Source organism: Capsicum annuum, chromosome 6 (assembly GCF_002878395.1).
Source record: "Capsicum annuum cultivar UCD-10X-F1 chromosome 6, UCD10Xv1.1, whole genome shotgun sequence".
Taxonomy (NCBI): domain Eukaryota; kingdom Viridiplantae; phylum Streptophyta; class Magnoliopsida; order Solanales; family Solanaceae; genus Capsicum; species Capsicum annuum.
In genome coordinates this window covers 145255294-145327382 of record NC_061116.1, presented here as the reverse complement: position 1 = coordinate 145327382, position 72089 = coordinate 145255294, and positions in this window count along the sequence as shown.

Genomic DNA, 72089 nt, shown 5'->3' with positions numbered 1-72089 from the left:
GATCCCCTACTTATGATATTATGAATTGTGGACTCCAATCTTGTGATCAAGTCATGTCATGTGTGTCAGTTTCCTTCTATTGAGTCTTGGGGGTATTCATACCCAAAAAATATAGCTGTGTGCCTAAAGACATGTTATGTTGTCACGATAATCTCAGTCAAGCTATAATATATAGAACTCAGTCAGTCATGTGACTCAGGAAACCTCAGAAATCTCATGATCTCAGTTAACTCTCAGATAGTAGTACTATTCCGTCAGTCAACGGAAGTCAGTTAATCAGTCCATGTACAGTCAGTTAAATCATGTTCATTTTCTTCATATGGGAGTAGAAGTTAGCACCGAGTGAACCAAAGGATGGGAACTCACCTACCAGTTTAGGGTGTGATTCTTAGTAGTCATTCTTGCGTTCCAGAACTATGTAGCCAACATAGGTTGAGACATCTTAACCTGTCAGATTAGGGTTGATGAGGTGGATTAACCTTTCAGTTCAGGGTTCCCACCACTCTAGTTTCGTGTACCTGCCAGCTAAGGGTCACTCACAACTGTCCTTACCAATGGCACGGTATTGATACCCCTTCAGTTAGGGCAGAGATTGGACCCCAGCTTAGCCATAATGGCATAAATGGGGCATGTTGGTTAAACAACTACCTCCCACAGTTTCAGACTCAGTCTCAGTAAAAGAACTTAGGCAGTTCTTCAGATATCAGTACACCAGGACTGTTAGATACAGTCAAATTCAGTTATAGCATGGGACTCAAAAAGTTCCATCAGATTCAAGACTGTCAGACCCAGTCGCCCATGTTATTAGAAATACAGTTTCAACTATGTCAGTTATTAGTAAACCATGTATTAACATACAGATTTAGTTATCATGTACTCACGATCTCAGTTACTATGTATGTATGTTTGTACTCTTACATTCATATTAGTCAGTCAGTTAGAATTATTCATGTATGTAAACCCTTTGCATTAGCCTACCTCACTCTTATACTCAGTACTCCAGTTGTACTGACACATTTGCGCTATGGTGCTTTCATTTCATGTTACACCATAGGTTCAGAGCACGAGTTCCAGACCAGCAGTAGAAGCTGCATTCCAGTATACAGAGTTGTAGTGAGTCCTCTTTATTTAAGGATGATACGATATTATTTTATTTCATTTATTATTTCAGCTTAGTTTTGCTAGACGGAGTTAGTTGGAGACATGTTCCTTCAACTTCTTATTCAGACAGTATTTAGAGGCTTTCATATTTAGTTTAGATTTGATTCAGTTTTCAGTTGTTTTGGGTATCTTTCACCCACACGGATGTTACTATTTTTCAGATTCTTTATTCAATTGAACCTTATGGCCTCCATGTTCATGTTTTCCTTATTATTACATTATATCTTACAGTGCATAGGTATAGATATCAGTCATAGGTTAGCTTGTAGTATTTCGAGGTCATAAGCACCGTGTAGCATTCCGGTTCAGAAAATTGGGGTGTTACAAACTTGGTATCAGAGCCTAAGGTTCAATAGAGTCCTAGAAAGTCTGAAAGCCATATCTAGTAGAGTCTTGTGCATGGGTGTGTTGCGCACCACATTTATGTACAGAAGGCTATGAGATATTTTAGGAATAGTTTCCCTTCTTTCAGTAATCATGTCATGCTAGTGAGCATAATCTCAAGTTAAACTCTCAGTCTAATCCGTTCTTCTCCTATTTTAGAATATGGACCTAAATAGAAGAAACCAGCCAGCTCCTCAGCCCGAAGATCCTTTGGGAGAACATGTCTCTCATGCGGAGTTTAGAGCCGCATTCACCATACTTGCTCAGTCTGTGGCTACCAAAATAAATGGTTACTAGTTATTCTGATCAATCCAGTGGCTAATTCTACATCATCTAAGATTCGGGACTTCACCCGAATGAACCCTTTATCTTTCTTTGGGTCTAAGTCTAATGAAGACCCTCAGGAATTCATTGACCAAGTCCAGAAGGTCATTGATATCCTGGGAGTTACTTCTGTTCAGAGTGCTGAGTTATCTGCATACCAATTATAGGATTTCTCTCATACTTGGTACAAACAGTGAAAGTCCGAGTGGGTAGACGATGCAGGTCTTATTGAGTGGGAGGAATTTGTCACAGTTAGATAGATTCTTTCCCCAAGAGCTGAGAGAGGCCAAAGTTCTTGAGTTCATCAACCTCAGGCAAGGAAATATAACGGTTAGAGAGTATTCTCTTAGATTTACTCAGCTAGCCAGATATACCCCTCATGTGGTTGTAGAAACAGGGCTAAGATAAGCAAGTTCATGTCAAGGGTAAATGATAGCATGGTAAATGAGTGTAGATCTGCAATGCTGAACAGTGATATGACTTTAGCCAGACTCATGACCCATGCTCAGCAAATAAAGGAGTAGAAGGTTAGGATTAAGGAGAGACATAACAAGAGAGCAAGGTCAGGCAGTTTTAGTTTTGCTCAACCCAAATCAGAAGGAGGAAACCGTTCACAGTTTCATCCCAATTCATCAGCTCCAGCTCATTCTTCTGCTAGTGTTCCAGCTTCTTCCTCCGCCAGTACCCCAATACTAAAATTCAGAGACGACAATAGAGATAGATCACCAGGCTCTAAATCTCAGAGAATTATTAGCAGTGCCCGAATAAATCCCCTATGTCAGACTTGTGGTAAGAACCATAAGGGGTTTTGCAGAGCCGATAGTGATGTCTATTTTGGTTGTGGCAAGCCAGGATACAAGATTAGAGAGTGTCCTCAGTCAGGTCCTCAGGGTCAGCAGAACCGTTTCACAGCTCAGTTCGGTCGTCTGAACTAGCAGGGTGCCACTTCCAGTGCTACTAGTGGGCAACAACCAAATAGACTCTATGCTCTTCAGACCTGAAAGGATCAGGAAAATTCTCCTGATGTCGTTACTGGTACATTACAGATTTTCCATGTTCATGTTTATGCTTTGCTAGACCCAGGTGCATCCTTATCTTTTGTCACTCCATACATAGCAGGATATTTCGAATTCAATCCTGAAATTTTAGCAGAGCCCTTTTCAGTCTCTAGCCCAGTGGGTAAAACTATCATAGATCGACGGGTATACAGGAACTGCCCGATTATGACATTTCAGAAATTTATATCAGCAGATTTAGTTGAGTTAGAGATGACTGACTTTGATGTCATTCTCGGCATGGATTGGCTTCATTCCTGTTATGCCACAGTCTACTACAGAAATAGGATAGTTCAGTTTTAGTTCCCAAATGAGCCTGTCCTAGAGTGGAAGGGTAGTACTTCAATGTTCAGGGGTCAGCTTGTTTCCTACCTTCGGGCAAGAAAAATAATTTCTAAGGGGTGTGTGTATCATCTTGTGTATGTTAAGGATTCCAGTTCCAAATATCCCAATCTCAAATTAGTCCTAGTGGTTAATGAATATTTAGATGTCTGTCTCGAAGATCTTCCAGTCATTTCTCCTGAAAAAGAAATAGACTTTGACATAGACCTTCTCCTAAATACTCAGCCTATTTCTATTCCATCGTACAGAATAGCACCAGAAGAACTCAAGGAACTAAAAGATCAGTTGAAGGATCTCTTAGATAAGGGATTCATTAGGCCCAGTGTATCCCCATGGGGTGCACCAGTCTTATCCGTGCGCAAGAAAAAAGGTTATTTCAAGATGTGTATCGATTACCGTCAGCTCAATAAAGTTACAGTCACGAACAGTTATCCACTTCCTAGAATAGATGACTTTTTTGACCAACTTCAGGGTGCTAGTTACTTCTCTAAGATAGACCTCTGATCAGGCTTTCATCAACTCAGAGTTGGAGAATGTGACATCCCGAAGATAGCTTTCCATACGCGATATGGTCACTTTGAATTTCTTGTCATGTCCTTTGGTATTACCAATGCCCCTACAACTTTCATGGACTTGATGAATCGGGTGTTCAAGCAGTACTTGGACATGTTCATCATAGTCTTCATAGATGATATTCTGGTCTATTCTCGCACTGAGCGTGATTATTCAGACCATCTCAGAATTGTTCTTCAGACTCTTAGGGATCATCAGTTATTCGCCAAGTTCAGTAAGTGCAAATTTTGGCTAAGATCAGTAGAATTCCTCAGCCATATTATTTATGGTGATGACATTAGAGTAGATCCTCAGAAGATCAAAGCGATAAGAAACTGGCCTCGCCCCATATCTCCATCAGATATCAGGAGTTTCTTAGATCTGGCCAGCTATTATAGATGGTTTGTTAAGGGATTTTTTCTATTGCATATCCTATGTACAGATTAACTCAAAAGAGTCTCCAGTATGTATTTTCTCAAAAAGATCTCAATCTTCGTTAGAGAAGGTGGTTAGAGCTTTTGAAAGATTATGACATGAGTGTTCTTTATCATCTAGGCAAGGCCAATATTATGGCTGATGCTCTCAGTAGACTCTCCATGGGTAGTGTTTCTCACATTGAGGATCGCAAGAAAAAAATAGCTCAAGAAATCCATCAGCTGGACAGACTAGGCATTTGCTTAGTCGACTATTTCGAGGGTGGTGTATATGTTCAGAGTAGTTCAGAGTCATCTCTAGTGTCCGAGGTGAAAGAAAAGCAAGACAGGGGTCCTAGCCTTGTCAAACTGAAAGAGTTAGTTTAGAATCAGAAAGTTGAGGTTTTCACCCATGGGGAAGATGGTGTTTTTCTTTGTTAGGGTCATTTATGAGTTCCACGTGTAGATGGCTTGAGGTAGTGAATTCTTGAAGAAGCACATGGTGCGCGATACTCTATTCATCCAGGGGCAACTAAGATTACCACAACTTGTGGGAGATCTACTGGTGGAGTGAGATGAAGAGAGATGTTGCAGAGTTTGTGTCTAAGTTCTCTACATGTCAGCAAGTTAAGATAGAGCATAAAAAACCTAGTGGTCCCATGCAGGAGTTCACCATTCCTACTTGAAAGTGGGAAGAAGTGAACATGGACTTCGTGATGGGTTTTCCTAGAACTCGTCATCAACATGATTCAGTTTGGGTCATTGTAGAAAGAATGACCAAGTCAACTTATTTTCTTCCTGTTCGTACTTCTTATTCAGTTGGGGATTATGCCAAACTCTATATCAGGGAGTTGGTCAGATTACATGGTATTTCACTATCTATTATTTCAGACAGAGGTATCCAGTTCACTTCTTACTTCTGGAAAGCATTCCAAAAAGGTCTTGGTATCCAAGTTCATCTCAGTACAATATTTCATCCTCAGACAGATGGTCAAGCAGAAAGGACCATTTAGACTCTCGAAGATATGCTAAGGGCGTGTGTAATTGATTTCAAGGAAAGTTGGGATGACCAGTTGCCTTTGAATGAGTTTGCATACAATAATAGATATCATTCCAGTATTCAGCTGGCTCCATTCAAAGCTCTCAATGGTAGGAGATGTAGATCTCCAATCGGTTGGTTCAAAGTTTGTGAGGCCTCAGTTATAGGTCCTGACTTCATATTCAATGCCTTAGAGAAAGTTCAGTTAATCCGAGAGAGACTCCGGGCTGCTCAGAGCCGACAAAAGTCTTATGCAGATGTTCATAGAAAGGATCTCGAGTTCGAGGTCAATGACTATGTCTACCTCAATATCTCTCCCATGAAGGGAGTGAAGAGGTTCGGCAAGAAAGGGAAACTCAGTACCTGATATGTCAGTTCCTTCAGGATTCTCAGTTATTTCGGCAAGGTAGCTTATGAGCTTGAATTGCCTTAAGATCTAGCCTCAGTTCATCCAGTCTTCCAGGTCTCTTTGCTCAAGAAATGCATAAGTGACCCAGTAGTTGTAGTCCCTATTCAATGCATTGACGTTCAAAATAATCTCTCTTATGAAGAGATGCCAGTCAAAATCTTAGACTATCACACTCGTAGATTGAGGAACAAAGAATTCTCTCTAGTCAAGGTTCTTTGGCGAAATCAGTCTCATGAGGGAGATACTTGGGAAGCAGAAGCAGATATGCATACCAAGTATCCTCACCTCTTCTCCTCTAATTTAGATCAAGCTCAAGGTAACAGTTCTCCTTAAGCGTACTCAGTTTCATGTTCATATTCCTATCATAAACTTGGTATCTATTACCGTTGCATATTCAGTCATGCATTCATGTATCAGTCCAGTGTGTAGTTATGCATCAAATATGAATTCTCGTTGGGAGAACTCAGTTATCAGAAGTCTCAGTTATGCATTCATGAATCAGTTACTTATCCATCAGATATGCATATCCAGCATGATGTGTTTGGCTTATCAGTTATGCCCGTCATGAGATCATGTTCCAGTATTGTATGTCTTGTACGTACTCCAGTTTATCATCTCTCCTCATTTCAGTCAGTCTCAGTCGAGGACGAATGTTTTCCTAGGGGGAGATATTGTAATACCCCATATATTTCTAAGCTAGAAAATGAACTGTTGTTCCTACATATAAAACCTCCTATCCTATGAGTCATATTTGAGTACATGAATTAGGATGAGTATCCTAGTGATAATGGAGCTTATAATGTGTTAATCATGTTTATAAGAGTCACTTAGAGTAAGCCAAGCTAAGAACTTTTGAATCCACCAAGTTTTCGTGAGTGATTTCACATAACTCATCTTTGAATGAGCATAAATTGATTTATAGGTAGTATTTTGGCAGATTTATACCCTCCAAATTTTAGATAATTGAATAATCTTTCCGTCAATACCAAATTTGCCTAAAATGGACACCCAGTGAAGAAGTTATGGCGATTTAAAGTTTCAGCAGCATCATTTCAGTCAGTGGCACATTGCGCCGTAAGCCAAATTGACGTTCGTCAATTTCTAGTGTCTCTCCGCGATTCCAGCATGCTGCGGTGAGTTTCTAGGTCACAAACATATGGAAATGCGATGTCTCTGCATCGCGCTGGGGGCCTAAATCGGGTAATTTTCATAGAAATTAAATGACGCATCTAGAGGGGTATTTGGGTCATCTTTCCACCCCTATATAAGTCCCAAACATGGGATTGAGGCCCCAAATCAGCTCTTTACATTACTTTTTATCAAAATTCACTCAAGAACAACCAAGAACAAGTGTAGGGTTCAATTGGGGGTTTCAAATTCCAAGCTTATTTCATCACTATCTTCACGGATCATTAATCTAAGGTATGTGTAGTGTTCATCTATGGATCCAATCCGTTCATAGAGCTTAAGAACCATGTTTTAAATACTATTTTGTGAAATTTTTGTGGTTATATGAGCATTTACATGTTGATGATTGTTGTTTAAGTTTTAAGATGATATCTAAAGGTGTTTTCATGGAATATATATGGTTGTTAGTTGAAACCTATGAACTTTAGGTGGTCTAATATGGTGCAAGTTATGAAACACACCTATGCCTTAAAGAATGCATACTAGGTGTTTGATAAAATGCTTGGGATGTTAGGAATTTATGTTTACATGGTTCCATGATATCTAAATGACAAGTCTGTGTTAGCTATATACTTAAATATGAATTCCATGCTATTGATGTGTTGCTACTGTTGTGGTATGAAGCATGTATGATAATGGATATGTATAATATGTACATGAAATTTACCCATGCAATCCTTACAATGTTTAAGATGTTGAATAACTACATGAAGTATAAGATCCCCTACTCATGATATTATGAATTGTGGACTCCAATCTTGTGATCAAGTCATGTCGTGTGTGCCAGTTTCCTTCTATTGAGTCCTGGGGGTATTTGTACCCAAAAAATATAGCTGTGTGCCTAGAGCTATGTCATGTTGTCACGATAATATCAGTCAAGCTATAGTCTATAGAACTCAGTCAGTCATGTGACTCAGGAAACCTCAGAAATCTCATGATCTCAATTAACTCTCAGATAGTAGTACTATTCCATCAGTCAACGAAAGTCAGTTAATCAGTCCATGTACAGTTAGTTGAATCATGTTTAGTCTCTTCAGATAGGAGTAGAAGTTAGCACCGAGTGAACCCAAGGATGGAAACTCACCTACCAGTTTAGGGTGTGATTTTTAGTAGTTATCCTTGCATTCCAGAACTATATAGACAACATAGGTTGAGACATCTTAACCTTTCAGATTAGGGTTGATGAAGTGTCTTAACCTGTTAGTTCAGGGTTCCCACTGCTCTCGTTTTGAGTACCTGCCAGCTAAGGGTCACTCACAACTGTCCTTACCAGTAGCACGGTATTGATACCCCTCCAGTCGGGGCAGAGATTGGACCCAAGCTTAGCCATAATGGCATCATGGGGCATGTCGGTTAAACAACTACCTCCCATAGTTTCAGACTTAGTCTCAGTAAAAGAACTCAAACAGTTCTTCAGATATCAGTAAACCAGGACTGTTAGATACAGTCAAATTCAGTTATAGCACAGGACTCAAAAAGTTCCATCAGATTTAAGACTGTTAGACCCAGTCGCCCATGTTTTTAGAAATACAGTTTCAACCATGTCAGTTATCAGTAAACCATGTATTAGCATACATATTTATCTATCACTTACTCACAATCTCAGTTACTATGTATGTATGTATGTTTGTACTCTACGTTCATATCAGTCAGTCAGTTAGTTTTATTCGTATATGTAAACCCTTTGCATTAGCCTACCTCACTCATATACTCAGTACTCCAGTTGTACTGATGCATTTGTGCTATGGTGCTTTCTTTTCATGTTACACCATAGGTTCAGAGACACGAGTTCCAGACCAGCAGTAGCAGCTGCATTCCAGTATACAGAGTTTCAGTGAGTCTTCTTCATTTGAGGATGATACGATATTATTTTATTTTATTTATTATTTCAACTCAATTTTGCTAGACGGAGTTAGTTAGAGACATGTTCCTTCAACTCCTTATTCAGACAGTATTTAGAGGCTTTCAGATTTAGTTTAGATTTGATTCAATTTTTAGTTATTTTGGGTATTTTTCACCCACACGGATGTTACTATTTTATAGATTCTTTATTCAGTTGAACCTTATGGCCTACATGTTTATGTTTTCTGCATTATTACATTATATATTGTAGTGCATAGGTACAGATATCAGTCATGGGTTAGCTTATGGTCTTTCGGGTTCATAAGCACCATGTAGCATTCCGGTTCAGAAAATTCGGGTATTACACATACTTTTCATGAAAGAAAATCAACTAATAGAAAGTGCCTGAGCCTTGAGAAAAATTTGCCTGCTTGTGAAGCTTGTCGGTATGGGAAGCAAACAAAGCTTCCTTTTCAGAATTCCTGATGGAGGGCAACTTATTCACACGGTTGTAGGAGGACCTCAGAAAACACCATCCTTAAAGGGTAGTAAGTACTATATTGCCTTTATTGATGATTGTTCCAGATATTGTTGGATTTATTTTTTGAATTTTAAATTTGAGGTCGCTGATGTATTCTAAAAATTTAAGGCTTTTGTGAAAAATCAGAATGGTTGTAGAATTCAGGTGATAAGAACAGATAGTGGAATCAAGTATACTTTAGAAAATTTCAATAACTTTTGTAATGAAGTAGGAATCGAGCATCAGATAACGGCACCCTATATTCTTAAAAAATGGAGTAGTGAAAAGGAAAAATAGGATGCTAATGGATATGAAAAGGTGTTTGCTCCAGGAAAAAGGGCTGCTAAAGAAATTTTGGGATGAATTTCCAATACCGTAGTAATTCTGCTAAACAGATTGCCTACTAAGACTCTGCCAAAGAAGATGCCGTTTGAGGCTTGGTTTGGTTACAAACCTTTGCTAACAAATCTGAAAATCATTGGTTGTCTTTGTTTTTCTTATGCACCTCAGGTTACTATTTTAGTTTTGGTTCTAGAATATTCTCTTGGTGTTCAAAAAAAGCAAGATGTTGTGGTTCAATCTACAGCTGACGCAGTTTACATTGCAACTACTTTACCTATGAATCAAGCCCTTTGGATTCAGAAGTTGCTAGCAGATTTGTACATGGAACAAAAGACGAGTATTGAAATCCTTGTGGATAATGAAGCTACAATTGCAATTGCAAATAATCTCTCTCATGGAAATATAAAACATTTCACGATCAAGCTTTATTTCTTAAGGGTGGTGCAAAAGAATGGAGGCATAAACATGGTGCACTGCAGAGCTGAGTTCCGAAATACCGATATTTTAACTAAGTCCCTACATAGAGCAAGATTCAAGTTTCTCAGAGAAAGACTTGGTGTTGCTGCTCTTAAGTCAAGGAGGAGTGTTAGGACTAGTGCCTCAAAATCTGAAATTTAGCTGTATTTACTGCTATAATTCAAAATATAGCTTTTAAGTAGGATTTAAATTTAGCTAAATAAGGCTGCAATTTTGCAGAATCGGATTTATTACATTTGCTGATCTTTAGGCCATAATTTTTAGAGATAATGATAGCTTATTTTACTCCTTTTATTGAACTTTTTCAGTTACAATTTTATGTATAAATGTGGCAGTTATCAATGAAACTTTAGAATGCTTTCTGCTCTTTTTTTTCTTTGTTAAAGACCTATTTTTCCTTCCAACAGATAAACTTATGAGTATGGTAGGGGAGGGGAGGAGAGGGGAGAGCAGGGGGTAGGAGAGCCAAGGATAGAGGGTGGGGTGGGGAGAAGACAACACAACTTTTTTCCCTTTAAAAACTAGTCTTCTTTTATCAAAAAATCCGCTATAGTTAACCATGTATGTGGCAATTTCGTTCGAAAGGATAGGCAATTCCCTTATTCTAGGATAAAAATCCTAAATAAGAAAGTAGCCTCCTTTCTTGCACCTAGTCAATCTTACTCGATCATCATAGGAGTTTTTATTCCTAAAAAAGCTTCATTTCTCCATTTATTAAGGTAATGTCAAATAGAAACATGGATTTTCATTTTCTTTTTCCAGCTCTTATGAGTATTCTTTCCATGGAAGTTAAGCAAAGTGCAAGTCATTTTAAAGCATATGATGTTGGTGATTTTGCAAGGGCTTAGGAGGAGTAATTGCTGCTCTTGTTGGAAGGTCAAACACAACTCTATTATTCTGTCGAAATGGGTGAACCTTCTCTTTTGGGAGTTTGCCAAGGTCAGAGTGCTTTAGCTAGTATCTATGGAAGGAGATATATCTTTATATCATTTAGGGATTTCACTAAAGCTTGGGTACAAATGGGATTTTGTTTCAAGGACAAGATAAATAATCTATTTATTCATGCAAATATACTTACAAAAGCATGTTGGAGGGAAGAAACAAATAATATGATAACAAACATTGGAGATCCGGAAGGGCTAGAAGAGGCGAGACCATAATCAAACATTCAAAAATCTATCTCAGTCTACAATAAGTTTTTCAACTGAGAGAGTACGAGTTTGGATCTTGCAATTGTAATTAAATGCATCACTTAGTTCACTTTTTGTCAGGACCATGGTTAAAATTTCACGGTATGCATCTATAGTGTTATTACGGGTTAAAAAATGGGAAAAGTGCTTGCATGCTCCGTATGGCCAAACTATTTATGAGATTATGGGTTAAAAATGGGAAAAGTGCTTGTACGCTCTATATGACCAAACAATTTATAACTAAATGTCCTCTTACAAAAAATACTGCGTAGCTAATCTACATCTACATCTATATCTACAATCTACATCTACATCTACAATCTATAATATTAAAAGTGTGAAGATATGAAGGGTTGGGGTGGGTTATGTCTGGACTCAGGGAACTATTCCCAGAATCACACACAAAACAAGAACTAGGAGATAAATAAAGTAAGAAGTACAGAAGTACCGAAAAATAAAGACACAAGATTTTTTTATGTAGAAACTCCTTTCTCAAGGGAGAAAAATCAGGACCTGCCTCTAGGATTTCGAAGCTCCACTATACTCAAACAACCTCTTGAATACAGACTCCAAGGATTAGCCTCCTAATCCTTTGTTTTCTAGTAATAACTCTATTACAAGGAAACCAAGCATTAACTCTACTGCTTCCACTACTAGCTAACTTTAACTGGACTCCTTAAGCTAACTCTAGCTTGGACAATCACATAACTCTAGATAATTATAACAAGATAGTCATACCACAATACCTACTAAAATTATAAGCAAGAGTAGGCAAACATTTAAGTATAAAATACAAAGACTCAACTATAACAAGGAAAGAAAGATACAACTCGATGAATAATAGATTCCCTATTACAGTTCCAACCTTTGATTGCAACACTGCAACACTTCGGAAAGATGTTTACTTGTGAGTATATAAAAGTGGTTGTTTTCTTATTGAGGAAGATGAGCATTACATATTATGACACAGAAAAACTAAGAGCAATCTCATTGGTTGAGGCAAAAAGGTGGCAACAAATTTTCACTAACTTTGTACTATGTGTCAGCTGGATTGTTGACTGTAATAGTGATAAGTGACCCCAACCTATTCCCTAATACATAGAGGCTTCTGTCATCACAACAACAGCTTTAGGGAATAGGTCCCAAGCTATGAAGTTGTCAATTATCAAAATTGAGGACTTAATCATTCCCTCGTTTTGATGATGACAAACCCATACAAATAGATCAACATACTCAGCATCTTCAATCAACTTCTACATAGCACAGCCTAAACCTCAACAACACAAATTGAGCCATAAACCACATGCCAGACCAGTTTTCCCAACTAATTCTCCCTATCACTGATGCTAAGCATCCTCTACCTTATTCCCCTATTAATAAGCATTCAAGTTCTCCCTAAATGAGAGAACTCATGTCTTTATCATCACAATATCATAGCTAACAGACTACATACCTATATATATACATATTTACCAAATACAGACTACACATCAAGTTTTCCTCCTTTTGACATCATCAAAAAGGTTAGGCAGTAAACCAGACATAGATAAGTCATACATGTTAATTCATGGCCATTGAGGAAACACTTACACGAGAAAGGGAGAATTAGATAGTAAAGACAGATGAAAACACAAGCAACATTTTATTTGTTCAAGCATCAAGCAGTACCAAAAACAACTTATAAAAATAATAGCCATAAAATATTTAAACAACTATGCTAATCATTCATCAGAAACAAAATAGAGGTAAGAAAGAACAGTCTGACATGATCAGTTCCATACTAAAATGGGAATAAGAATTAAAAAAAACAAAACCTCTTTAAGTAAGCAACAATTGAGAGGACTAGTGGAGATAACTAGGAATATGAAGGAGGGAACTAGGTAGGACGTGATTCAGGGAGGATCTTTAGGCAAAAATTCATAGTTTCTGACTCCCCCACCCTTTCTTGCAGGGTAGCATTTATAGCATGTACTTCCTTTTCTAAGATTGTTCCTTCTTTACTTTCGTCTTGTAAGGGCAATTTTCAACACATCAATCTCAACATCTTATAGAGCAAGTAAAATAGTTAGAGTTTCTATCTTCTTCTTCAGTTATTTCTGTTCATCCATGAGGCCAACCATACATTTATTCTCCCTAAGAGCTGAAATACCAATCACTTTCTTCACTGAGTTATCTTTCACTTATCCATATTCAATGTTGAAGTAAGCAAACACCTTATTCATCCAGAAACCATAGGGTAGCCCAGACCTTCCAGCTTTGGCATTGATAACAGAGTTCATATGTTCAATAACAATGGCCAGTAGGTTAAGATTTTTGTACTTAAACAATATTTCTACCAGAATTAAATCAACACCTGTGGGAGTGATCTCCTTGTTAGACTTGGGAAGCAGTGCTCCTTCTACAAGTTCAAGCAATAACAAAAATTATCCCTTGAGAGTCCTATTATTGAAATGTTTAGCACCATAAAGTTTCAAAAACATAGCCGATCCCTTTTTTGACTTGATGGACCCGATTCCCATAATTAGAACACCAAGGATTTTAGAGAGTGTCTCTTCATCCAATGCCATATCCACCTTATTTACCTGATATGTCAGCTATAGGTCATCAATAGATATTTCTAGTTCATGATAAAATACCTTTACTTTCTCCTCATATACATAATACACACCAAAATTAAATAAGTGTTCCTAATTTGAGATTTCACCATCTCAAGAAATTCTCTCATTTTTGGTGTTTTAGCCATAGCATGTCAAATACTCTTCTGCCTAAGACTTTTTAATTAGAAATAAACTTGATCCTTTCATCTACAGAAAAGTTTGAGACTAAGCCTGATTCCTTGACAATAACTTAGTTTGATCTTTTCCTTTCACCAATGAAAGAAGACACTGGTTTTGGTTTCACAACTAGAAGCCCCTTTTTTTTCTTCAGAATTGCATCCCCTTTTCTTCTCTCATTCACTTTAGTACCAATAGAGTGTTTCTTATGGTCTGAATTAAGTGACTCATTCTCATAGTCACTTATACCTTCAAACATACGTTTCTACCTTACTTTCTTCACTATCTTTGAACAAGCTCTCAATATCACTGATTGAACCTTCTATGACTATTTTATTTTTAGCAACTGATTCAATTTTGGGAACATTTTAATGCTCTTAGAGTCCTCTTCATCTAGTGCTTTCCATACTACCTCTTTGGTCACCTAACAGATTGAGAGCAGGTGGAAGTGCCATATCGTCATCGTTAGAGCTTCCATGAGAGTCAGAAAACCTTTTGATGGATAGGTTTGGTGAGGGAGGTTTCTATATAGGAGGTTTAGTGATTGAAGTTGGGAGTCTTAAAGATCCTATATTTTTACTCATAGCAAAAACAAATGCCAAATGCCTCCTTTTGAAGTAGGAAAGTTAGAGAAAGACGAGAGAAACAAAGTTATTGAATAGTTAGGGAACTAATGAGTTTTATTTGGAGTGAGAGAATTTTCAAGGTGAGATGGAATTTTATCTTATTTTTGATCTTAATATATGGAACAACAGAACGATTAAGATTAAAGGATGCAAAGCATCTGTTAGGACATGTCCGCTTAGATGGACCCGTCTGTTGGATTTAAAGTACAAGTGACAGCCTTTTGAAAAGGTGAGAGAGTGATGTAGCACAGTTATTAAACATTTAAAGTATTCATTATTTAGGAGTAGAAAATGGAACTAACCTGATTAGGAACTTGGTACCTAAGCAATTTAAAATCTAGTGACTTGTTCTTTTTTACCACTTCATTCATATCTTTTCTTACTTACCATGGGTTTATATCTACAAAGATATGATACTAACTTAGATAAGTAAGACATTATCTGACCCATATACCTGCTCACCAATTCATATCCATAAGTGGGGGATGATGAGTGTTTCCAACATCCATTTGGTTCCCAAAAAACCCTCATTCTCAAGTATTACCCGACCAGTTCCCTAGTTTTCTTTACTAGGGAAGTGTAAAGTACCCTTCTTCAAAACTTAAAATTTACCCATTTAATCACAGTTTCATCAACATTAATCAATCTTTTCATCTTTGATCTTATTATTAAGAAGACACGTGTCTACTAAGGGAATTTAGCAAGAGACACTCTTTAATTTTTATCCCATGTGCTCTGAGCAACTATTATTATAAACTTGGTTATTTGCCCCTCTTACTTTTCCCTACATCATTACTTATTTGTCAGCTTTGGGAACCCATTTGAGTCTGAGTTCCCAAAAAGGTGACAAAGGAGAGATTAACTTTTTCCTTGTCTATTTTGGTAGTCTCTGCTTCCTTTTTTTGAGTACTGTGGAGATTCTCCTATCCTTCAAGGCTACATTATTGGAAGAACTCTTTTATTTGGAGTGGACATCCTTTCCATATTGTATACATGAGACAACACTCTTGCTCCTTGCAAGTCTGAGTGAGGAGCTAGAACTAACTACTTGGCTATTAGGATTAGTCATGGCTTGTTAAAAGATAGTCCACTTAAGAGCTTTCTCAAGTTCAGTCTTTACGTTAGTAAGTTCCTCCTTAAGAATATAATTTCTATCAATTGAGGCAGTCAAATCAGCCTTGGCATTTGTCAATTCTTCTTCCAACTGAAATTGAATTCTACTTCCTTCACCCTTACTCTTGAGATCTTGATTTGAGACTTAATCTACTTTATTATTCAATCGATCATTTTCACAAGTAAGGGTCTTACAAGTGGCTTGTTGCTCAACCACTTGCACACTTAATTCCATTATCTCTTTCTCATATTCAGCCAATTCTTTCTTCAGTCCTTCTTTTTCATTTGTAAGATCAGGTACTTGAGCACTCATTTTGGTCACTTCTTCCTCACATATGTACACAACCTATTTTAAGTTTTCTTTGTATTTAGACAGATTATTTAGAGATTCAATCAACATAGATGCAAGGGATACCAACTTACTTAGGGAGTAATCCTTCAGGTTGTCTTTGGTGTCAAGGAGAGTGACATGTTTATCACCCTCACTATTACTATCAGCCATTAGAGAACATAATGAGTCAAACACTAAGACTTCATGTTCCATTACCATTATGGAAGCATCATTTACTTATTTTGGATCATTTAAGTCACTAGAAGAGTCATCCCAGCAGGCAACAAGTACTTGGCTCACAATTTTGTCTGCTTCAGCTTTCTTGTTGACCCTTCACTGAACCTGGCCCTTCCCTTGTTCTTTGTCAACAACTTGACTAACATATTTCTTATATTCTATTTGGTGCATAAGGTAGTCCTTCATAGTGCCTAATCTTGCCATATTTATGACAAGTGTCATCTCCTTTTCCTTTCTTAAAGTTCTTGCTAGCATCTCTTCATTTTGATAACGCCCCTGACTTTCTCAAGGCTTTGAGATATAAGCTGTCCCCTCTTCTTTAGTGCCGGTAGTTTTTTTTGTATCCTTAAAAACCAATTTTTATCAACCATTGGCTTAACCTTTAGCTTCCCAAATTTCTTCAGTATCTCAAGGGTTTTGAGATTACCTATGAACTCATCCATGGATATATTGTTTAAATACCTGGTTTCTGTAATGGGATATACTTTTCTCTCCCACTTCTTGAGTAGTATGGTCAAAAATTTTCTAACCTACTGGTGAGCTGGAATGACTTCTCCAAGATAATGGAGCTCATTGGTTATTGCAGTGAACCTGGTGTGCAACTCCTGTATGGATTCATCTTCATTCATGGTGAATCTCTCATATTAGGTAGTAAGCATGTCCACCTTAGACTACTTAACCTGAGTAGTTCCTTCATGGGCCGTCTGAGGGCAGTCCCAGATTTCCTTTGCAGTTTGATAGGTAGAGATCGTATTGTACTCATCAGGATCAATTCCACATACACAAATCTTCTTGGCCTTGTAATTCTTCTCTACCTTATTTCTATCATCCTCATTAAACTCATTTTTGGTCTTTGGAACTTGTGTGGTCACATCACCATTTTTTATGATTTGGTGGAAATAAAAAGACCATTCTCTATGACATCCCAAAGCTTGCAATCTTCTACCATGATAAATTTATGTATCCTTGTCTTCCATAACCGATAATATTCACCATTAAATCTTGGAGGTCTAGTGGTAGACTGTCCTTCTTCTAAATTAGGAGGAGCTGCTATTTCTCTCGATAAGGATCCTTCCAAGGTGTTAGCATTTTCAAGGAAGGCCCTCTCTGACACAAAATGAAGGGGAGGGGTGTATTGTACCTAGACTCAGGGAACTATTCCTAGAATCACACACACAACAAAAAATAGGAGATTAATAAAGTATGAAGTCCAGGAGCACAAACAAGTAAAGACACAAGATTTTTTTTACGTGGAAAATCCTTGCTCAAGGGAGATAAACCACTACCTGCCTTCTAGGTTTCTTAGCTCCACTATACTTAAGCAACCTCTTGAATACAGAATCCAAGGATTAGATTTTGAATCCTTTGTTTCTTAGTAATAACTCTACTACAAGGAAACCAAACAATAACTCTACTACTTCCACCTCCAGCTAACTCTAACTGGACTCCTTAAGCGAACTCTATCTTGGACAATCACTTAAATCTAGATGACAATGAAAAAATCATACCACAACTCCTACTATAATTATAAGTAAGCATAGGAAAGAGTTTAAGTACAAAATACAAATACTCAACTATAATAAGGAAATAAAGATACAACTCGATGAACAATAGGTTCATTGTTACAGTTCCAGCCTTTGATTGCAGTACTGCAACACTTCAGAAAGATGTTTACTTGTGAGTATATTTAATGGGTAGTTTTATTGTTGAGGAAGATGAGCATTATATATTATGACACAATGAAACCAAGGAGCAATCTCATTGGTTGAGGCAAAAAGGTGGCAATAACTTTTCACCAACTTTTGTACTATGTGCTAACTGGACTGTTGACTCTGATAACGACAAGTGAGACCAACCTATTCCCCAATGCATATAAGCTTCTGTCATCACAAAAACAACTTCAGGGAATAGGTCCCAAGCTATGAATTTGTCAATCATCAAAATGAAGACTTAACAAGATCCATAGAAAAGTGATTTGAACTTTTTGCCCTTTATTAAAAATCTTAGTATTAAATAAAATTGTATTTAAATTATTTCATCCAATTGTAATATTAATGTTGGTAAGTTTTTATCTCAAAACTAACATTAAAGCACTCCCTTTTTAATAGAGTTAGGAGCTTTTTGGGTTTAGCCAATTATAAGCCTTGAAAAACCCTAATCCTTAATATTGTTGTGTAATACCCCAAGAACTCTAACCAATAGTGCCACCATGACTCAAGCTCATGAGAAATAAATTATAGTGCTTTGGGTTTTTTCTGATCAAGGTTGATGTGTATTAAGGCCTCAAAGATGTCAGAGTGATTAGGTGAATCAAAACATCCCTTACCGATTGAATTCTTGAGATGGATTTTGGCATAGTCAATTTCAAATAAGCATATATCTTGTTACACTAAGAAATTTTGAGCTCATGAAATACCAACAGATAGATAATTGAATTATCTTTCCAATGGTACTAATTTCACCCAAATCCGGTATCAGAGCGAAAAGTTATGCCTATTTTGCTCCAGCGTGTCAGCCTGGAAACTGTGTGACGATATTTTGTGACGACTTGTCACAAGCCAAATGACTTGTCACAAAATGTCGTCACCTTAAGTAAAAAGTCACAAATTCCAACATTTTGTGATGGCATTTTGTGACAACTTGTCACAAGTCTGACGGCTTGTCATAAGTCTGACGGCTTGTCACAAAATGTCGTCAACCTTAAGCTGAAAGTCATAAATTCCACCCTTTTTTGTGACGACATTTCATGATGACTTATCACAAGTGTGACGACTTATCACAAATATCGTCAGCTATTTTTTTCAGCAATTAAAGGGCATTTTGCAAGGGTATTTTGGTTTTTTCCCCTCTTTTGGAGGCACCCTATATATATGAGAATCCCCATCCAAACCCTAATTTCTTCATATTCTCTTCCAATTATCTTAAGGAAATATATCTAGGGTTTCATTCAAGAACATTAATCTTCCAAAAATCATCCATAAATCTTTAAGATTTCTTCAAGAACCAAGTTCCTCATAGTGTGGGCTTCGAGAATCATTTATTACAAGTGCGGATAGAGTCTCAAGCACTAGAATTCATCTAATTTCAAAGATTAATGTATGTGGGGTTTTGAACAAGAGCAATCCTTTCTTTCTTGTTCCCACAACTTTGATTTCTATTATGGATTTATATGATTTTGCAAGTGGGTTTATACCCAAATTACTTCATCTTGAGACTATGAGAATATAAATTGTTCAAGCCTTGTTATACATGATTATTTTACTATTCCCAAGTTATGACTTGATATTAATATTGTGAATTTCATATTTCTTCAATGAGTTGATATTTCAAGTGCTTTCAAGATATGTGTCAAGCTTTAAGCTTCCTTATGACAAATTGGATTATTGATTTTATTGATTCATGAGAGTGAGTTGTTACAATGAATCTTGATATTTCCTCAAAGTTATTGATGTTGCCATGATTTAATGAATTGATATATTTTGATATTAAGAAAGCTTGATTTGATTTGAGTCGAGTTAAAAATCCACAAATTGATTATAATTTGATAAATGAGAAAGAGATTTGATTTGATCTTCATGATAGACCTTTGTGATATTTGTGGTGGATTTCCTAACACGTTCTGAGCTTGTGTCTGGGAGTAGTATTTAGCTCCGAGCGAGAAATGTGGTATTTCCCCAAAAACTACGTGCCACCGGAGGATTGTTAATGATATTTTTGGGCCAGAGGCCGAGTATGAGATTGTGATCACTAAATTAAGGTTGTACTCCCTGTCAAGAGTACGACGCTCCCGCCAATGTGGGGTTCTCTCCTTAGTAGGGCAAGATGTTGGACTCCATGTAGCTCACATGGTTTATGTCGGTTATAAGAACCTCCCATGTCCATAAAAATTGAGTTTCTTGACTTACCGAGTCACTCCAAGTCTTGAGTTGAGTTGTTTATGATGATTTATGAGGTTTTTTTATCATATGATTTATTTACTATGAGATCATGAAAAGTATGTTTCAATCTAACTCAAGCCAAGTGTGCCATCATTGTACATATGCATATTTTCATGAAATTGATGATGATATTTACATTGTTGCATGCACCCCCACATATTCAGTACATTCCAAAGTGCTGACCCACATATTTTCCTATGGGCTACATTTTCTCGTAATGTAGGTTCAGGTACTCAGCCGCAGCTGCGTTACCAATATTCGGGTGCCTCACTATGTTTCCTCAGTGATGAGTCCTCATGGTTTGAGTACCGTGTCTATATTTTTATGATATCATTTTGTTGTTTTGGGTTTCAGTACTGTTGAATCAGTTGGGGGTTTGTCCCAAAGGCTCCTTGATTTTGATGTATAGAAGCTTTGTCATACTAGAGGGATGGTATGAACAAATATTTAATATATATTTTGGTTGTACAATTTATTATTCTCCTGTATCTCTTTTGAAATTGATGTGATATATCTCTTTATTATGCATGACTATTGTTGAATTGAGTTCCTTGAGGTAGTGTCTGGCTCCAAGGGTTAGCTTGGGGCTACGTGTAGCCCTAAGCACCATGTGACATCTCGGGATGGAAATTTTGGGGCGTTACATTTTGCCGGACAGTATGGCTGGCATCTCCACTATAGGCCTATTTTATCAGAGGAATTTCCTTCGTTAACAATAGAAACTAACATTAATCAACTTCCAACTATTCTCTCACCCTTAATCAGTACTTTGAATTTCTTAAACCTAAAGTTCAATATGCGCCTACTGGTCCTCCTTAACAAGTGATTATGATACAAGGGGAACCTACTATTACATTGAAAAAATCTGAGATAGGTGCATTGATCATACAAGAAAATCTTTAATATGCAATAGTAGGAAAGTTTTCATACAAGCCTAATATTGATGAGTTAAGATGGATTATTCCTAGTCAATGTGTCTTATGAGTGCATGCACTATAGGGGTATTGGATACAAGACATATTTTGTTGAGGTTATCTACATTAGAAGATTATGTTCATATGTGATCAACCGTGGCATTTTATGTAAAAACTAAGGAGAGGTATTGACAAAAGGGAACTTTTAAATGGGATCCATGGTTTGAGCCAGAGGTTGAAACTACACTTGGTGTTGCCTGGATCTTATTACTAGATCTTCCACCAATTTTTTTTTGCTAAGGATGCAATTTTTTCTATTGCATAAGCAGTATGGTCATATTCAAGAAGAAACTGAATACACGAATAACAATCCATTTAATGCATTGCAAAATGAAAAGGAAGACAACCATGCGGAGAAAGTCAAGCAAGTGAAGAATAACTTAAAAGAGAGCACTAAAGATTGGGTAACTCAAGGTTTTGGAAAAATAGCCCAAGTCCAACATAATGTAAACTAGGAAAGTGTAGATAAAAGAAGTGCAAGCCAAGAAGTTTAGATAAGGGAAGTATAAAGCCTAATGCAGCTACATCAAATGAGGTTAATTAGAAATTAGTGGAAAATATAGAAGATTCAAATAACCTAGAACCTACACATGAGTTAAAGAAGGCGGAACAGCAAACAACATAGAAAAGAAGGTAGAAGAAATACAACATGCACAATAAGAGGAAAAGGTAGATAAAATAAATGCCCTTGTCTTATCAGAGGTTGATAATGCTGATGTTTTACCATTAGTAATACAATCAGAGGATGTAATAAGGTTCTTCCAGATAATAAAAGTCAAGACTTGACTGATATGGATAACAACATAAGTAAAGTGGCTAGGGAAGGGGATTTCTCCTAAACATGTTGATAAACTCAAAGAAAGTCACTCAAAAAGAAAGAAAAAAGGTGCAACTGGATATTTAACTGAGCAAGCACTTTCAAGACAAACAAACCTACAACTTCTAAAGGTAATAAGTCAACGTAAATGCTTTGATTTGGAGCATTAGATCAGTGAATACACAAAAAGCATTCACAAGACTTATTAATTTACAAAGAATATAAAAATTTTATTTTGTGGGTTTGACAGAATCATTTCAGAATAGTCAAGAGTAGGAATTGTGCAGAAAAAGACTAGGGCTCAAACATTCTCTGGTAAATAGGAATGGTAAAATATGGGCCTTTGTAGATGAATGCATGGAAGCATAGGTATTGAGAGATGATGAACAATATCTTACTTTGAGAGTTTATGCTGGAAATATTGAAGAGGATGTTGTCATAACAATTGTCTATGGTAAATGTACCCAAGGAGAAAGAATAAAGTTGTAGGAATAGCTGTATGAAGTATCTATGGATTATCAAAAACCATGGATAGTGGGAGGCGATCTCAATGTAATTACTAACGAAGAAGAGAAATTAGGGGGCCTTCCTGTAACCAAAGATGAAGTTTAAGATTTCAATCCTTATATTAATGAATGTAATTTGTTAGATATGGGGTTTAAAGGCAGTAAGTTTACATGGTGAAATGGTATCACTGATGAAGATTGCATCTTCAAGAGGTTGGATAGATTTTTTACTAACCAATTGATGCAATCAAAATTTCCAGTTATTGAAGTGGAACGTCTTTTAAAAAATGGTTCAGACCATGAACCAATGCTAATTACCTTCAGGAATAAAAAGAAGAAGTGGTCAAATGTTTTAAATTCTTGAATTTGTGGTCTAAAGAAGAATCATTTCCGGAGGTGATCAAGCAAAACTAGAATGCTGATTTTATAGAGAATCCTTTTGCACTTTATTAGTCTAAGATGAAAAAAGTCAAAAGGGCTATTTCACCCCGGAGAAAAGTGACTTTTGGTAATATTTTTTAGGAGATTGCAACTTTGAAGGCAGTGATTAAGGTATCGAAACTCCAGTTTGAAAATGAGCCATCAGGTGTAAATAGAGCATTGTAATATGGTAATGTGCAAGAAAGAAAGAGGTGGGTCTCAGGTATGGAAAAGAATGCCTCTAAGCTAAAGATTTGGTTGAGCATCAAATATGGTGGAATACCAAGAAAGGAAATTATAATGTGTGGCACGATAATTGGACTATTTTTGGAGATCTCTGTACTTACACAGGATAGGAGAAAGAATAGGATAATATGCCTTTAAAACTTTTACCTGGGTTGTGTTGGTTTGCCGTCCTAAATCGTCTGGGGGATATATGGGTTCAGCTCCTGCTGCTTAAAGGGCCCTAGTGCATGTAGCCGTATGACCAGGGAAGAAAACCTGGGATGACTAGTACATCCCCAAAAATATAGTGTGATAACATGCATACGGTCACCAAGACCAACCTCATATCGAAAAATATGAGTGTCTAGTTTTGGTCCCTGAGACCTCCACCTTCCACGGCTTTGCTATACATTTATTGCCCAATTAAAATAAATTTCCAAATAACCAAACCATTATCAATCTATTAACCAAGGCTAATAATATTGGTATCATCATACCAATCCTTACTTGCAAGTATTATCCTTAGCCAATCATGTAGAGGTTTAGGCGGCTTTCAAGTGCCCTTTCATTTACCATATTAAACCACTCAGAGGATTCCATGTACCCCACAAGCATAACCGTTTATACATTTACCTTTCCAAACCATTTAAAATATGCATAATTCCTTTCCTAAGTTTTTTAAAAAGCAAGAGTTCCATTAAAAGTAGTCAATGCAATGACCATATCTTTATAAGCATTTTGTCAAACACTTTGTGGGCTTATATATAACAAAAATCAATTCCAATTACCATCAAAACATTCCCATGCAATCCAATTATTCAAAACTACCATTAATGCATATAAAAGGATAATTAAAACCATGGGAAACCATAACCAACCATTTAATATCAATACCCCCAATTTATATTTGAAAACCAAAATCATATAATCAATGAAATCATGAAAACATTATGTAAAACCATGACTTTAAATAAAATTAACAATGAGGGAAGAGAGAATTCCTTAACCAAGATGATAAAGGATTGAAATCACCAAGACAATCCCTAAATCAATCCTCTAGTTGAAACCCTAGCTTTCCTTGCCCAAATGCTTTAGAGAGAATTATAGTGTGTTTAGAAGAGTTTCTAAGTGTTCACAAATGGAATAATAGGGTAAATAGCCTCCCAAGTAGGTCAGAAGTCTTGGGAACTTATTAGGATAAGTGAGGAAACATCTAGAATACTCTCACTTAAGTTGCACCAAAATCCCATCACAGGGATACAACTGACCCTCATGAGTCGCACCCTCCAATATGATTGGTATTGACCACTCATATCTTGAGCCTCCACCCTTGTACCAAACACTATATAGTATACGACTCATCCAACCAATTCATATCCAAAACATATGATCCCTACCCTCTATCCGTACCCCTGGTAGATTTAAACCTAAGGAAAATTTAGAAACTGTCCACCCTATGAGTCTTGGATACGACTCATACTCTAGCTTATGGCTCACGGTGGGCCACTTATACTCAGATCCATCTTAAGTAACTAAGTCAAAGATTAAGTTAAGGAACCAAATGATTTTTAACCACTAATACGACTCGTACCTCTAAGTCGTATCTATTCCAGTAACCAAAATCTAACCCACAAACAAACACTGGTCAGTATATGATAGGACCATACCATCCGTACCCCAATATATGGCTCGTACCCTCAACTCATATTGAGTATAGAGACCAAAATTCCAGGAAATTTTCTAAGGTCTATAAACCTAGGTGTTTTAGTCTCTCCCCACTAGGAACATTCATCCTTGAATAACAGACAAAGTAGAGGTAACTACATGAACGATTCATTTGCATTATCAAATATATTCCTAATCTTTAATAAGGTTTGAAAACAAAGAGGCAAAGATATAAATCTTTCCTTTATGAAACTCAAAAAATAAAGATTTATTGAAGACACATATCTTCCGCATGAATCCTAGGAGTAGAAAACAAATGAGGATATTTGGACTTCATGTCCTCTTTCGTTTCCCATGTAGCTTCTTCCACATTATGGTTCAGCCATAGAACCTTAACTGAAGCCACATCCTTCGTCCACAACCGACAACCCAGCCTATCCAAGATCTCAATCGGGACCTCTTCATAAGATAAAAAATTTGAGATACTCAATTTTTCCAAAAGAACAACCGAATAAGGATCACCCAAGCACTTTCTCAATATGGAAACATGAAAGACCGAATGAACCAAGATCAAACTATAAGGAAACTCCAGCTCTAAAGAAAAATTACCAACTCTATGCAAATCTCATCAGGACCAATATATCGGGGACTGAGCTTCACCTTCTTACCAAACCGCACTACCCCCTTCATGGGAGATACCTTGAGGAAAACCATATCCCAAAACTCAAACTCCAAGTCTCTACACCTAACATCCGCATAGGACTATTGGCGACTTTAGGAAGCCTTAAGCCTATCCTAAATCACCTTCACCTTCTCCATAGCCTGGTAAACCAAATCAAGACCAAACATGTCCACTCAAACCAGCCAATAAGAGATCTACACCTCCTACTATACAATGACTTAAAGGGGACATACCAATACTAGAATGATAACAACTGTTGTAAGTAAACACCACCAAAGGTAGATGCTTAATCCAACTGCCACCATGCTCAATCCAACTGCCACCATGCTCAATCACACAAGCCCGAAGCATATCCTCCAATGTCTGAATAGTTGCCACCGCTTGCCCCTTAATTTGTGGGGGAAAAATAGTACTCCGACTAACCTTAGTCCCCAACCATTTCTAAAAAATGGACAGACATGAGATGTAAACTGCTGCCGTAATAAAAAATAATCAAAACAGGCACCCAATGCATCTTCATAATGTCCTGAAGATACAGCTTTACATAATCCACCGTCGGAGAATTAGTCAACCCAAATGACATTACCAAAAACTTAAAGTGGCCATACCGAGTATGAAAAGCCATCTTAGGGATATCCACCTCCCTAATCTTTAGCTGATGGTACCCAAACCAAAGATCTATCTTAGAAAAGAACTTGGAACCTTGCAACTGGTCAAACATATTATCTAATCTTGGTAGGGGATACTTATTCTTGACCGTCACCTCATTCAATTGCCTCTAGTCAATGTACATCCGATTAGAACCATTCTTCTTATGCACAAACGACACCAGTGCATCCTATGGAGATACACTAAGATGAATAAACCCTTTATCCAAAAGATCTTTAAGTTTTCTCAACTCAACCAGATCCATTCTATGCGGAGGAATAAAAATTGGTTGAATGTTAGAAACTAGATCAATAATAAACTCGATTTCCCTATCCGAAGGAACACCAGGAAGATCATTCATAAAGATCACTGGAAACTCATTAACTACTAGAACTAATTGGAAATAAGGACCTTTCGAGTTATAATATTTAACTCGGACTAAGCGATAAAGATAACCCTTAGATATTAACCTCCGAGCTCTAAGATAAGAAATAAATCTCTCCTGAGAAGTTAAAGAACCATCCTTTCATTTTATAATCGGTTCACAAGAGAACCTATAGATAACCCTATAGGTTTGACAATCCAAGGATGCGTAACAAAAGTGTAACCAATCCATACCCAGAATAACATCAAAATCCACCATACCCAACTCAAACAGATCCACCAAGATCTGCTTGCCACCAACAGATACCACCCCCTATAGACTCTCTTAGCAATAAATGAGTTACCTACTGGATAAAAATAGAAAAAAGATCTAAAATAACTTAGATCAAAGCCATAAGATACAACCATATAAGAAGTCACATAGGATCGAGTGGACCCCAGATCAAGCAAACAATATTCATCATAAGAGAAAAGCTATAACATACTAGTAACAACATTAGGTGGTGCCTCAGATTCCTATCGGAATGCCAAAGCATACAACCTATTTTGACTAATACTAGAACCAAGAGTAGTAAAGGAAATAGATACAACACCACCAGGTGTAGGAGCAAAAGATGAAGCCACATGAATCTTATTAGTCTTATATCAACCTTATTAATCGGACAATCCCTGAGCTGATTGCCTGCCTGGCTATACTTAAAGGATTTGTACCTTCCTTAATCGCAATATCTCCGATGATGACAACCACAGAATAGAAAAAGAGGGCATAAAGAAACTGACTGACCTCCGCTTGCCTGAGATTGGGCACCCTGTGCCTAGAAATTGTTATTACCATGATGGTGCCTGTTGCCCAACTGGTATGGAGCACTCCCATTTCTTTTTATAACATTTACCACTATATCAACCACCTTGCGACTGAGCACCTCCCTAGTTAAAAAACCCATTCCTCTTACTATGTCTATCTCCAAACTTCATCTGCTTTCTTCTTTTTTATTTTCTACTTGCTGTATATGAATAGTCAACCTAGAGATGTATAAATCTTTAATTAGCAAGGCAATCTTGCTCTCCAAAATCAAATCCCAATTCAACCTAAAAGCAAACTTCCTCATTCTTTCCCGCATGTCAACTACTAAATCAGGAGCATACATTGACAGTTGGTGAAACTTCAAGGCATATTCCTAGACAGACATCCTCTATTGCTTGAGGTTCATAAACTCCTCCATCCTTGCTTCCCTCAACTCTTGGGGAAAGAAATGATCTATGAAGGCCTTAGAAAAAGTATCCCACAAGACTAATTCTTCCACATCACCTCTATCCCTATTCCACTCTTTATACCACTGATATACAATCTCTTTGAGCTGATAAGATACAAAGTTTACCCCTTCTACATTAGCAGACAACATCACCTGAAATATCTTTTTCATTTCTTCCAAGAAGCCTTATAGATCTTCCTCCACATCTACTTCAAAAAAATGAGAGGACCAATATTCATAAATTGGCTAACCCTTTTGGCCTCAGCAGACAAAGTACAACAGTTACATCCTTCTCAGCTTGAGCAGCGACCATCTGAACAATAACATGAATAGACTAGTGAAATTCTACATTATTCACCTCAGCTTGAGTAGGACTAGTAGCGATTGGTGAAACTCATGAACTATTAGGGATAGGACCATAGGATCAAAGTTGAACCCCAAAAGTAGAATGAACTCCTTTAGACTTACCTCCAAGATGGGATAGAAGAATTTCCTTATGTTCCAGATCTATGAGGCATGATCTTAAAGACAAATAAACAAGGATTAGAGAAGATTCCATGAGTGAGACTCCAAGCTTAAAAATAGAATACTAAGAAAGTGAAACATTCCTAAATTCCTTGTAGTGTCTCTCTTATAAGTGTGGCACGCTACACACACCTAAAAAGGCTCTACTCGACACTACTTTGTACACTCCCAATAGACCATACACCTAGGCTCTGATACTAACTTGATGCGGCTCGACCCTGGGACTTATCATAATATGCATCCCAATTTTTATCGAGACTGGAGACCACCCCCGTTACCTAACCCACCCTTTAGCCGCCTGCTCGAGTTGGCTAAATTTCCAAGCATGTAGCATGATAGTGCAATAACTTATATGAAGACTCTAGGATGAGGTCATAGCTGTGACTGACCCAATTGAGTCCAACCATCCCATACCAACTATCCAACCATACCAAAACAAGGGCCATAAAATAGGCCATAAGCAAAGCTAGTCTAGAACATAATATAATTAATCCTAACATAAAATATGATGGAACAACCAATAATATCATCCAATGATGTTAGTACATCAACTTATTCCAATGCCAAGGCTGATACCAATTTGATACTGCCTATTCCAACCCATAGAATTACCATAAAGCCTTTAACTAAAAGTGTAATAAAATCTGCTAGTGACATGCTCCCAACCATAGCCAAAACCAATATTGAAAATAAAATCAAGGTGTGTAGAAATATCCATAATATGAAATGAAGCCTTTCTAAAGGATGGAAGCTCACCACTTCAGTCCAAATGCTTTCCTCGAGTTAATTACTATTTAAGAGGAGTAGAATGACCCATTCCTATATAGTGTGGGTATACAACCGCCAGTAGATAGGTTAGCGAGTGACCCGCTAGCATGAACTCAGGATAAGGATAAAATTATGCATTTATAAAACCAAGTATACTATCTATATACACACAACCATATATATATATATATCCATGCTGGGAAAAGGGACCAGGTTTAGCAGGCCTTTAAAACCTTTACCTATGCTATGTAGCTTTGCCGTTCTAAACCACCCACTATCTATATGGGTTTATCTCTCCCCACCGAAAGAGCCCAGTGTGTGTAGCCACATTACCAAGATAGAAAACTTAGGATGAATAGTACATCCCAAAAAATATAGTGTGACATCATGCATATGGTCACCACAACCAACCTCATATCAAAAAATATGAGTTTCAAGTTTTGGTCCCCCGTGACCTCCACCTTCCACAACTTTGCTACACATCCCGCCATTATTGACCAATTAAAACTAATTTTTGAATAACCAAACCACTATCCATTTATTAACCAAGTCCAATAATATTTGTATCATCATACCAATCTTTACTTGAAAGTATTATCCATAGCCAACCATGTGTAGGTTTAGGGGACTTCTTAGTACCCCCTCCATTTACCATATTAAACCACCTAGGGGATTCGATATAACCCACAAGGATAACCGTTTACCCATTTACCTTTCTAAACCATTTAAACCATGCTTAATTCCTTTACCAAGTTTTAAAACAAGCAAGAGTTCCATTAAAAGTAGTTAATGCAATGAACATATCTTTATAAGCATGTCAAATACATTGGGGGCATAATATAGCCAAAACTAATTCCAATTACCATCAAACCATTCCCATGAAATCCAATTATCCAAAACCACCATTAATGCATATAAAAGCGTAATTAAAGCCATGGGAAACTATAACCAATCATTTAATATCAAACCCCTAATTTATATTTTAAAACCAAAATCATAAAATCAATAAAATCATGAAAACATTATGTAAAACCTCGCCTTTATATAAAATTAAAAATGAGGTAAGATAACATTCCTTAACCAAGATGATGATGGAGAAAAATCACCAAGACAAGCCCAAAATCAATCCTCTAGCCAAAACCTTATCTTCCCTTGCCCAAATGCTTTTGACAGAATTATAGAGTGCTTAGAAGAGTTTCTATGTGTTAGTGAATGGAATACTAGGGTAAATAACCTCCCAAGTATGTTAGAAGTCATAGGACCTTATTAGGATAAGTGAAGAAATATCCAAAATACCCCCACTTAAGTTGCACCAAAATCCCATCACAGTGGTACGATGCTGTGTGAGCTAATAAGGTTTTTAACTAAGAATAATTGCAAAGTCTTAAGCAAATTTTATCATTTTTGATTAGTTTATGTTTGATTTTGCATTTTAAGCTGGTATGATAGAGAACCAATAAGAATGGAAGCAAAGAAGTTGAAATCTTAAGAAATCTAAAGACAAGTGTGGCTGACGACATTTGTGATAAGTCGTCAACCCTGTAATAAGTTGTCAAGTTCATCATCAACAATAAACAGAGAACTGTCCTGAGTTGAAAGATGTGATGACATTTTGTGATAAGTCTTAAAGGGTCTGATAAGCTATCAAGAATGTCGACTGCCTGAGGCAACACAAGAGAACTGAAGTAGAGCTTTGATGACATTTTGTGATAGGCCATCATGAAGCTGATAAGTTGTCAAGTTTGTGTCATCCTTAAATAAGAAGAGCCAAAACTAAAAAAGGAGCTGACGACATTTGTGTTAAGTCGTCAGCCTCCTGATAGGCTATCACAAATGTTGTCATCTAATCTGGGGATTTTTGAATTCTATTATTTTGTTTCCATAATTAGGTTGAACTATTTAAAGCCTTATTTAGGGTTTTCTTAAGAGTTTGACACATTGAGTTTTAAGCAATATACTTATATATTTTCTCTCTCTACTTTTGGCTTGAGAAAGCAATTACTTTGAAGATATTATATTCATTATTTTGGGATTTACTTTGTGATTTAATCTGAGAATTTCTAGTATCTATTAATCTTGTGGTAAGTTTATCTTTAAAAGAATGAATTTATCTAGTTGCTTTAATTTTTACGTCATGCACGGCTAAATTCCTTTAACCTAATTTATGGGATCTAGGGTTTGCTCTTGATAAGGTGCTGTGTGATCAGAATTCGAAAGGTGGTAGGACTTCTTGATAATTATAAGGTTTTAATTAACGTATGTTGGTTGCAAACAATAGATAAAACCTTCTTTAATTTGCTTGAAAAATAAATCAAATATAGTAGGAAGTGAATTATCAACATGGACTTCGAAATACTCTGTTTAATAATCAGCGTTGTAACAAGGTTGGTTAACTTGAGGTAAAATCTGGGCAGTGAATATAAATTCCCTAAGTTCGAGAGGATTAGGTAATTAAATGCTTAAGTAGGTCGAGAGACATTTAAGCGTAACTTCGATAAAGATAACTTGTTGTCTAACTTCAATAAAGATAACTTGTTGTCCTACCTACTGTGAGAATCCTGAACTACTAGTAGCATCCGTCAAGTACCAAAATTCCTAGTGAACATAATTTTGGTTTTTCATAAACTCTTGATTACGAACACTGAAACTAACGTAACCAAAAATTATTTGTTAAACTAAAAACCCCCCATTTCTGGAAACATCCAACTATTAGTTGATTAATTTGCAAACGACTTATGTTCACACCATATTCCCTATAGGATTCGACCCCAAACTAGTTGGGTTTTATATTGACAACGATTGCTTACATTCTCATTGAGAGATATAGTTTGAGCGTTATAAAAATGGCACCATTTCCAGGGAATACGGTTGTAAACTGAAGTTTGTGTGCGCAAATTGACTGTTAGTTAAGTTTCCTAGTTTTATGTTTATCTGCATGATCTTTATAGTGTATGCAATGAACCAGAAGTTCCGGAGAACCATTATTACTACTTAATTCAGAACCACAATGAATTGGAAGAATGGAAGAACAGCAAGAGGCTGACAGTCTTAGCTCGAGCTCAGGTGAATATGCAAAATGTTAGGCAACAAGCATGACATCCAAACCCTGAGGACGAAGATTTGGAAGATGAGGAGTTGCTGAATCTTGGTAACCCAAGGCGTGCAGAGCAGATAGCTGCAATGGTATGGCGTAATATTAATAGGAACCGTCCGTTCCAAGAAAGACAAGAGTACCAGCCGTTCCAGTATAATCTCAGTGATGATGATGATGGAATGGATGGAGCAGGTGCAACGGGTGCAATTATTTCTCCACCGTTGGTACCTGGGGCTAAGTTTAACATTATGAGTACTATGATCCAACTCCTCAATCTGAAGGGGTTGTTTTGTGGCCTTCCTGGGGATGACCCGAACTTGCATCTGGTGAATTTTTTCAGTATCTGTAAATCTTTTCATAACCCAGGAGTGGGCCAAAATGCTATCCGGCTAGATTGTTCCCGTTGTCTCTGTTTGGGGAGGCAACTTTGTGGCTAAATAAGCTGACGCCTGATTCTATAACTAATTAGAGGCAGTCGAAAGAAGCTTTCTTAGAAATGTTCTTTCTGCCTTCTAGGAGGGTACAGTTGAGGGATGAGATTAACAAGTTTAGGCAGCTCCCGACTGAAGCCTTGCATGAAACCTGGAAAGATTCAAGAAGAAGCTGACAAAGTGTCCGAACTACAACATGACGAACATACATTTGATGGAGAGTTTGTACAGGGCTCTTAACTCTGTTACAAAGCCAATTGTAGACAATACTGCTGGTGGTTCATTTTTTGATCTTACATTCCCAGAGGCTTCAGAGATGCTAGACAAAATGACCAAACAGAGTCGGGCATGGCATGCCAGTGACTTTGTGGTGGCCAGCCCCACTGCTTCTGTAGGTATTACTGTGTAGCAACGCAGAAAAGAAGAGGAGTGTGACTAAGACATGGCTCACCTAAAAACACAGATGGACTTGCTAACCAACCACTTGCTATCAAGCAAGGTTGACAAAGTGAAAGCTGTGGGATCTCAGGATAGCATTGAGGCTGATGCAGAAGAAGAGGCTAACTATATTAATAATCAAGGGGGTTTCTGAGGCAATAGCCAAGGGAATCAAGGTAGAAACTTCTATGATAAGCCTATTTATAAAGATAGGGAGCAGGGACATTGGAGGAATAACAATGATAGGAGCAAGCTATATGTTCCTCCTGGAAATCACGAGGCTGCTTCAATAATTTTTGAAAAGATATCCATGGAGGACATAATGGCTAAGTTGTTGAAGAGAGTGGAGGCTACCAACTTTGGTGTGACCACCATGAAGACTGATCTAACATCCATCAGTCAGTTGGTGCACTCACACTCTACCGTAATCAAACAGTTGGAGCAACAGATGAGCCAACTCACCATAGCATTCAACCAGAGAACGAGCAAAATATTACCAAGCGATACGGTCTAGAATCCATAGAATGATAGCTCATGTATGGATATTACCTCTAGAAGTGGTAAGATATTAATTGGCCTTTCTGTGGGCAAAACTGTAGTTGATGAGGTAGTTGTTGGTGAACTAAAAGAAGGAGGTCCAGTGGAGTCTGAGAAGCTGGATAATTCTGATGATGTTTCAAAAAAAGGTGAAGAGAAGGAGAAGGAGGTAGTGCTAAAAACTATTACAAGACCACCACCACCCTTTTCTCAACAGTTGAAGAAGAAAACTAATGATACAAAATTCAACAAATTCATGGCAGTACTCAAGCAATTAACAATAAATGTGCCTTTGGTTGAGGCACTTGAGCAAATTCCAGGATACGCAAAATTCATTAAGGACCTTGGGACTAAGAAAAGAGTGTTGAGATACGAATTGGAGGGTAATCTTCATTATTGTAGTGCTATTTCTACAAGGACCTTTGTACAGAAGAAACCAGACCCAGGTGCATTCACTATTCCCAGCACAATTGGGACTATAGACTTTTCCAAGGCAATATATGCTCTGGGAGGAAGCAAAAATTTGATACCGCTGGATGTTTATAGAAAGTTGGGTCTGGGAAATCCCACACCCACCAACATGCAACTCGTGATAGCGGATAGGTCAGTAAAATGACCTGTTGGCATTTTGTATGATGTGTTGGTGAAGGTGTCTAACTTTATATTCCCTGCAGAATTTGTCATTCTAGATTGCGAGGTGGACTTTGAGGTGCCCATAATCTTGGGTCGACCTTTCATTGCAACTGAAAGTGTGTTAATTGATTTGAGAGCGAAGGAACTCTTATTCAGGATGAATGATAAAGTGGTATAGTTTGATATGTGTAAATCAATAAAGCAGTATGAATAAATAAGTGTGTTCTCAATAGTTTATATGTATTATGAGGACAGACAGGAGGTGTCAATAGCTGAGAAACTTGTTGTCGAACCTTTGGCCACGGTTATGATAAATTTAATAGTGAAGGTATCAGGGAGTATGAAGAGACTGTTTATGCTTTGGAAGGAAGGGGTTCATATTTTTATGCTCCTAAAAAGCTAGACCTTGACCTTGCTAATTGACCAATACCACCAACCAAGCCATCTATTGAGGAGCCACCGGTGTTAGAATTGAAAGAACTACCTGGGCACTTATGGTATGTGTTTTTGGGCAACGGGAACAAGGTACCTATTATTATTGTGGCTAATTTGGGTGTGAAATAGGTAAACACACTTATTTCAGTACTCCAGAGGTACAAAAGAACTATAGGATGAACCATCAAAATATTATTGGCATTCCCTCTAGCATCTGCATGCATAAAATTCAACTCGACAAAAGTTGTATTCCAACCATAAAACATCAGTGCTATCTTAACCCACCAATGCAAGAGGTGGTTAATAAGGATATTATTAAGTAGTTGGATACAGGAGTGGTTTACCCTATTTCTGACAGCAAATGGGTGAGCCCAGTTTAATGCATGCCTAAAAAATGGGGCATGACTGTGGTTGCAAATGAAAGGAATGAGTTGATTCCACTCAGGCCTATGACTAGGTGGAGAGTTTGCATGGACTACCACAAGCTGAATTCATGGAATCTAAAAGACCAGTTCCCGATGCCCTTTATGGACCAAATTCTTGATCGATTGGATGGAAGGGGGTGGTATTATTTTTTGGATGGTTATTCCAGATACAACCAAATCTGTATTGCTCATGAAGATTAGGAGAAGACAATATTCACATGTCCATATGACACCTTTGCAATTAAGAGGATGCAATTTGGGCTATGCAATGAACCTGCCACTTTTCAATGGTGTATGATGTCTATCTTCTTAGATATGGTGGACACTATAGAGGTATTCATGGATGATTTATTTATGGTGGAAGATTTATTTAACATGTGTTTGGTGAACCTGAGTATAGCCTTACAATGATGTGTTGAATTCAATTTGGTGCTTAACTGGTAAAAATGCCATTTTATGGTAAAGGAGGGCATCGTTATGGGCCATAAAATTGTAGAAAAAAAGATAGAAGTTGATCGAGCAAAACAGGAAGTTATTGAGAAACTACCACCTCCCTTTTTAGTGAAGGGAGTGCGTAGTTTTCTTGGACATGCTGGCTTTTATCAGAGGTTTATAAAAGACTTCTAGAAGTTTCCAAGTCCACTTTACAAACTTTTGGAGAAAGAAGTGAAGTTTTCCTTTGATGATGATTGCTTGAAGACATTCGAATGCCTTAAAAAGAAGCTGGTTGAGGCCCCTATTATTGTTGCACCAGATTGGTCAAAACCATTTGAGGTCATATGTGATGCAAGAGGTGTTTCCCTTGGAGCTGTATTGGGACAAAAGAGGGACAAACTATTTCATTCGATATATTATGCCAGCAAAGCACTGAATAGAGCGTAAAAGAATTACACCATCACTGAGCAGGAACTTATGGCTGTAGTGTATACTTTTGAGAAGTTCAGGGTTTATCTGTTTGGGACCAAAGTGGTGTTCCACACTGACCATGTAGCCTTGAGGTACTTGATGGCGAAGAAGGATGCAAAACTAAGGCTGATTAGATGGGTGTTGCTACTATAAGAATTTAACTTTAAGGTCAAAGATTGGAAAGGTTGTGAAAACTAGGTTGCAGATCATTTTTCTAGAATAGAATGTGAATAGGCATTTAGTGATGAAATAGAAATAAATGATGCATTTCCTGATGAGGTGATCTTGGCGACTGCTATGGAATAATTGCCTTGGTATGCTGATTATGCAAATTATATTGTGAGTGAGGACATCCTAGAAAATCTTTCTTTCCATCAAAGAAAGAAATTCCTGCATGACGTGACACATTACTTCTGGGATGATCCGTATCTTTTTTGGCGATGTGCGAACAATATTATAAGGAGATGCATACCGGAAGTGGATGTATTGTGCATATTGGAAGCATGTCATGCTTCCCCAGTTGGAGGTCATTATGCAGGTGACCGAACGACTAGGAAGGTGTTGCAGAGTGGTTACTATTGGCCAACATTGTTCAAGGATGACCATGAGTTTGTGCTAAAATGTGACCAATGTCAGAGGCAAGGGTCAATATCCAAAAAACATGAGATGCCTTCGACTAAGATGCTTGAAGTAGAATTATTTGATGTATGGGGCATCAATTTCATGGGCCCTTTTGTAACTCATATGTGATGATGTATATTTTAGTTGTCGTTGACTATGTATCACAATAGGGTAAAGCTGCTGCCTTGTCTGATAATGAAGGAAAGAGAGTTTTTGCTTTTCTCAAAAAGAATATCTTCTCTTGCTATGGAGTACCGCACACTATTATAAATGATGGAGGATGTCATTTTTGCAACAAAGTGTTTCAAGCATCTTTAACAAAATATGGGGTAAAATAGCATAGAGTAGCCACTCCATATCACCCACAAACTAGTGGGCAAGTGGAAGTGTCAAATCGAGAGATGAAAGCCATCCTAGCTAAAATGGTGAATGCTAGTCTAAAAGATTGGTCTCAAAAGCTCGATGATGCCTTGTGGGCATATCGGACTGCTTTCAAAACACCCATTGGCATGTCACCATTTCAGATGGTCTATGGAAAAGCTTGCCACCTACCAATAGAGCTGGAGCACAAGGCCTTGTGGGCACTTAAAAGGCTTAATTTAAGTTGGAAGGAGGCAGTAGAGATGAGATTTAAACAACTGAATGAGATAAATGAATTCCATCTCAGGGCATATGAATGAGCAGATCTATATAAAGAAAATATGAAAAAATACCATGATTGGAGGATAGAGAAACAAGACTTTTAAAAGGGTAACTTGGTGCTTTTGTTCAATTCCAGACTTAAACTGTTCCCAGGAAAGCTTAAATCCAAGTGGTCAGGCCCATTTAGAGTTAGTTAAGTCTACTCATCTAGAGTAGTAGAACTTGAAAATGAAGATGGAAACACCTTCAAGGTGAATGGGCAATGAGTCAATCTTTATATTGGTCCAAAAGAATCGATAAAAAACATCAGTACTATTTGTCTTGATGAAGTATGAAGTAATAGAGATACCTGAGTCATGCCACAGTGTTAAATTAGGTGCTGCATGGGAGGTGACCCATAACCCTCAGGATTATAGAAGAAAAGAAGTTGAAATTTGAAGAAATCTAAAGACAAGTGTGGCTGATGACATTTGTGATAAGTCGTCAGGCCTATGATAAGTTGTCAAGTTTATCATCAACAGTAAATAGAGAATTTTCCTAAGTTGAAAGATGTGATGACATTTTGTGATAAGTCATCAAGGGTTTGATAAGCTGTCAAGAATGTCGTCAGCCTGAGGCAGCACAGGAGAACTGTAGCAGCGCTTTGACGACATTTTATGATAGGCTATCACGAAGCTGATAAGTTTTCAAGTTTCTTATCAGCCTTAAATAGGAAGAGCAAAAACTAAAGAAGGAGCTGGCGACATTTGTGATAAGTCGTCAGCCTCCTGATAGGGTATCACAAATGTCGTCACCTAATCCGAGGGATTTCTGAATTTTAGTATTTAGTTTCCATAATTAGGGTGAACTATTTAAAGCCTTGTTTAGGGTTTTCTTAAGCGTTCGACACATTGAGTTTTTTGCAATATACTTTGATATTTCTCTCTCTACTTTTGGCTTGAGAAAGCAATTACTTTGAAGATATTATATCATTATTTTGGGATTTCCTTTGTGATTTAATCTAAGAATCTCTAGTTTCTATTCATCTTGTGGTAAGTTTATCTTTAAAAGCATAAATTCATTTAGTTTCTTCAATTTTTACGTCATGAGCGGCTAAATTCCTTTAACTTGAATTATGGGATTTAGGGTTAGGTCTTGATAAGTTGCTGAGTGATCAGGATTCAAAAGATGGTAGGACTTTTTGATAATTCTGAGGTCTTAATTAACGTTTGTTGGTTGCAAACAATAGATAAAACCTACTTTGATTTGCTTGAGAAAGAGATCAATTATAGTAGGAAGTGAATTATCAACAGGGACTTAGAAATACTCCGTTTAATAATCAGTGTGGTAAAAAGGTTGATTAACCTGAGGTAAAATCTAGACAGTAAATATAAATTCCCTGGGTTCGAGAAGTTTGGGTAATTAAATGCTTAAGTAGGTCGAGAGACATTTAAGCATAACTTCGATAAAGATAACTTGTTGTCCTACCTACCGTGAGAATCCTGAACCACTAGTAGCATCCGTCAAGTACCAAAATCCCTAGTGAACATAATTTTGGTTTTTCATAAACTCTTGATTACGAACACTAAAACTAACGTAACGAAAAAATGCTTGTTAAACTGAAAGCCCCCCATTTCTGGAAATATCCAACTATCAGTTGATTAATTGGCAAATGATTTACATTCACACCATATTTCCTGTGGGATTTGACCCCAACCTAGTTGGGTTTTATATTGACAATGATTGCTTACATTCTCATTGAGAGGTGTAGTTTGAGCATTATCATAGAACTGATCCTCATGAGTCATACTCTCTAATATATCTACTTATGATGCACCACGGTTGGAGTTGACTAATGATTTATTATTTATTTCTTTACGCATATCTACTGATGAGTGGTTAATTTATCACTAAATTAAACTAGACATTCAAGCACATTACCATATTTTGAATGAGTAATTGACACATAATTATGATTGAATGCACTAATATCCATATTTTACAGGCACAAAGGTGATGAAATGGAAAAATATGGATTGGAGCTAAAAGAGCTCAAAAAAAGGAAAGAAGTGCAATTTGAAGACCCAGAGCAAACATAGCCTTAGTTATCAAAGTCGCGATCTGAGGGATGTAATCATGTCCAATCAAGTAGGTCAACATACCGCAATCACATAGATCTGACTGTAATTATAGCAAAGCTCGTGATCGCACAGCTACGATGCGGTCACATTCTTTGCAATCGCGGAGAATCCTCTGCAATCACGGGCCTAGGGGGATTAATGAGCAAGGGGACTTTGGTAAAATAGCATATCTGATTCAAATTTCCATATATGACCCAAATTCTTTTTCCCATGACCATCATTGAAGAATGAGAGAAAAAGGGGAAAAACTTAGATAACCTTAGATTATAGGGGAAAAGACATCTTCTCTTTGTGTATTAGAATTTCAAGAGAAAATTTGGTGAACATAAAGTGTGAATTGAAGATTTTCTTTAATCTACATTGTTATGGATGGAATGAATGAATTATTTAGTATATTTCTTCTCTTTCACTTCATGAGTAGCTAATTTCTCTATTCTTGGGATTATATTAAACTAAAGTGCTATTTGTGTTATTGTTGTTGATAGGTTTACACGACTTTTAGTTGTTGATTATGGATTCCTCCATTGCTTAAGCTTAATAGTTGGAATATGTGGATGAAAACCTTCATTGATAGGTGATAACCCCAAACTCTTGAAAACCTTCATCATCCTTGAAAGAGGGGTGAGGGTAAACCTTTGGGAGCTCATAGAATCCTTGAAAAAGGGCTATAGGGGGAAAATGCGGTGGTGGACAATTGATCATGTGGTTTACTTCCTTTTGTAATCTTAGAAATAAGTGTAAATAGAGAGCGAGCCATTACATGGGCATCATCCTAGAAATAAAGATGTCTGATTGAGGTTTCTATTAAGGAAACACTCATTAGGTGATGGAAAGAGCTAATGAGTTAAATCTTTGAGGTTTGATTGACAAACTAACTGCAGAGACTTCTGACCTAGCCTATATCGTACTCAACAACTAGATTTCATGTTAAACTATCATGATCCCTCACACAATTTGCCATTAGGAAGACATAATCCTAAGATCTCCCTTAATATCAAATTCAAAGTCTTGTATCTTGTTGTGTGACTCAAGATTGATATAATTCCAACTCCAAATCAACCCCCCTTCCCCACTTTATTTTATGTGTTGCATTTTGTTCACTCCTTGGGTACCTTTTTAGTAATTAAATCACCCATAGGATTTAAATTTTGAATTTTACTTCTTGTGGATTAGAACTCAACACGAGTTGGGATATTTACAACGAACATCCTCTACCACTTTAAATGGTATAGGTGAGCATTATCAAAATGGCACCGTTGCCGAGGTGTGGAATCTATATTTCACTTGTGTGGTGATTTTTACTTGGTAGTACCTGTGGTGACTTTGATTTAATTTATTTGTTGTTCTTGATTTTTGATTAGATAATCATTATTCTTCCCACATAATCATGAGTCAAGAGGTCTTGAATTATCTTGTCACTAAAGATCATAAGAGTGCTATTCGCATTCCCTCTGCCGAGGGAAGTGGACTATTTATGTTACAAGTGTAATGCTACAATTTCTTTATCTAAAGGGACTTTTTAGGGTTCAATCTTATGAGGACCCGAATTTACGCTTGAAGAACTTTATAGAAGTTTAAGCCCCTTTTAATATTGCTCACATATCTCAAGAGTCCATCCGGTTATGCCTTTTCTCATTCTCTTTAACCCGTTTAGTCCATCAACTCATGGATGAGTCTTAAGGAGGCCTTCTTAATTCAATACTTCCCACCTTCGAAGATGTTATAATTGTTGGATGAAATTGTTAATTTCTGTCAGTTCCATGAAGAACCGTGGTACAAAGCTTGGGGAAGATTCAAGGAGAATCTCTTGAAGTGCCCTAACCATGAGATGCCAGAGAAAATGCTTCTACAAATATTTTATAGGGAATTGGAACAACTAAACAAATCCATAGTGGACATTACATCCAGTTGATTATTCATTAAATTGACATAGAAAGTTACATCAAAAGTTTTGGACCAAGTAGAAATTTTGTCTAAGGGTGGGGACATAAAGGATGCCAAGGTGGTCATAGGAGATACCTCCTAATCCTTTGTGTGTCAAGATAAAAAAGGTAAAGAGGAATAGAAGGATACGAATATGGTCAATATGATGTCATTCCTTGATCTCCAAATTGAGCATATGTTGGGAGTCCCAATGGAAAGTGCAAATATGATAAGTGCAAGAGAGGTTAAACTATGTGAAAGTATGGAAAAGTAGGTTCTTGATGACAAGTTGAGTGTGTTGCCTATGTGTTCAGAGGGTTTCCACCTTGCCTCTCAAAGACAAACTGAGAATCAAGGTCGGAACCATCAAAGTCTAAGCATATCACTAGGTAAAAGAGAAGAGGGAATCAATGAACAAACTTTGGCTCGAATCTTGAGTAGTGTTGAGAGGACCAGTATAATGATGAATGAAATGCGAATCAATTTCTCATTGCCCTACCAAATTCTTGCGTCCTACTCAACTACCATTCAACAACTACAAGCAAAGGTGAATCAAATAACAAATTATCTCATAGAGAGGCAAAGTGAAGAAATGTCGAGTGGGAAGGTAACAGATGCTATGATCACCCTGGATAGAAAAAGTCTTGAAAATGATATTGAGTTTGACAACCCTGGGGAAAAAGAAGATGATGAGCAAACAAAGATAAAGAGAACAAGGTCCAATGATGATGAGCCAAAGCCAAGTGAGATTGTGGTTTAAAAGTCAAAGGCAAATGATTGCAAAGTTGTCCATTCCATCAAACACTATTCCTCATCCTTGCCTAAATGGTTCACGCGAAAGGTAGAAAATGCAAAGCTTAACAAGTTCTTCGACAAATTTTGGACTCTATCTATTAATATTCCTCTAATTGAGGCTTTCCAAGATATGCCGGGATATGCTAGATTTGTGAAGGATTTGGTATCTAAGAAGCGGCTTATGGATGATGAAAGAATAGAAGTAACATATCATTGTAGTGCAATTATGTCAAGCCCATTGGCAAAAAAGAGGAAATACCTCGGTTATTTTTCCCTTCTTTGCAACATCGAATTGTTCAAATTTGCAAGGACATTATGCAACCTCGGAGAAAGTATAAATCTAATGCCTTATGAAATTTTCCACAATCTTGGATCGGGGAAGCCGATACCTACCTCAATGAAATTGCTCATGGCCGATCAGACCATCAAGAAGCCGATGGTAGTTCTTATGATGTTCTAGTAAAAAGTGGACCAGTTTATCTCACCAACCAACTTTGTGATCTTAGATTGTGCAAATGATGTTGAAGTTCCTATTATTCTTGGGATACCATTCTTTTCTATCGAGAAGGATTTGGTAGATGTGGAGTCTGGCGAGATGAAGTTTTGGTTGAATAATAAGGAGGTGTCCTTCAATGTATGCAAGTCCATGAAGCAACCAATGAACTTACAAGTCATCTCGGTGATTGATGTTATTGATGTGTAGGTGACAAATTATGTCAATGTGAATATGTTGGATGACTATTTGGTAGAAGTTCTATGGAATTATGAAAGGGAAGAAGTGGAAGAATTTGATGAAGTGGTTGCATCCCTAACGGGGCTTGGATCTTATACCAAGAACCCGATGAAGTTGGATCTTGATCTTAAGAACCGTGAGAACCTCCCCCCTCCCTCCTCCCCATAAGACCATAAATTTTGAGCCACCCAAGGTTGATTTAAAGCCCTTGCCATCCCATCTCTATTATGTTTTCTTGGGAGAGGGAGACATATTAACAGTTATTAATTAAAATGACCTTGAACCCTCTTAAGTGGACACATTGAAATTAGTGGTGAAAAAGTCCAATCGAGCCATTGGATGGACAATCTCAGACATTATAGGACTAGCTCCTAGAATTTTTTTCCCACAAAAATTAAACTTGAACAAAATCATGTGCCTAGTGTGGAACACCAACGGAGGCTAAACCAATCCATGCAAGAGGTTATAAGGAAAGAAATCATCAAATGGCTTGACACGGGGGCAATCTACCCAATATCAAATAGTACTTGGGTGAGCCCAATACAATGAGTCCCCAAAAAGTATGGCATCAGGGTGGTTGAAAATGAAAAGAATGATCTTATCCTCATCCAATCGATCACTGGATGGTGGGTATGCATGGATTACCAAAAGTTAAACTCGTGGACCGAGAAACACCATTTTGTGATGCCTTTCATGGACTAAATATTTGATAGATTAGTTGGGAGGGGATGGTATTATTTCTTGAATGGTTACTCAAGGTACAATCAAATTTGTATCACCTCGAAGGACCAAGAAAAAATGATTTTTACTTGCCCGTACGGGATGTTTGCATTCAAGTGAAAGCCTTTTGGGTTATGCCATGCCCCGATAACTTTCTAACGTTAAATGTTGTCAATATTTGTGGATATCAATGGAGGTCTTTATGGATGACTTCTCGGTGGTGGGGAGCTCATTTGAATCATGTTTTCAAAATCTAAGCAAGGTACTTGAAAGATACGTAGAAACCAACTTTGTCCTAAATTAGGAATAATGCCATTTCATGGTCAAGGAAGGTACTGTATTGGGCCACAAGATATCTGGAAAAGTAATTCATGTCAATCAAGACAAGGTAGATGTGTTTGCCAAGCTACCACCTCCATATCCGTAAAGCATATTAGGAGCTTTCTTGGACATGCTAGATTTTATCGATGTTTCGTCAAGGATTTATCCAAGATAGCTCATCCGATATGTAAAATACTTGATAAGGAGATTAAATTTAACTTTGATGAGGCATGTTTAAAATCCTTTGATTGCCTCAATGAATTGCTTATTTCAGCCCCAATTATTGTGGCCCCGGATTGGTCATCCCCTTTTGAGGTAATGTATGATGCAAGCGGGATTGCATTGGGTGCAGTGTTAGGTCAACACAAGGAAAAACTCTTTCATCCTATCTATTATGAAAGCAAAACCTTGAATTATTCTCAACGCAATTACACAGTTACCGAACAAGAGTTGTTGGCGGTTGTATATGCTTTTGAAAAATTTTGTGCCTACTTGTTAGGAACTAAAGTAGTGGTGCACATGGATCATGCCACACTTAAGTACCTCATGGAAAATAAGAAAGAAAAATTGCGCTTAATTAGGTGGATTTTTCTCTTGAAAAAATTCAACTTTGAGGTAAGAGATTAAAAGAGGTGCGAAAACCAAGTGGCTGACCATCTCTTACGTCTTGAAGGTAATCATGAAAGGCATGGAGAAATTGAAATTGATGATGGTGAAGAAGGAGAGTCGTACCACGATCTTAAATTAGGTGCTTGGTGGGAGGCAACCCATATTTCATACTTATTTTTTTGTTTTAATGTTTTGTAGGTGTTTTTAACTCAAATAAGGGAAAAATAGAGCTGGAAGATGGTAGCTATGTAGGAAATCAAAATAGAGCAAAAACAGGGGATTTTGTCCTCGATTACCACAATTGTGGACCCCCTATTGTGATCACTGCATCTAAGGGACAATATGATTACTTCTCAAGGGAGTCCCTTCTACCCTTTGTACTTCTTAATTTAGCTTCAGTGAGGGCACTTCAGTTCCCTAAATTGGGGATGTGTGAAGGCTACCTTTGTTTTCTAATTTTTGGATGACCTTTTCCCTATGATAGATTAAGTAATGATATTATTAATGGGAAAGCTTCGTGTTTGGGTTCGGAGCCATAGATGCAGGGGAAATCTCAGTACCCATGGCATCAAAACCACAAATGCAAGGAAAGTTTGAGTACCTGTATCATTTCAGATTTTTGGATCACAGTTATACCAATGGCGAATATCGAATATCAATATGGTTGGTTGGCCCGTATGAAAACCATAATGTGGGATTAAGGATTTGGTTGGTTCAATAATTAGAGAATCATGTGTGGTGCCCATGCAAAGTGAACACGCCCCTCCGTCCAAAATTTTTCAAAAATCAAAGGCATGGGCATGATAAACCTTGTGACAAATCTTTTTCTCTTATTGTGACTCTAAAATTTTGACTAATGAAAATTGGGAGATATTCTATTTTTTGTCTCTAGCAGAAGGGGGAATTAAACCTCCTTGGAAAGTTTTACATGTCGTGTGTTGTGAGCTTATTTTCTCAAATATCTTGAGTACTTGTACCATCTAGATTTTGCCCCATTAGTCTTTCAAGTCTAATTTTGATTCTACTTGGTTGGGGAGAGGATCTTAGGCCATCTTTGCGATATTGGAAGTCCGCTTTAGCCTAAAATGACTACCCTTGGATAGATGTTATCCCTAGTCACCCACTTTGATACTTTAGACCTTTCTTTGGCAACCACATTACAAGCTATGAGCCTTTCAATCTTTATCTTTATTTTGAATCCTACCCTCCTTGAACTTAAAATTACAACTTGAGGCTAAAAGCCTAAGTTGGGGGTGGTGATAATTGAAAGAGGTAACTTTGGAACATGAAATTGTAAGTGAGTACCTTTAAGATTAAGCATTAAGATCACATGAATAATAAAATAAAAGCATCAAACAAAGGAAAGAGAAGCACAAAGGGTGAAAAAAAAGAAATTAAAAGAAAAATGGGTGAACCAAGAAAACAAAAAGTAGGCACATGTGTTAAGAGCGAAAACCAAAGACGTGGCCCATGATATAAAATTGGATGGAATAGTGTGATGTAGATGTTCAAGGATGGTTTAGCCATGTTGATCCTAAAAAATATCCCACCCTACCCCGAACCTACATTCTAAGAACAAAAAGCCCTTTGTGATTCCCAACCTAGAATTTTCATTATAGTAGCGATTGAAAATAGAGGCAAGCCTATGGAATGGTACTTGTTAGCATCGAGAGTTCTTATGAGGGAGAGATTTTTGCACTTAAATTCCTTGATGCATATTTGATAGCTTGGTGTGTGAAATTTTCCTTCTTGTGAGAAAGTATGTAAATGAGTTGAGAAAGGTGATTTTGTCATCCTTCGAGAAAAGAGGCAAAGGGAGTATAGTGTTGTTATGGCCAAAAGGTGAGTCACTTCTAGAGTACTGGTTATTATTGTGTTGTTGCTCTTTAAATTCTTTTGCATCCTTGGATATTGCATTTTATGTTGAGGGGTATAGTGACAATAACTTAGCCTATGTGTAAGAGCTACTTATGGTGGTGACTAAGTTTGAAGTTAGTGTGATCATTGGGATATCTAATTTGGGTGCAAATATGAATTTTCTCATGGTTAGAGGTAGTGATTGCTTGAGGACAAGCAAAGATTCAACTTGGGGGTGTTGATCAGTGGTTAATTACCACTCAATAGAACTCCATATTTGTGGACTTTACCATGTTTTGAATGAATAATTGAGACATAATAGTGATTGACTGCACTAATATCCACATTTTGCAGGCATAAAGGTAATGAGAGGAAAAGATTTGGATTAGAACTAATAGAGCTCAAAAGAAGAAAAGAAGCGCAATTTGAGTCCTAGAGCAAACATAACCTCAGTTATCGCGGTCAAGGTCTGAGGGTTGCAATTGCGGCTAGTCAAGTAGGTCAACATACCACAATTGCGTAGATCTAACCATGATTGCAGCCAAGCTTATGATTGTATAGCTACGACCGCAGTCACATTCTCCATAGTTGCATTCTCCATGATCGTGAAGAATCCTCTGCGATTGTGGCCTAATAGGATTAATGAGTAAGGGCACTTCGGTCAAATGGCATAGCTGATTATAATTTTCATATACGACCCAAATTTTTTCCCATGGAAATCATTGAAGAGTTAGAGAAAAAGGGGGAAAACTTGGAGAACCCTAGATTTTGGGGGCAAAGACTTCTTCCCTTTGTTTATTAGAATTTCCAGAGAAAATTTGGTAAACTTGAAGTGTGAGTTGAAGAATTTCTTTAATCCACATTGTTATGGATCCCATGAATGAATTAATTTGTATATTTCTTCTTGTTAAACTTCATGAGTAGATAATTTCTCTAGTCTTGGGATTATGTTGAACTAAAGTTCTATTTGTGTTGTGGGTGTTGATGGGTTTACATGACTTTTAGTTGTTGATTATGGATTCCTCTATTTCTTGATCTTAATAGTAGGAATTTATGGGTGAAAACCCTAATTCTCCAAATGGGTTTGATGAGTGAAAGCCCTAAACTCTTGAACACTTTTATCATCCTTAAAAAAGAGATGGGGGTGAACCTTTGGGAGCCCATAGCATCCTTTAAAAAGGTCTATATGGGGATTAGGCAATGGTGAACAATTGAACATATGGTTTACTTCCTTTGCAATCTTAAAAATAAGTGTAAATGAAGAATGATCCATGCCATGTGCATCATCCTAGAAATAGGGATGCCCAATTGAGGTTTTGGGTGACTATTAAGGATACACTCATTAGTTGCTCGAAAGAGCTAACAAGTGAAATCGTTGAGGTTTTTTTGGCAAACTAACTGCAAAGACTCAACAACTAGATTTCATGTCAAACTATCATGATCCCATACACACTTTTCCTTTAGGTATACATAATCCCAAGAACTCCCATAAAATTGAATTCAAAGTAGAAAGTGTTCTTGTATCTTATTGTTCGACTCAAGATTGATAAATTTCTAACTCCAAACCAACCCCTCCCCTACTTTATTTTATGTGTTTATGTTTGTTTACACCTTGGGTACCTTTTTAGTTATTAAAGAAACCATATGATTTGAAGTTTAAATTTAACTCCTTATGAATTCGACCACAACTTGAGTTGGGATTGGATATTGACAACGGCCGTCCTCTACCACTTTAATGTTATAGGTGAGCGTTATCATCTACTCTCGTGGGTGATTATTTATTAGTTTATCAAGCATTCAGATCATGTATTATGATAATTAGTGATGTTGATACTTGTGCTAATCTTATTATTCTGGATATGATGGATTTTGATGTGATTCTTGGAAAGGATTGGTTAACCCACTATCATGCAGTCATGGATTATTTTTCTAAGACTATTACCTTAGCCATGCCTGGTGTACCCCTAGTTGTCTGGTAGGGAGCGGTTAGCCGCGAACCAATGGGGATTATCTTTTATGTGCGTGCTAGAGACTAATTTTGAAGGATTTTGAGTTTTATCTTGCTTATATTTAGGATACTCATATAGAGAGTCCGTTTCTTGATTTTATACATATTGTTTATGAGTTTCTTGATATGTTCCCCGCCAACCTTCTTGGTATTCCCCTTTTCTGTGATATTAAGTTTGCTATTAACCTCGAGCCTAACATCCGACCTATTTCTATGGCACCTTATTGTATGACTTCTATTACAAGTCCCCGGCAATTGAGCCAAAAACTTGATAGTTCCCAAGCGCACACGCAAGCGTACGTGGTATTATCAAGTAGTAAAGTGGCTTCAAGAAAGCTCAAGTATCGATCTCTCAGGGACTTGTGTTCGCTGACTATCCTATTCTAGTTCAGCAATTAAGAAAAGTATATAATAAAGTTTTAGAATTGTAACTAAAACAAACTAAACTAATGCGAAAAAGTAATGACTTAGGACAATCAATGGATAGAAGCCTAAGGTTAAGGCTTACGACCAATCATACTATGTTATTGAACTTCATTTGTTAGATTACTTATCTTGGTTGTTGATTTGTAGGGTTAATTGCATGATTATGGTTTCCTAACCTCTAATCTTTTACCTAAGTTGAACCTTACAACTACATCGTTGAGCGGGGATGTAATAGTTCACTTAAGTTCTTTACAAATATCATCCTACATATGAATCAAGTAAGGCATCTAAGTATATCCCTATCCTAGATAATAATTTGAATTCCTTATTTCATAAAGAAACACAAACCATACTTTACTTATTTCCATGTTCTATCTCCCTATTCCCTCTCCCGAATTCACAAGGTTAACAATTGATGTATTCTAAGGGTAGCTAATCCTTTAAATAGTTAAAACAAGAATAAAAAAACAACCAATAATGATAAGAAAATTAACAAACTTAATTCAGAATGAAAATAGTCATGATCTTGGCCTTACCCCCGGGAAAAGGGAGTTTAGCCTTTAATAGAAAAATTCATCATCCAATCCCTTAGATTGATGATACAAACCATGAAAGAAACTAAAGTAAAGAGATATAAACCCTAAAATAAGTGTTGATAAGTCACCACAATATGTACAAGACATCCAAAATTTATTAAAATTTTTTACAAAGTTGTATTTATAGCAAAGAACAAGTCTCAGGCCGTGTTGGAATCGAATTAGAGTGAAATGCCCAGGGGTGGAATAGACCATGCGTTGCATGCTATATTCCATATGAATGGAGCATGAAAAGCACACATATCTCATTCACACGCTATTTTGGGTCCCTTTTGAGTCTGTCGATGTATCGCACGTGCCCAAATACCTTCTCACGCTCCCTCACTCTTCCAATACATTTCAGGTGTCCAAATTTGCGGCAAGCTGTGTTTTGTACTTCCGTGATCCATTCAAAGCCTTTTTAAGTTGTTCCCACTTGATTTGAATCTTGAAAATCCTTCATATATCATCATAATCCATTTAATAAGAATCATATATCATTAAACTCAACAACTTAAAGCTCAAAACAACACAACATCCAAGACGGAGAACTAGAAATACGAGCTAAGCATAGGCTATATTCACTTTGATTTCTAACTTATTGTTTTGACTCTTGTGTTGATCCAATTGACCCTTGAACATTACCAAAAAGTTTTTTCACATATAAATACACAATAAAAACCTTAGGAACTCATTACACATGTTAGAACCCTATACGATAGACTAGACAAACACCTAGCTCAAGCTAGTCACACTACTTTTCTCAGTTGACTTCTAAATAATCAATTTGAATCAAAACTTATGTGGAAACACTATTAAACATTTTAAACACATACATGGACCCTTATATGTACATTTATATCATTATCAACACATTAAGAACATAAATCATCCTCAAAACAAGGCTAAAAAGGCTAGAATAGCAACGCTAAAATGCATAAATTCACCCAACATCATTATTACCCCAACCGAGTTCACAGATTTGATGAACCATGTATTTAGGACTTATTTAGACTTTTTTTATTGTATTCACTGAATATATCCTAGTGTATTTGAGGAGTAGCAAGGAGCATGTTCAGCATTTGAGAATCGTGCTCCAGACTTTGAGAGATCATTTACTTTTTGATAAGTTCTCCATGTGTGTGTTTTGGATTGATTTAGTGAAATTTCCTTGTCATGTGGGGTCTAAGGATGATATTATTTTAGACCCGACCAAGATAGAGGCAATTCTTGATTGGGATTGACCTACGTCTCCTACTGAGGTTCGTAGCTTAATTTGTTTGGCAGAATATTATAGATACTTCCTAGAGGGATTTTCTACATTTTCATCCCCTATGACAAGATTGACTATGAAGGAGATTCCTTTCTGATGATACGAGAAGTGTTATTCGATCTTTAGAAATCCCAAGGATTTTTTTACTTGAGCTCTCATGTAAACTCTTCCTATTAAGGGTGAGGGATTCTTCTTGTTTGGTAATGCTTCTAGTGTTGTTCTAGGATGTGTTTTACTATAACAGTTTTATGTCATTGCTTATTCTTCTAGACAGCTTAAGGTGCATAAGCGCAACTACCCTACTCATGATTTGGAGTTGGCAATGGTCATTTTTACGCTCAAGATTTAGAGGTATTATCTGTATGGTGTGCATTGTGAGATTTTCATCGATTATCACAGTCTTTAGTATCTCATGATCTAGCGAGAGCTTAATGCTCGATAGCGTAGATGGATGGAGTTGCTTAAGGACTATGATATTTCCATCTTGTATCATTCTAGAAAAGTGAATATGATAGTTGATGCCTAGAGTTGTAAGGCAGAGAGTATGGATAGTTTGGCTTGCATATTAGTTTCTCAGAGGCCTTTAGCATAAGATATTCAATCCTTAGTCAATTTGATGGTTCTCCTTGATACTTTAGATCCTAGGAGGATTTTGGATAGTGTGGAGGCAAGGTTCCCATTATTTGAGTAGGTTCATAATCGCTAGCCTAAGGATGGCAATCTTTACTTCCTTCATGATTAGCTGTCGAGTGGTGAGTCCAGGAGGCACATTATTAAGCTTAAGGGTGTTTTGAGGGTTGATGGTCGTCTTTTCATTCATTAAATTGGTGATTTGATTAATTGATTTTGGATAAGGCTCACAACTCTATATATTCTATTCATCCTCGTACAACCAAGATGTATTAAGATTTAAAGAAATATTATCGGTAGAGTGGTATAAATATAGATGTGGCATACTTTGTAACTCAGTTCCTATGTTGTCTATATGTAAAGGATGTGTATCAGCGTCCAGGTGGTTTAATAGAGAGATTACCCATTCTTGAGTGGAAATAGGAATGAATTACTATAGACTTGATTAGTGGGTTGCCTCGTACCTCTCATGGTTTTGATGAGATTTGGATTATTGTGGAATATTTGACTAAGTCACCACACTTCATTCCTATTCAGATAACCTTCAGTGCTGAGAGATTAGCCCATATATATATTTAGGAGATAGTTCGTTCATACAGGGTGCCCATTTCTATTATTTAATACCGTGCCTTTATGTTTATTTTGAGGTTTTGGAGAGCATTTCAGGTGGAATTAGGTACTCAAGTAGATTTGAGTACAACCTTTCACCTCCAGATTGATGTTCTATCTGAGTGGATTATTCAGGTACTTGAGGATATGCTTTGAGCCTGTATTATGGGTTTTGGAATCTAGTGGGATCAACACTATCTTTGTCTATTGTTCATCAAGTTTTCCTCTTTGCTATTGTTTATCAAGTTTTCCATGTCTCTATGTTGCGGCGGTGTATTCCCAATCCATCTCATATGCTTAAATGGACTCAGTTCAGTTAGATGAGCATTTGACCTTTGTAGAGGAGCCTGTGCTTATTTTGGCTTGTAATGTGAGGTGTTTGCGTACTAGGGAGATTCCTGTAGTTAAGGTTTAGTGCAGGCACTTCCCAGTGAAAGAGGCGACGTGGTAGATCAAGATCAAGATGTGGGCCTAGTATCCTCACCTATTCGAGACTTTAGGTATTTCCCTATCTTTAACTTTTGGTGATGAAAGTTCCTTTTGTAGTGGATATTATAATGACCTTTGAGGTTATTTTCCATATTTCCTCTTATTTTAATTATTAGAGCTTTTTTATTACTGCCATAAGTCATTTATGACTTACTTAAAATGACATCTCGGATACTAGGTAGTTTATTTGGTTTTTAGAGTTAATTTTCTATTTAGAAGTATTTGATGGTTTCAAATGGCCATTAGGTGAAAATTATAGTAAAACAATCTCGGATGCAAATTTTGACTCCTGCCAGTAGCTACAGAATATTAATTTTTGGCTAGGTAGACCTTTGGTTAGGGTCCCAATGCACCCGAGGTGTCATTGGAAAATGGGAAAATTTCCAATTTTCTGGTGCAATGGCAATTACGCATGGTTTACCATGATCGTGGCAAGGCCCATGGCGATCATAGTCCATGGTCCGTGATTATAACATCTCTTTGCCTGGGATGGGTATTTAAAGGCCCTATAGACCATGTTTCGGGAACTTTTCACTCTTTCTTGAGAATAAGAAATCGTAAAATAGTGTGTTAAACTCAAATTGAGTCTTGGGAGCTTAGTTAACATACATTTTCATGATTAACATCGGATTTGAGGTATGAATCCATCCATTTCATGCTTGAATTTCTTAAATTCATGACCAAAACCCAAAATAGGTTAAGGGCTTGATTTATCCCCAATTAAGCTTAGTCTTTACCTATTTCTTGAGGGTTATGATTACTTGATGGTGTATGACCATTGGGTTGACCTCGAAAAGTATTTTTCATAAGTGGGACCAACTTGGGGGTTTTGGTATCATTTTTGGATCTGAAGCACAATGGTGCAATACGAGTATCAATGTTCTCTTTATAATGTGTAGATTATGTTATTTTATAGCTTTTAACCTTGAAGAAGTTTCTTGGAATGTAAAAGCGAAGGCTTAGCAGCTTGTCAAATTTCTTTAGAGTTGAGGTAGGTTAGGGTTGTTCCATGTTAGATTGAGCTATGTTATAGTATAATTGTGATATCTTGTTAGACTGGGATGGGTTTTAGGTATTGGAATGTTGAATGGTAAAACTTTGGTTTAGTTGAATCATTTAGGACTCTTGAACTCATAGATTGGAATGTTTGGCTTGTAGGCTTGAATCTTTGAGAACTTGATTTCATGTCTCATGGTTATCATGGTATTCTCTAGTTACATAAGGTAGATGGGAGTAACCTTGTCTCTCATTGTAGGTATGTTGATTCTAGTTTCTTACATTTATGGAAGTGCCTTAGTTACTATGGTTGAGTTATGTGTGGTGTTTAGGAAAGACCTTTACCTTAGTACTATTGGTGACTTGATATACATATAGGATTTGATATAGATGCCTTAGCCTAGTCCCGAGTAGAAGTTGGACTTAGAAGATATTTGCGGAATTAGAAGGGGGTCCATGACCTACCTAAAGTTTGGATTGATGTAGTTCTCTTAAAAACTGTAGATGCTTACTAAATACCCAGGAAATGCTCCCTTGAAAGTATGTATTCTAGCCTTGGTAGTAAACTATGGGGATACCATTAGAACTAATTTCATGGCCTAATTGACTATAGTTATTGATAATGCCATAACGAGCTATTGTTTATGCTATTAAAGGAGCCCATGACCATGTTATAAATTAAGCCCTTGATTTGCTATTGCTCAAGTTAGAAATAAACTTTCTTTATGCTGATGGTGGGCTAATGAATAGGTTACTTGTAGGCCATTACTCATGATAATGCTCACGGTTGTGCTCATGGTCTAATAGACTAGATTAGTGGATTATATCTTATAATAGTCATGTTACCTATTTATGTAAACTTGTTGATAATGCGACATTGATGATGAAGGAGAAAATATGGAGGTGTGCTCTTCTTGCTTCTCCTTTTATGTTAAGTGAAAGTGTCCATTGTGAAAGAGATGATTTCAAGGGACTTGGTCCCAAATGAATTCATTGTAGGATATAAAACTTGGGGTAGTATGAGTGAAGTAAAGTCGACCTGGTCCGTATACCTATTCTAAAAGTGAAAATTGAGACTGAGATCAATCAAAATAAACTGACCTAACATCTAAGTCAATGTCACTCCTAAAAATTGGTTATGTCAAAGTGACAGGTATCTATGATATAGCGGTGCATACTAATCTAACTCAGTATCATACCCTCATAGGTATACACCCATGGAGACAACTTTAGAGGAAAACAGTTGAAGCAACCACAAGTTGAAAATTCACTCAAGTAAGAGAAGGACCTGGTCCTATCTCTCAGGTGTGTACCAAAATAATGTGCCTTAAATTTTTTTATAAATTTCTATTTTAAAAAGGCCACATATCCTATCTCATATGAACAAAAGTTGTCAATATGGTTCAAATGCGAAGAGTCACACTGTCGTCATCATATGTATCTACTTAAAAAGGTGTCTCTTAAATGTTAAACAGCCATTTAACAAGGTCTTCTCTTTCCCTTATCTAAAGATCAAAATGGCTAAAAATCAATCTTCTTCAAACCCCATAAAAGAGTCATCCAATGATTATCCTCAAGAGTCATAAAATACTTTACCCATTAGTACTACTCTTGAAATTCCAAAAACCTTAAGTGAATAAATTTCTATTGACAATCCTACATCCATCAAAGTTCTTGCTGAGTTAGCCTTGGAAGATTTGAAACAAGGCCTAAACTCTCCAATTGAACAAGAGCTTTCTTAGCCAGAAATTCCCTTCTCTTCAAAAGAACCAGAGTTCTCTAATGACCCATAAATTACCGTCCATCTTTAAGAATTGGTAGGTCTTAAAAAATCAAAAAATCTTTTAGTACTTGGTTCTTCTAGTGGCTCTGAGTCAAAATTCATCTTTGCTCAAATATGTGATGATAAAATTCCTATAAAAAGATATGATCCTATTAGAAGCATAAACTTGGGATTTGAGACTTTACTTCTGCTTGCGGGTGATCCAAATAAAAACTCTGTATGTATTGAGAAGCAATCTATAATGGAAAAGAATGAGGAGACAAGGAATAAAGGAGTTATATTACCTTCAAATAAGGACAGTGAAGAGGATGAGGATAATCAACCTCTGAGTTGGAAATTGAATAGACTAAAGGACAGAAAAAAGTAAAAATTATTGACACTGGTGTACAAGGTACTAGACCCTATTCCACTAGGGGATCTAAACAAAAACTACTAGCAGATGCCATGAAGGAAAGTAAATCTTCTACTACCAAAATAAGAAGACTCAAGAAAGCTGTCATAGCAGAGGGAAAATGTTGAAGTATTAGAGGTCAGAGAGGATAAGGACATTAACACTGATATTGTCATTGTATCTAAAAGAAATAACTATAGGTTCATGGTGTAAGCAGAAAGAAGCACATAGTTGTAAAAAGGAAGAAGGTCCTAAGGGACCTGGTCCCATGAAAAGAAAAGTTGATGAAGAGAAAGAGCTAAGTAGTGAATAAAAAAGATAAATAAAAGAAGAAGAAAAGAAGGTTGTCCCTATAGAAGTAAGGAATGCAATCTTGGAATCAGAAATTGCTGACTGGGAGAGTATTTGATCCAAAAATCTTTGAAAAACAAGGGATGGTAGAATTAGTGGAGTATGTGAGACATTAGGGTTGTCTTCACTTACTTGAAGAATCAACCCCTATGGTGTTTGAAAATAAAGTTAGAGAGTTTTACTATACCATGGAATTCTTAGAAGATGGCCTAAGATAACCTACCCAGGTGCAAGAAAAGTCTATCTATCTAGATAAAGAAGCAATGGGAATGATTTTAGATGCATCTATTATGGGAGTAAAATCTGCTTTGAAGGAGTAGCCTACCACTGAATTTATTATTGATGCTTCAAAAGTGGGTAGGAATTGAATAGCTGTTGTGAAAAAAGTTTTTATTTAGTGAGTTTTACCTAGTATATGAGTTCATCAACAAGGTTCTATTACCAAGATCAGAGAAAAAGACCATTGCCTCTTGTGTTGACTTGTTCCTAATAGAATGTTTGAGTAAATTTGAATTGATAAGCTTACCTGCTCTTATAATAGAGAACATGAGGAAACTAATCTATGAAAAAAAGAGGGAAGCATGGAATGCCTTATGGGTACTTTCGAAACAAGGTGTTTGATCACTATGGAATAATTGGTACATAAGGGACCCCTGGATTAGTTAAGTAGAAGTTAAGTCTAACCACCTTGGTGGAGAATGAATGCATTGAAGGAAAGGTTGGAACTATGTCCAAAGTATCAAAAATTTTGGCTGCTCAAGAAAATTTGAACAAAGAAATATAAGAGTTGAGGATTCAATTATCTTTAAAGGATACTAAAATAGTTCATATAAAATTGCAGAATACGAAGATGTCCTCAAAAGGCCTGGTGCCACTGAAGAACTTACAACAAAGAATGCCAAGCTCAAAGGAAAAAATGTAGAGTTAACTAGTGAAGTCCAAGGACTGATTGCTGAAGTAAAGGCCCTCACTAAACAATCATTGGATGCTCATGCAACTGCACCTGATATAATGGACATGTTGCTAAAATCATTCTCCCCTAAACCCCCTTCTACGTGAATCCTATTGTGTCAGACTCTTTATTAAGTTTCCAGTTCCTATTCATATAGTGGCCTTTGGAAAAAGTTGTTTTATAAAAAATTTGGCACACATTGTACTGGTACTGGTCTTATTGGATAATCAATGAATTTCTACTTATGTGTTTCATTTGTTTTCTTTACTTTAAGATATTCTTCATGTTAGTGTTCCCCGAGTGGCCATGAGTTAATTAGTTTATACTTATCTTTACTTATGGTTTATTGTTTCTCCTTTTCAATGATTCCAAAAAAGGAAATACTGACTTCACATGTAAAGAACAGGTGTGATGAGTATGATGTATGATATTCAGGGACCAAGTAGGTATGACGAGTATGATGTGTGATATGTCGGGACCAGGTACCATGTAATGATATGTCATGTACGGAAGGCTGATAAGGGGAAAAAGAGTGATGTGCTGAATAGATGAATAAAGAGAGTCATGTCGATAGGAAAAAGTGTGCAAATACACTAAATATAGGTGCATAATGACAGGGAAAAAAATCAAAGGTTTTTTATACAAAATACAACAAGGGACCAGGTCGCTATGTTGCATGACCATGGATGAAGCATGATGATAAAGGGAACATTCATCTTCAGGTGGTAAACACTCTAACTAATTATGACGAATGTGCACTGATGCTCAAATTGAATGGTTTGGTTTGTCATCATCAAAAAGGGGGGGGGGGGGGAATTGCAATTTGTAGTTTTGATGATAAGAAGCTAAATTGGTCCCTGGACATGCAAGGTACAGTACAATTGGCACACGTCATCTTTACAATTTTGTCCTCTTATGTAAGAAAACTTGTAGGTGCTATTTTGTACTGATTTGGATAGCTGGTCCAATGATCTTTCAAGCCTTAATCATCACTCATCTATAAAAGAAAAGAGATGCCTCTTCATCAAATGGGTTTTTCAAATTCTAAAGAGTGAAGAGAGGAAGCAAAACCCCTATTTCAACACTGCTCAAGATCTCAACAATTTATGAGATTTTAAATTGAAAATTATTATTAAGTGAGTACTGATTTGTAATTAAACTACTCATGCTATAAGAGTAGTGTTTGTTTTGAGAGTGCTTAGGTTGAGTTACCTAAGTTTGTTGCTCATTAGAGCTTATCAACATAGAGGGTGCTTGGTAGAGTTACCAAGATGAGCTTGTAATAGAGTTGCTAAAAGAAAAAGGAGCCTAGAGGTAGGCTAAAATCTATACTGTAATCAGGAGGTTAATTATAGTGTACTTCCTGAGGTGCTTGTGAGAGAAAGTAGTGGTTTTTCCTTCTTGACTTTCCTCGTAAAAATCATATGTTCTTACTTTCCTACACTATGTTTTTTCTAGCACCTCATAGTTACTTTGTTGTTTTATCACTTTTGTTTGACTTTGAGGGAACTGGTCCTTTACTGTGTGGTGCAATCCCTAAGGGTTCCTACACTAACCCTTTACTTTCACAGATAAAAGTTCATTTAATAGTGGAAATTGTAATGACCCTCTAGCTCATTTTATTCATTTCCATAAATTTTCAACATTTAGAACTTCCCTATAGCTACCCTGAGTCATTTGTGACTTGTTGGAGATAATAGTTTAGTTATCGAGTAGTTCATTTAGTTTTTAGAGTCAATTTCAAGTTTTGAAGTCTTCGTTGGTAAGAATTGGATTTTGGGAATAAACTTTAATTTAACGACCTCGTATGCTAATTTTGATAGTTTCATCACTTTGGAATGTCTAGTGTTTGTGAGGGGGGCCTTTGGTTTGTGTCCCAAGTCTTCATACTCATTTTGGGAAATTGATCATAATTTGATAAAAATGGCTTATTGGTGTGCGGCCCATATTTCACCAAAATGACCACAAATGGAAATTTGATGGCCTCAATGAGTCTGGAATATCAAATTTGATAGGGTATAATATTTCTTCTGGATTTATGGGATTTTGGATAAATCCTAAGGGTTCGGTGGAAACTTGAAATTTTTCTATGTTTTAGCGGATGCACACCAGCCAGTCGATTTACCGATCTGGCTTGCAAAAGTGAAGCCCAATTTGTAAAGCGAAGGCCACTTAAGAAGATTCTTGTCTATTTTAATAAAACAGGCAGGCCAAGTGGGTACCGCTTAAGCAACACTAGAGAGGTCATTAAATTGCTATGTTTCCCAATTTTCTCCCTACTTTTCACAAGTCTCAAGAGCTAGAAAGCCTAGAGAGTTTGGAAAATTGGGAGGGTGTTCACTGGGAAATTTTAGGATGTTAGTGATCTCGGATTATTTCCTCTTCAAATCTGTGTAAGTTTCCATCAAATTATCACATTAATTCTTCTATTTATACTCATATCCCAAGATTATTGTTGGGTTGATTTTAGTATCATTTTATCTCAGAATTTAGTCATTCTTGAGGGTAAATTATTCTTGAGCATAGAGGGACATGTCTATTTTGAATGTGTGATTTCGCAAGTGGTCCTCACTTTGGTTTTTGATTTGATTTTTATGGTAAGCATAAAAATAAAATATGGGCATCGTTTTTCTTATATTGATGAGTAGATTACAATTCTGATAGCATGACATTGAGTGGAAGCTTCTTGGAAGGAAAAATCATCGATTTAGTGGACTTCACTGGGATTTATTTGGCTTGTAGGTGGGCTAGGTTAACTTTTCTCTTAGATTGAGCTTGATTATAGTATAGATATAATGATATGATAGTTTTGGGTTAGGAATTAGGTAATGGTGATACTCATAGCATAAATTGTATTATTTGTCCTATTATGGAACCATAATTAGGTGTAATTGACTTAACCGCTCATTCTTTAGGTTGAATTGCTCTCTTATCTTGTAGTGAAATTTGATAGCATACTTTATCTTGGATTGAATTTTCCTTAGAAGGGATTAACGGGGTTAGAATTTGGTCCCTCCAACCTACCTTCGGCCAAGAGTCCTATTAGCTCCTTGTAGACTCAATAGGCATGTTATATTATCCTATTTAGTTTCTTGATCCTGAGGAGGTTTTAGAAATATGATGGTTTTTTCTAGATTGATGCTTGAGATATAATAGTTTTGGTTCATGTCTACAATTTATGATACTAAGATAGGTTAGATTCTGGCATTGTTGATGATATTAGTTTCAGTTCAAGTATGGAAAATGATGATATGAGTTTCAGTTTAAGTTTTGCATATGAGGTACTAATTTTGGTTCATGTTTGACATTGAGAGATTATCTATGATGGTTATGGAATTGGTTCAAGTTCGGTGTTCATAGTATGGAAGGAGCCATGGTTATCTTTTCAAGATATGGTTAATTAGTATACTTTCAGTTACTACTTTTGTTTGATTGTACCCTTTGGGATTATGTGGGACCATGCTGGGTTATTTACTTTATTCGCATATTTTGGCTCATAAGATCCATTTATATAGATATATTTATGCTTTTCTTTAGTATAATAATTATTATTATTGTTTACTTTGGTATTTGAAGTGTTATTCCATGTTTACCTTCTTTCTTTGACTTAACTTATTTATCTCACATTTTATTGTATTTATATTATGACTTAGCTTAGTCGTCTGATGATGCCTATTGAGTACTTGTGGCTTAGTTACTCATACTACACTTCTGTACCATTTTAGCACAAATCTAAGTACTAGCTATTGTCGTTGATTCTGTGATTATGTTGGTCAGAGTTCTGTGATAGGGTGAGCTTTTAGAGCTAGAGTTGACCTTTTCCCTATCTTCTATTTTTGATAGTTATTCCATTTTTAGGATTGTTGTCTACTGACTTAATTGTACTTGTATTCTATTAGATTAGAGGCTCTTGTATAGACTTTACTAGGTGTGGGATGATATTAATCTTCTCTTATTTCGCTTTATTTAGAGTTATTCTTACGTTATGACATGTATCTTTTTTACTTCAATTTTTTTGGCATTTGTGCTATTTTTCAGCAATTGGCCCATTACTTATTGTTATGAGCTATGGTTTGGCTTACCTACTTGTGGGGTAAAGTTGATGTCATCTTGACTCGAAAAATTGAGTCGTGAGAATCTCTTCCTTAATATCCACCCTATAAATACTAGGATACTATCCATTGGAAATATCTAACAATATAAGGCAACCCAAGAGATTTGATCCTTTGAAATTGGATATGAAATATCCTATTTCCACAAATAAGGTTAGATCATACTAATGATCCCTAACTACTTGAAATCCCCTTCTCTTAAAAGTCTGCACTGTCTTTAATATTTTGTTCAAGATTGGATACTCCTTTCCTTTGATATAGGATTTTGTAATTAATTATTGACTGAGTTGCATATTTCATTTCCTTTTTGGTAGTTGATATTGATATTTCTTCCTTTTTTCTCTTTAGCCAAAAATCCTTGATTATTTTCTTTACAATAATCATACAAAGGGAGTATTCATTAAAATTTAATGTTATCATATGGGTCTTTTTTTACTTATATTAACACATAGATTGGGTTTTTGATAGCACAATGTTATTAAAACATCAAGGAGTGGAGGAGACCAGTGCATAAATGGTCTGAGAATACAGTTCGACTTTGAGGTAGGTTGCGGTCCATTCTTCTCTATGAGATTATGTATTGTATAGATTGCATGCTAGGTACAGGCTATAGGATAGGTTTATATCTAGTTTATCTAAATTGGCATGCTTAGGGGATTTAGAAAAGAAATGTAAATTGACCCTTATCCTAGAATACCTATTATAGTTATGGTACTCTAGTACGCCTAATTATAAACTTGTTTGACCGTAGGTTGACATGGAAGGTCCCACAGTACAAATCGTATTCTAAAACTTAGTGATTTGGGCTAAATTCCTCAATTATATCCTTATAGAAGCTTGATAGTAGTATTTACCTTATTCTTTCTAAGTTATATTGTTGTTATCCTAATAATTTATCTATAGTTGAGCCCGAGGCCATAGCTAAGAGACTAGTTGAACACTAAGTTAGTACCCTATCCTTTGAAAGGAAATGGTTTAATTCTTAAAAGCATAAACACTTATGATTGTATTATATGGATACTAGTGATGGCCTAAATATATTGAGACATATTTACACTTATTTGTGGCACAATATCAACTAAAACCTTGGTTTTAGTACAATTTATTCCCACTCTGAACTTTAAAAATGATTCTTTAAATTGGAGCCCTGTCACCTTCATTAATGACATATGAGCTTTTAAACTAAACTTACTACTTTGGAAACTTAGACCGAGGTTGATTTTGATCCTATCACGGCCCAAATTATGAGTCATGATGGCACCTACTCTTCCCGGCAGTAGGTAAGCCAAGCCGTAACCCAGAGCTAAATACAATGGGTTAAGTTGGTTGAAAATGCCTAATCATAGGCGAAAATGAACAACACACTTATAAATAAGCAAAGAGTTCTAAATAGATAAAATAGTCGACACAACATACCGTCCCACGACCTAGCAGAGCACGTACAAATACATCTAATAATAATACAACTCAAAGACTTAGAATAGTCAACAACATATGTCTCGATATCAAAATACAGAATATCTAAATATAGAAGGAAATAGGTGACTCTGACTCTAAGAGCTCACCTTATCTCCTAAAAATCAACACAACATGATTAATAATCAACACTGATAGCTAGTACTTGGATTTACACCAAAAAGGTACAGAAATATAATGAGAGTACCAAAAACAATGAGTACTCAGTAGGCATCATCGGCCGATAGATCTAAATCATGATATAAGTATGATAAATTTCAAGATAACATAACTAATTCAAGGTACAAAAATGAACCTAAATCATCTCCAATACTTCTATACATAATAAGTATTTTCATCGGAATAATAATAGAACACAAGGCATCAATACATGCCAACATCACCGTGTAATATAAGTAAATAAATCAAAATGATAACGCATCATATGGCATCAGACAAGAAATCACAAAGTATAAAATTGGCTCTAAAACTACAATTGGTCCAAAAAGTAAATAACTCATCACAGATTCCCATACGCCTGGAGAACACATTAAATGATAGAATAAAACAACCATTCATTGAAACAACTAACCAACTCATTATTTAACTAACACCCACTATTTATCACCAGTCGGTCATTTACCAATATTTGATAATGTACCCATATTCCATAATATTATGATCATTTAACAACCTTATCATTGTTACTCAATAGCTACCATCCATTAGATAACCATCTTTTATTATCAAATCCATTTGATTACTAGTCTTCATATAACCTCTAGTAATCATTTAGATACTATTCACCATATATCCGTTAATCACCATATCAACTACCATCATGTATTAACTAATCATCCATTACCAACTAATTCTTGTTTATCAGCTAGTCATGATTAGTCACTTAAACAATATCCATCACTAATCCGTATTTATCACTAATCATCAACAATATCACCTTATGATCATTATCACTAATCAACAATTATCACTAATCCTCACAAGTCCATTAATTGTCATTTTTACAACTTTTGGGCTATATCTGACATTTCTAATATCAAAATCATACCCAAATATATATAAGTATATATACATATAACAACCATACGTAAGGCAAAGCCGAACTCAAATCGGTAGAGGTACATATAGGCATATCAATATAATCATCCTCAGTCGTGTCATGTATTAATATATCATCATAATCATCCCTCGACCTTGACGAGTATCAATGCATCATCATAATCATGCTTCGTCCTTGCCAAATATCAATGTATCATCATAATCATCCTTCGAAATTAAACCGGGTATAATAAACATTATCATCATCTTCCAAAATTAAACCGGATATATAATCATAATTATCATATTTTGAAATTGAACCGGGTATATAATCAATGTCATAAGTGCTAATGTAGTCAAGCTTCATGAGTCCTAGCATAATTAATAGCATAACTTCCCATATAATTAATAAGCATAGCTTCTATTCTAGGTCAAATAATAACACAATTGCTAATATCATCAATAAGAATGTTTTCTAGCATAACTACTAGCATAATTGTTTGGCATGATCATAATCATAAGTAATAGCATAGGCGGTAACTTATCAATGGCATGGTCAAAGGCTTATCATATGCATAACAACTAGCTTATACATAGCATAACCAATAGCTTATCACAACATGATTTTCATCTCATCATAGCATAAGTGACAATCTAATCCACTAATATATGAACATTACCTCTAATATCATTATTACCATAACCACTACGTGACAAGGTCCCTCAATATTACCTCAAAAGGGCATTCTCTAGGTATTCAACAAGCGTATAAGGATTTCAAGAGAACTAATCATCTATCTTGACTTAAGGTGGGTCAAGGAGCCCACTTCTAAATTCCTGAAAATACATTCTAAGTCAAATTCTACCCCAGACTAGGCTAAGGTATCTAAATCCACTCTTAGATGTATAGCAAGCCACAATCATCCCTAAGGTAGATATTCTTCTCAAGAACTTCAACTAAGTCAATGAAAACTAAGGCAACCTTTATTAGTGTAAGCAACCAAGGCCAACTTATCCTAAGTATGATTATCAAAAGAATTTTTACCTAACTTGAGTTATATAAGGCATTCTCATGCTAAACATGAGTAATGAAGTCTAATTCACCCAAGGCATAAAATAAAAGTCAAGTGTTTCAAATCTACAGTTTCAAATTAGCCCAAATGGTCCAACTAACAAAGTCTTGCATTTAATCAATACAACACCTAAAACACATCCCATATCTAACACAATATTATAAACATACAAGAGATAAACTTAGCCTACCTCTATGCTGAAGAAAGCTCAACGATTTACTAAAACCACCAATTTTCCTTTTCGAGAACCCTACTCAAGATACCAAGCTGTCATAAAAAAATTCTACTCATAATAGGAGAATAAAGATACATATATTGAACCATTGTGCTTCGAGTCCAAAAATCACACAAAACCCCATGTGGGTCCCATTTACGAAAATTGCATTTCTGAAATTAAACCAACATTCTTACAAGCTCAAGAAGTCATTACCCTAAAAAATGGATGAAAATCAAGCTAAATTATGGTTAAAATATTGATCTTAAGCTTTTGGGGTTTTGAGCAAGAAATCAAGAAAAGAGTGAATTCTTACCTCAAATCGAAAGATAATTGAAAAAATAAATGTTAATCAAGCTCCCAAGTCACCCACAAGTCTTAATTTTAAGCTATCATGCTATTTAAGGTTTTTGGCTTTGACAGAAATGATAAAGAATGGCAAAAATCATGGAAAAAGGGTTCTTTTATGCCAAGTTCAAGTGCTCGAGAGTTACTATCACCACACTTTATGCCTACTGATGCCAGTCACGATTGCGGCCAACTTACTATGATCACGGTACAAGCTGACTACTAAGGGTATCACAGTTGCAACCCTTGGCTCATAATAGTGATGCACCAGTTGACAACAATGGACTTGGAAATTTCCAAGTCCTCTCCAAGCCTCAGGATTCCTCTGAAATCCCATACACACAAATGAACTATGTAACCACACCAAATTCAATATTCCAAATGAGATGGTGAACTTATAATTTCCATCTGAGGTTTATTTAGACCAAATGTGATGCCCAAACCTATATTTCATTTTCTTAACTTTTCGACCAATAAGTTAAAATGAGCCTGGGTGCCTTCGGACCCAAACCAAAGGTCTACCTAGCCTAAAATCGATATTTTGGAGTTATTAGTGCAGTTAAAATTTATAATCAAGATTGTTTTGCTAAAGTTTTTTCTCGGTGTCCATTTGGAACCAGCAAAAACTTCTAAGCAAGGAATTGTCTCTAAAAACCAAACGAATTGCCCGATAATTGAACTATCAGTTCCAATAAGTCATAAATTACTTGAGATAGCTATGGAAAGGATCTAATGATAAAATTAAGTGGAAATATGGAAAATGACCTAAAGGATCATTACAATATCCACTACTAAAGGAACTTTCATCTGTGAAAGTTAAGGATTAGGATATACTTGAAGTCTCAAACAGGTGAGGATATTGGGTCTGCATCTCTCTTTTGATCTCCTAAGTGTCCTCCGCTACTGGACTGTGAATCAACTTAAACTTAACTATAGGAATATTCCTAGTGCACAACCGCTTGACATCATAAGCCAAAATGGGCATAGGCTCCTCTAGAAAGGTCAAACGCTTTTCCAACTTGACTGAGTCCCATATAAGCAAATGAGAAGGATCGAGAATATGTCACTGCAATATAGAGACATGGAAAATTGTTTGAAGAGTATCAAAATCTAGAGGTGGAGCTAACTCATAAGCCACTTCACAAATAGTGCAGAAAATCTCAAAAGGTCCAATATATCTGGGGTTGATCTTGCCCTTCCTCTCTAACCTTATCACACCACTTATGGGCGATACACAGTGGAATATATGATCACCCACTCCAAATATTAAGGCACAAAACCTATGGTCTATATATGCCTTTTGCCTACTTTGAGCCGCTCTCAATCTATCCTCAATCACCCTGACTCTATCCGATGACTCCTAAAGCAAATCAGTACCAAGAGGTCTAGCCTTGGACGCTCAAACCATCCAATCAGAGAATGATATCTTCTACCATATAAAGACTCAAAAGGCACCATCTCAATACTTGAATGATAGCTATTATTATATGCGAATTCTACCAAGGCTAAGTGTTTCTCTCACTGGCCTCCAAAATCTATAACACAGACTCAAAATATGTCTTTAAGAACCTAAATAGTTTGATCTGACTTACCATTTATTTGTGGATGAAAAGTTTTACTGAGATCCACCTGGGTACACAACTCCTCCTGAAATGGTCTCCAAAATCTCAAAGTGAACACAGAACCATGGTCCTAAATAATGGAAATAGGCACACCATGTGAATGGACTATCTCCTAAACATATATATGGGCCAATCTATCAGCACTGAAGAATGTCTGAATAGGAATAAAACATCCTTACTTGGTACAACGATCTACAATGACCCAAATACCATTAAAGCCAGGTGAAATACAAAGAAAACTACTAATAAAATCTATGGTAGTCTGCTACCATTTCTACTTAGGAATGGGCAATGTCTGAATCAATCCCCCAGGTAACTAATGCTTGACCTTTTCCTACTAACAACATAGGCAACGAGCTACAAAGTCTATTAAATCTCTCTTTATAACGCTCCACTAATAATATTGTCTCAAATCTCTATACATCTTGGATGTGCTAGGATGAATGTAATATCTAGAGGTATGGCCTTGTGAAAATCAACTAAATTAAGTCATCAATCCTCGGAACACAAATGCGGACATCAAATCTCAAAGCATCCTCAAAATCTATTGTGTTCCTCTCGGACTCACCACTCAACACCTCTGAGAAACTAAAATATCAGCCAGGCTACCCATACTTACTGCCTTTTGGCTTAAGGCATCTGCGACCATATTTTCCTTGCCCAGATGATATAATATCAAAATATTATAATCCTTAAGAAACTCCATCTATATATGTTGTCTAGCATTAAGGTCACTTTGGGTTATAATATGTTGAAGACTATGATGATAGGTGAAAATCTATCAATGCAAAACATAAAGTTAATTCCTCCAAATCCTAAGCGCGAAAACTACTGCCTCCAACTCCAAATCATGAGTAAGGTAGTTGCGCTCATGCACCTTAAGCTATCTAGAAGCATAAGCAATAACACCACCCCACCGCATCAGTACACAAACCAAACTGACACCAGAATCATCATAAAACATAGTGAATCCCTTAACCTCAATAGAAAGAGCTGAATCAGGAGCATAGGTAAGAAAGTCTAAGAAGGTTTCCCTAGATGACTTATACTCCTTGAACCATCGAAAGAGATCCTTCTTTCTAGTCAATCAAGTCATAGGCACTAAAATAGTAGCAAAACCCTCGATGAACCATCTATAATAAGGACAAACCAATAAGGCTACAAACTATAGTCAGATATGTAGGTCTAGCCCAATCAAGAATTGACTTAATCTTAGATGGGTCTACCATAATACCATCTTTAGACACCATATGTCCAAGGAATATCATCGACTCAGGCTAAAACTCACACATAATAAACTTGGAAAAAAGCACATGATCTCTCAAAGTATGGAGCACAATCCTCAAATGTTGCACATGATCATCTCTACTCCTCGAATACACAAGGATGTTATCGATGAACATGATCACAAAGGAATCAAAATAATTCCTAAATACATTCATCAAATCCATGAATGTGTCTAGGGAATTAGTCAACCCAAATGACATCACTAAGATCTCATAATGACAGTATCAAGTCCTAATGGTTGTCTTTAGGATATCCTCGAACTGAATCCTCAACTAATGGTAACTAAATCTCAAATCAATATTGGAAAACACTACCACACCTGGAGCTGGTCAAACAAATCATAATGCAAGGCATAGGATAATAGTTCTTCATAGTCACATTAATAAATTGCCTATAATAAATACAAATATGCATGGAGCCATATTTCCTCTTTACAAATAATATAGGAGATCCCCAAGGGAACATACTCGATCTAATAAAACCCTTACTAACAGGATCCTGAAGCTGAGAATTTTGCTACTTAAACTCGGCAAAATCCATATGGTAAGGGGTCATAGAAATAGGTCAGGTGCTAGCATAACTTCTCATATGTTTAATAAACATGACTTCTAGCTTAAATAGTAACACAATTTCTTAAATTATCAATAAGGATATTTTCTAGCATGACTACTTGCATAAGTGTTTAACATGATAATAATCATAAGTAATAGCATAGGCAATACCTTATCAATGGCATGGTTAGAGGCTTATCATTAGCATAATAGCTAGCTTATACATGGCATAACTAATAACTTATCACAGCATGATCCATATCTCATCATAGCATAAGTTACAATCTAATCCATTAATATATGAACATAGCTTCTAATGTAATTATTAACTTAACCATCAAGTGTCAGTGTCCCTCAATATTACCTCAAAAGGGCATTCTCTAGGTATTCAGCAACTGTATAAGGATTTCAAGAGAACTAATCATTGATCTAAACTTAAGGTTGGCCAGGGAACCCACTTCTAAATCCTTGAAAATATATTCTAAGTCAAATTCTACCCTGGACTAGGCTAAGATATCTAAATCCACTCTTTGATATATAGCAAGCCATAATTAGCCTTAAGGAGGATATCTTCTTTAGCGCTTCAACTAAGTCAATAGAAACTAAGGCAACCTTCATTAGTGTAAGCAACCTAGGCCAACTTACCATAAGCATGAGTGTATAAAGTATTTTTACCTAACTTGAGTAATTAAAGGCATTCTAATGCTAAACATAAGTAATGAAGTCCAATTCACCTAAGGCATAAGAAACAAGTTAAGTTTTTCAACTCTACGGTTTCAAATTAGCCTAAATGGTCCAACTAACCCAAGTATTATATTTCATTAATCCAGAACCTAAAACCCATCCCAAATCTAAAAAAATATCATAAACATACCATGAAATAGCTCAATCAGACAAGGATAAATCTAGCCTACCTCGACACCAAAATAAGCTCAATGATCCACTACAACCACAACTTTCCCTCTTGAGAAGCCTCCTCAAGATTCCAAGCTATCATAAACACATTGTACTCATTAATATAAAAAAAACAATACCTGTATTGCACTATTGTGCTTCGAATCCAAAAAATCACATACCTTATATGAATCTCACTTATGAAAACTGCATTTTCAAAACCAATCCAACATTCTTACAACCTTAAAGAATTATTATCCTAAAAATGGGTAAAAACCAAGATAAATTAGGGCTCAAATCAAGCCCTCAAGATTTTGGGGTTTTGAGCAAGAAATTAAGAAATTTCACCAAGAAAAGAGTAAATTCTTACCTCAAATTGTAAGGTAATCACAAAAATAAATGTTAATCAAGCTCCCAAGTTGCCCACAAGTTTTAATTTTATGCTATCACACTATTTAGAGTTTTGTATCTCAAGGAAGTGATGAAGAATGGCCAAAATCGCGGAAAAAACATCCTTTTATACCCAGTCCAAGTACTCGAGAGTCGTTATCGCGACCTGAGGCTTCATAATCGCCACATTATGACTGCTAGTGCCAATTACAACTTACATACCGTAATCACAATACTAGCTGGCTACCAAGGGTATAGTGATCACGAACCTTGGATCGCATTAGCGATGCACGAGCTGACAACAATGAACCTGGAAATTTCTAAATCCTCGTCGAGCCCTCAGGATTCATCCATAAGTTTGTGCATGTAAACCAACTGTGTAACCATACTAAATTCTATGTTCTAGATGTGATGGCATACGTAAAATTTCCATCCAAGTTAGTTTTGACCAAATGAGGGTCCTACACTCATATTTCATTTTCTTAACTTTCCGACCAATATGTCAAAATGAGCCTAGGTGCCCCGAGACCCAAACCAAAGGTTTACCTAGCCTAAAATTAAAATTTCAAAGTTGTTGGCATATTCAAATTTGATTTAAATATTGTTTTACTAATGTTTTCACATGGTGGCCAGTTGGAACCATCGAACACTTCTAAAAGGAAAATTGACTCTAAAAACCAAATAAACTGCCCGATAACTGAACTGTTAGTTCCAGCAAGTCAAAATGACTTTGGGAAGCTATGGAAAGCCTCTAATAGAGAAAATAAATTAAAATATAGAATTTGACCTGAAGGGTAATTATAGATCCATTCTTTACCCATTCTTCTACCACTATTTATTCACTTCAACCTAGAGAGATCCCCACCCATTTTACATTATTTTATGATTTTAGTCCTGAATTTGATCTCTAGAAATTGATTTATAGATTAATACTTATTTAGCATTAGATAGAGTTGGAGCATATTTTTATATGCTTATTTCTCTTTGGTGATGAACAAAGTAGGTTTGTTATGATGGTTATTGTAATTCATAGTTTGAGAATAAGAATTATATTTAGATATCTAGAGTCCCCTATGGATCTCTCTGTCTAGGGAACTCATACTAAAAAAGGTGATATCTATAGATCCTACCTTGCAAGCTAACGAGCCGAAGGAGGTATATATACCTTTTATGTTTTGGCATAGTTTTGGTATGGTAGAATCACTTTATATTGCATTTGTTCATTCATATGCATTGCTTATCTCTAGTATAACTACTTGGATCTTGTATATATCAAACATATGGGGCATGTATGGGTATAAGTTATAATGTCTATTTGTTGAGTATTTGCTTGTGCCTTATGGACTTATGGAGGCCCAGTTATGTTATTATTTCTAGGCTAGCCAGTTACATTACTATGTTACTATTTTATATTTCATAAGGCTGTTATAGGTTGCTACCCAAGGTTGTAGGTACACTTTTGAGTTCCTTTTCTCCTTATTATAGTAAGGTTTATTATTGTTAGATGATATTATGATTAGTCTTATTTCAGTAAGACTCCCTATTTATGATAGAGTTAGCTCCCTCATTGTTTATGATCCTTGTGATGTTAGACTATCTCTTTCATGATAGTACTTTCGCATTAGTTACCTCAACAACTCTATTTTATATTCACTTTTCTCTAGATACCATTGTATATTAATTCTTTCCTACTACTAGTGTATTATATATCTCTTTCTTCAACCTACTATCATATATTAGTTATCTACTTATGGTATTACTCTTTTGTATTTGATAACTTAAAGGATATGGTAGTTGTCTTTAACTTTCCAATAGCATTATTATGTTCCATTATAAAATAATTTCTTGTATTTTATATTCCTACCTTATATGTTGTTTACACCTGTATTATCTTTGGAGCTCAGCCAGTTGATGCTTATTGAGTACCTCATGCTTGGAACTCATACTACACATTTGCACCTTATAGATTATAGTATGAGTTATCACCACTAACGTGTGCATCATGTGTAGCTGCCATGGATCAATGATTTGGGGTGAGCTCTTGACGTTTAGAGTTGTTCCTGCTCTCCCTTAGTTGCCACATTAATATTTATATTACATTTTAAAGATATTGTTATGTATGTATATTATGCATACCTTTTACTTTTTATTTTTAAGAGCTCTTATACTGATTTTACCAAGTTTTGGGGTTATTTCTTTATATTAATCTCTTAATTGGACTCATTTTGCATGGCTCT